This window comes from Aedes albopictus, chromosome 1, assembly GCF_035046485.1.
Source record: "Aedes albopictus strain Foshan chromosome 1, AalbF5, whole genome shotgun sequence".
NCBI classification, from domain to species: domain Eukaryota; kingdom Metazoa; phylum Arthropoda; class Insecta; order Diptera; family Culicidae; genus Aedes; species Aedes albopictus.
The window spans coordinates 325,018,131-325,090,219 of NC_085136.1; the positions used below are offsets into that span (position 1 = coordinate 325,018,131).

General features: G+C 42.3%; 1 protein-coding gene across 2 annotated transcripts; it reads left to right on the plus strand.

Moving 5' to 3' along the window:
- Positions 1 to 11,476: 11,476 nt before the first annotated feature.
- LOC109416092 (uncharacterized) lies at positions 11,477 to 49,717 on the plus strand. Of its 2 annotated transcripts, XM_019690060.3 has the most exons (7): positions 11,477 to 11,816; positions 11,955 to 12,152; positions 23,825 to 24,112; positions 35,593 to 35,784; positions 36,017 to 36,220; positions 36,679 to 36,957; positions 49,598 to 49,717. In XM_019690060.3, exons 1-7 carry the CDS (start codon positions 11,721 to 11,723, stop codon positions 49,661 to 49,663), a joined length of 1,323 nt encoding a protein of 440 aa, XP_019545605.3. In that variant the 5' UTR covers positions 11,477 to 11,720; the 3' UTR covers positions 49,664 to 49,717. The 2 variants fall into 2 exon arrangements, with proteins under 2 accessions (XP_019545605.3, XP_019545606.3); XM_019690061.3 differs by lacking the exon at positions 35,593 to 35,784 and having other exon boundaries at positions 11,479 to 11,816.
- The last annotated feature ends 22,372 nt before the right edge of the window (positions 49,718 to 72,089 follow it).

The following is a 72,089-nucleotide window of genomic DNA, read 5'->3' on the forward strand; positions in this document are numbered from 1 at the left end:
GTACTGTACATTGTTAATAACGGAGAATTTTGGGCGCAGTTTAACCATCACCAGGTAGTGATCAGAGTCGATATTAGCGTCACGATAGGTCCTGACGTCGATAATGTCGGGCATGTTCCGTCCATCAATCAGAACGTGGTCGATTTGCGACTCCGTTCGTTGTGGTGATCTCCAGGTGTAACGATACGGGAGGCTGTGCTGGAAGAAAGTGCTACGAATGGCCATGTTCTTGGAGGCGGCGAAATCGATGAGGCGTAGGCCATTTTCGTTCGTCAGCTGGTGGGCGCTGAACTTTCCAATCGTCGGTCTGAATTCCTCCTCCTGGCCTACCTGAGCGTTTAGATCCCCTATGATGATCTTGACGTCGTGGTTTGGGCAGCGGTCGTACTCGCGTTCGAGCTGCGCGTAAAATGCGTCTTTATCATCATCAGTGCTTCCGGAGTGAGGGCTGTGCACGTTTATTATGCTAATGTTGAAGAATCGGCCCTTGATCCTCAACCTGCACATTCTTTCGTCGATCGGCCACCAACCGATCACGCGCCTCTGCATGTCGCCCATCACTATAAAAGCTGTTCCCAGCTCACGTGTGTTGCCGCAACTCTGGTAGATGGTATGATTACCTCTAAACGTTCGCACCATAGATCCTGTCCAGCACACCTCCTGCAGCGCTACGATTCCGAACCCGCGGTCCTTCAGTATATCGGCGAGTATGCGGGTGCTCCCGATGAAGTTGAGAGATCTGCAGTTCCACGTACCGAGCTTCCAATCGCAAGTCCCTGTTCGTCGCTGTGGTCGTCGCCATTGGTATCGGTTCGCATTCTTCTCTTGTTGATTTTCCGGTGCTAGTCTTTTTACGGCTGGCTCGCAGGGCCTGACACCAACCCACTAACCCAGGGAGCTGGGAGATAATATTTTACCTGAGTTTCCACCCCCAAGCAGCAAGCAGTGATCAGTGTAGACGATTGCACTATCACTTCGAAGCGCTCTGTCAAACACTTGGGTGTGATGATCGACGATAAGCTCACCTTCGATTGCCAGTTCTAGAACAGTTGAGCGCGGGCGTGGTGGTTGACCCTGCTAGCCTTCCAAGAGCAAAGGGAGTGGTAAGGACCGCTTGGGAGACTAGCTAAGGTAGCTAAGCGTCAGCATGCTACCTTGGTGGACTCCTCAAAGCGATTCATCGATGTTGGTTGCTGCATGACAACGCAGCCTTGAGGATACATGTAAGGTTAGGCGGCAATGGGAATGTATTTAGTGCGTCGTGTGTAGTCCTTTCTTTTACTTTGCATGTAGGCGACGGTCCCCAACCCCACACTTCCAGGACCTGGACCGTTCGAGTACCTGTTGATTATGCCTTATTGCTTAGAAAAGCCAAAAACAGTCCGACGCCACGTCTGCAATGCTACCACGTTGTTCTCCCCGCGGTCATTCGATCACTCTAAGGGTCGATTTCAACCACTCGGTACTCGTATAAGCTACGCAGCCGACTCCGTACCCATGGACCACTTCTTATATAGCGTCTGAACTAGTCATGTAGCATTTAAGAATTGGAGCTCAGTAAAGTATTCCAAACACAAAAGTCGTTAAAAGATACCAGAGGACTGAAACCCTGAGGAAGGCCGATAGCTGCAAACAGACATATAATATGATCTAGAATTGTAGCTGTCATAGTCTCATAAATAATAACCTACGCGTAGCTTTGGTATGATTGTTTCAAAAGACATTTTCAATGCTGTTACAGATAAGGTGTAGCTGCCCTTGGCGCATGTGTGCTAGTCTGAAATAGTCATAGCTGCACTCATTGCGGTATTCCAGGTATTTACTCTTCAAAATAATTTCCTCATGACCGAATACACTTTGACAAATGCTTGGACAGCACAATAGTAAAATAGCAATTGAAAGATGTAATGTTATCTAACAGTAAATATCGTTTGACTAGTTTTATGCTATGATCATGCTATTGTTAGGTCATAGAACGGCTGGTGAAAAGTAATACAGGCTCAGCTGCAAGCAACGCCATCAATACCGATGAATGATCATGTCACAAAATACGAAGCCATTCATAAGTAATATAAATATCATAGGTAGAGTACTCGCTCGCCCTGCCTTTTTTTTTTTTTTTTTTTTTTTTTTTTCTTCTAAACCATAGGGGGATAATCTGCTCAACAGACACCCTAACAGAAGGTTAGGGTAGTGTAGGTCTGACAGGCCGTCTTCTACAACAAAAGTAAAATCCAGGACTACTCTCTCCTCGTACCCACTAAACCATTCCTATGGTCGCCAAACCCTACGTCTCTCCGGAACCACCAAGAAGGTATTGCTTCAGAGAGGGGCTAGTGCACATCGCACCCACAAGGTTAGCTGCGTAGCCTGCAGCAACGAACATCGATGACTCGCTTTGGAGAGTCCATCACGGTAGCATGCTGGCGCTTAGCCAGTTTCCCGAGTGGTCCTCGCCACTCCCTTTGTCCTCGGAAGGCGGGCAGGGTCAACCCCGCCCGCGCCCTACTGCTGAGCGGACATCAAGAACTGATGCCCACGTGCAACCCGATCTGACCTGCCCGTAAGGAAGGGTATCACTACCCTTCAGGCCCTATCAGATGCACCCGTAGGTTGCAGACAGCAGGATCTCACCTACCCCGACCCTTGCCGGGGACCCCTTTCCAACCGCGGGCTCGGATCCAACCCAGTAGACCGACGCCACGACAGCACCACTACCGGGACTTCCTCTCCGCGGCCACTTAATCGTTGTAAGGGTCGATCTCGACCGCAGGGCACCGGTATGACCTACGAAGCCGACTCCGAACCCCTGGACCACCTCTTGTACTGCATCTGGACTAGCCATTCTCCGAGTCCACGCGCCACCTCCTCTGTAGCTCCCAGACGATGTGTGTAATAGCCGTTGAAACGGCGTTCCAGCCAAACTCATCCCTACACATTCTCTGGACCAAGTTGTCCGGAGTTGTGTCCTCCCCGCATGTGGCAAGCATGCGGTCACGCATTGTGCGAAAACGCGGGCACACGAACAAAACGTGTTCCGCCGTTTCCTCTAAACCATTGCACACTGGGCATTCGGGAGAATCCGCATGCCCGAAACGGTGTAGATACTGTCGGAAGCAACCATGACCTGTAAGGACCTGTGTCAGGTGGAATGTGACTTCCCCATGGCGCCTATTAATCCAACTATCTACCCTCGGTATCAACCTATAGGTCCACCTTCCTTTGGTGGAACTGTCCCACGCGCGCTGCCATTTGACCATAGAGGCCATCCTGACAGTCCTGCGTATGCCTCTTGTGCCGCGCATTTCGAAGCACTCCATGTCCTCACTGATAAGAATGCTGATAGGCACCATAGCAGTAATGACGCAGAGAGCGTCGTGTGACACGGTACGGTACGCGCTCGCAACCCTCAGGCACATAAGCCTGTAAGTACTTTCCAGCTTCCGTCGGTAGCATTTAGTACTTAGCGCGGTGCCCCACGCCGGGCCGCCATACCTAAGTATGGATGTAGCAACACTAGCCAGAAGCTTGCGCTTACTGGCGTACACCGCAGAGCTATTGGACATCATCCGGGACAGTGCCGCAATAGCTGTGGAGGCTCTTTTACAGGCATAATCGACGTGGCTACCGAAGGTAAGCTTATCGTCGATCATCACGCCCAAGTGTTTGACGGAGCGCTTTGACAGGATAGTACAGTCTCCTACACTGATCTCCGTCTGCTGCTCCGACTTCAGGTTGTTAACAACCGTCACCTCTGTCTTGTGGTGAGCCAGCTCCAGTTTCCTGGACCGCATCCACGCCTCCACAACCTTGATCGAGTGGTTGGTAGTCAACTTTACCTCCTCGATCGTTTCACCGTAGACTTCGAGCGTAATGTCGTCGGCAAATCCGACAATCACCACTCCCACTGGATACTCTAACCTCAACACCTCGTCGTACATGACATTCCATAACACCGGACCCAGGATGGAACCTTGCGGGACTCCTGAGGTTATGTGAAAGCACTTCCGACCCACCTCCGTGTCGTAGACTAGTACACGATTCTGAAAGTAACTTCCGAGAATCTTGTACAGGTACTCCGGTATCCCCAGACGCAAGAGCGCATCGGCAATAGCAGACCAGCTGGCGCTATTAAACGCATTCCTTACATCCAGAGTCACTACCGCGCAAAAGCGAATTCCCCTCCTCTTAGGCTCGAGTGCTTTCTCGGCGGTTTTTGTAACCGACAAGATAGCGTCTACGGTGGACCTCCCCTTCCGGAAGCCGTACTGGTTACTCGAAAGACCATTTTCGCCCTCGGTGAACCGCAACATTCTATTGAGGATGATCTTTTCGAGCACCTTCCCCGCCGTGTCAATCAAGCATATTGGTCTATATGCCGACGGGTCTCCGGGTGGTTTCCCCGCCTTTGGCAATAGTACCAGGCTCTGCCTCTTCCAAGCTTCTGGGAAAACTCCCTCGTCCAGGCATTTCTGCATAGCAGACCTGAACATCTCGGGAGCCTCTGCAATAGCTACTTTTAAGGCCAGGTTCGGAACTCCGTCCGGACCTGGGGCCTTACCTACGCTAAGGGACTTAGCTATCCCCGCAAGTTCCACATCGGTGACCCTCTCCTCATCGCCAGCCCCAGTCCCCGGCTGTCCTACGAAAGGAGGCCAAGGACTAGGATCATGACGCGGAAAAAGTCCTCCAATGATCCCCTCCAACATCTCTGGAGATTGCTCTGTAGGAGCCATCACACCTCTCGTCTTGGCCATAACGATCCTGTAGGCGTCACCCCACGGGTTCGTATTGGCACTCTGACAGAGACCCTCAAAGCAGGCCTTTTTGCTTGCTCTTATCTCGGTCTTAAGCGCGGCTTTTGCAGCGGCGAACACCACCCGCCGTTCGTTTCGCTCTTCCTCTGATCGTGCTCGCTGCATCCGCCGCCTAGCCCGTAGGCAGGCGCGGCGCAGGTCCGCAATCGCGTCGGTCCACCAGTAAGCCGGTGGCCTCCCATTTCTAGGGTGGACTCGCCTAGGCATGGTCGCATCACACGCACGTGAGAGCACCGCTACCAGCTCGTCGCCGTCTAAACCGATTAAGTTTCGCTCACGGCGGAGCGCCTCCCTAAATACCCCTTCGTCGAAGTATGAAGTCTTCCACCTGCGAGGGCTTGGCCTTGGCCTAGCCGCCTCTTCTTCTATCCGCTGTCTGCTGTTATTGTAGTCGATACTGTAGCGAACCGCCAGGTGGTCGCTGTGAGTGTAGCCATCATCTACTCTCCAGTTCGAACTACTTGTTAGGCCAGGACTACAAAAGGTCACGTCAATAATTGACTCCGCTCCGTTTCGACTAAAGGTACTCTTGGTACCGACATTAGCCAAGTCGACATCTAAGATGGCCAGTGTTTCTAGCAGGATCTGACCCCGCTGGTTCGTGAAACGGCTTCCCCATTCCACGGCCCAGGCATTAAAGTCGCCCGCTATTACCACCGGCCTTCGCCCTGTTAGCACGGTCGTTAAGCGGTCCAGCATTTGCGTGAACTGCTCGATCGGCCACCGCGGAGGCGCATAACAGCTACAGAAGAAGACCCCGTTTACTTTGGCGACCACGAAGCCCTCATAGGTAGTAGACACCAACTCCTGAAAGGGGTATTTACCCGTCGTCCATATCGCCGCCATTTTTCTGGTCCCATCCGCGACCCAGTTGCCGTTGCCGGCGGGTACTCGGTATGGGTCCGATATGATGGCGATATCCGTCTCCCACTCAGAAACTGCCTGACAAAGCAGTTGCTGAGCCGCATCACAGTGGTTCAGGTTCAGCTGCGTTACCTGCACTGTGATTTGTTGTTCACTGCGGCTTTCTTGAAGGCCGGGCACCTTGGGCCACCCATCGGATGTCTGTTGTTCGAGGATTTCCCGGTACAGATCATGCAGATGGGCGGACTCGTGCAGCTTTGGGCCTTATGACCTTCAGCGCCGCATCGCCTGCACAGTTTGCGCCTGTCGGGGCCTTTGCAGTCCCACGACTTGTGTCCTGGTTCCAGACACCTGAAGCAAACCTCTGGTGGCTCGTGGAATGTCAGGTGACATACACACCAACCCACCTTTATGCTCCCTACTTTAACGGACTTTTTGACTTCCGCCACAGGTAGCTGAACCAAAGCTATCTGTGTCCCTGCTGGCCCTTTCCGTAGCTTAACGGCTGCGGCGGCCACCTGCACATCGCACTGTTGCCGCAGTGCCGTGACGAGCTCTTCCACTTCGGTGATCTCATCGATGTCCTTGACCTTCAGAGTCGCCTCATGTGTCAGAGCCCTCACCTGCACACCCTCACCAAGGACCTCTTCTGCCAGCCTCTTATAGGCGGCGCCCTTGTGCTCCTTCTGGCGCTTCAGCTCCAGGATCATCTCGCCCGTACGAGTACGTCTAATACTGCGTACGTCGGCTCCAAGACCCTCAAGCTTGGCTTCGCTTCGCATCATCTTCAAGACGTCCGAGTACTTGGACTGTTCCGTCTTGATGACGATAGCGTCGCCTTTCTCGCGCTTGGCACCTGCCCTCCTACGCCTTGGCTTGGCGTCCTGCGCTACTACCTGCGGATTCGCCTTCTTCTTCCTCTTCCGCTCTACCTTCGTCCAAGGGGGGTCCTCCCCTTGGATCGCCCTACTCTGTGGCTGTTGAGGGCCCACTAGCGGTCGCAACCCCTTGTTCCCATCGTTCCGGGACGGGCCAGCCTTTTCAGGCCCACCCTTCCCAGCTTTCCGGGAACCCTGGCTGGGGTCCGACCTTCCGGCATTATTACCGACTTTCGGGGTAATGATTCGCCTGGCCTTGCGGGCACCGCCAGACAGCTCCTCGCCTGACGGTTGCCTCGCCCGCTTCTGCGATTGCTTGCCCCGTTTGTCGCGAGCAGTCGCTTCCGCCTTATTCGGACTTCCTGCGAAGGAGAAGGCCTCCGTTTGGGTAAACTTCGGCACTTTCTCATTTGCAGGCTCCGCTGCTGCAGCAGTCAGCAACGCGAGTGCCGCGTGCTCCTGCTTGGCATCGTCGATCGACGCCCTAAGTCGAAGCAAGGCCGTTTTCAGGTCCTTGCTTATGTTCGACTTAGTGGACGCAAAGTCGATGATTTTGCCAAGCTGCTGCTCAGCCACCTCTATTGCGGACCGTCCTTTGGATCCTCGGTTGACGGCCCTCAACAACCACGCTCCGTCCATAACCTCCACCGGCTGGCTTGCCGGGAAGTGGACTGGAGCACCCACGCTTGAGCTGCGTACGCAACTCCCAGCGCCTATCTCCTCACTTCTCCTTGTCGGAGATCTCATCAACCCGCTTCTTGCGAAGGGGTTGATCCCACCACTATTTCCACCTAGATTCTGATTTTTATTTGACTTCATGATTAAATCCCACGAGTAGCACGGGAAAGAATGTCCACCACGCCAGAGCCCTGCATTAACGCGGTAAGGGACAGCTTACTGTGGGGGGTGCCCAGGTACCCCACAGGCTCCGTTAAAGATCGAGCATCTTTTTCACCCCCTCGATCACTCATTCCTCAGCACGGGTCGCTTGACACCTTGAATTGGGGTTAGTAGTCCTATTCTTAGCCGCTCGCCCTGCCTAAAGGCTCGGGTTTGAACACGCAACCTGAGATTGGCAGATTCTAATACAATTGGGTATGAAACATATACAAATATTGTATTAGGGCCTTGCAAATACAATAATTGGTAGGTGGCAGTATACCAAAAATTGTATTGGCTTCCTAGAATCTGGAAAAGGAAAATTTCGCATGTGTGCGTGTGCTCTGTCGCACTGGTTTCTCATTATTTGTTCTATTTTTAGACTGATCATGGCAGCAGCGGCGGCATCAAATACCAATACATGTTTAAAAAGAAATACGGGCGGCAGTGGGAATCGAACCGAGACACTCTCATGGTAATACACGGTATCCTACGCTCTAACCAGCACGGCTATAACTGCACATGAATATACAAGAGGCTGAAAGCCATCATCATCAACACCAACGTGGCTTGGTGATGGAAGTTATACAGCCGCCACACTGCACAATGGGTCCAGAGCCGTATTTGCGAAGACAAAACTGTTTAAGTTTCAGCTTTAAGTTTTTAGACACATATTGTGTTTTAGAAAGTTTATTTTCAATTGTTGACCCTATTCCCTATTATTGTTATGTTAGGGTGGTTCGTCTGGTTAAACTGATTCAATAATCTGCTTTCTAATAATTTTGTTTGCGATGCCATGATGGATGGTGATGGATCGTTTAATTAGAAATTCCACCAATAATAAACGGCAAATTTTAAATTTCATATATCTCAGGACTCTCACCACTTAGAAAGTTGGTGTCTTCGACAACGTTGTTAAGTGAGTCAAGGGCTTACAGTTAATGGTCCACTAGGTGGCGCTAGTTACACATTTGCAAAATCATTCAAATGATTGATATTTTTTCGTGAAGTAATCAACAAGCTGTAAGTTTGTTTTCTTTGAACGTGTCTAAGTCAAGTCAAAGGTTTTTCAAAGAGCTATGTATTAGTCATAATTGTGCAATGTCGCATTTCATTCGGTTCACTTGATCCAGAGATATAGCAATTGAACGAAGAACACTCAAATATGAACTACTTTATTAGAGTTGTTCCAATTTTATGTAAAGTTATCCAATCGAGCCCAAATTTGTATCGTTTATAGCTTACTAGTTGTGCAACTGGCAGGAAAAATTTGAGAATATTTGGTGCATTATTGAAATAGTTACAGCTTGCTGAATATATTTGAAATAATAAATAAAAGTTGCATGCTTCAATTAATTCGTAACTAGCGCCGCCTACTGACAGAACCTTGAACCAATCAGCTAATCAACTGAGCGGCCGTAACCAACCTAACAACATCGCCGAAGACATCAACTTTCTAAGTGATCTGAGTCCTGAGATATATGGAATATAATATTTGTTTGCTCACTAGCGCCGCCTAGTGGTGGAATTTTGAATCAAACGGCCCATCATTTGTTAGTTCTTGACCAGCCAAATAATATTGCCGAAGACACCAACTCTCTAAGTAATCAGGATGATCAGATATTTGGTATAAACATTCCATCAGTGTTACGTCTGTTTGTCTCTGGTATGACAGATATCACAGACAGCAAGACGTAGCACTGGCGAAATTTCCATACCGTACATCTTAGCACCATGATTACTTGAATATTCGGTATACTTGGCAAAGTTGTTAGGCCAGCCAAGGTTTTACTGGTGATGGGCCGTTTGATTCAAAATTCCACCACTAGGTAGCGCTGACGATAAATTAATTATTATATTCCATATATCCCAGAACTCTGATTACTTAGAAAGTTGGTTTCTTCGGCAATGTTGTTTGGTTTATTAAGGTGTTTCAGTTGATTAGCTGATTGGTTCAGGATTCTGCCAGTAGACGGCGCTAGTTGCAAATAAGTAGAAGCATGTATCTTTTACTTATTATCTCGAATATATTCAGCAACCTGTAACTTTCTATAATATGTAGGGAATATTCTAAAATTTTATCTCCTAGTTGCACAATTAATTAGCTATAAATGGTACAAATTTGAGCTCGATTGGATAGTTTTACATGAAGTTGGAGCGACTCTAGTAAAATGTTTCATATTTGAGTGTTCTTCGTTAAACTGCTATATGTCTGGATTAAGTGAACCGAATGAAATTATATTTTGCACATTTATGACTAATATATAGCTCTTTGAAAAACCTTTGACTTGACTTAAATGTGTTCAAAGAAAACTAAATTACAGCTTTTTGATTGCTTTACGAAAAAAACATTCATTTCCATAATTTTGCAAATGTGTAACTTGCGCTTCCTTGTGACAAAATTTCGAAACAAGTGGACCATTAACTGTAAGCCCTTGACCTACCAAACAACATTGTCAAAGATACCAACTTTGTAAGTGACCAGAATTCTGAGATATATTAAATTTAAAATTTGCTTGACCTCTAGCACCGCCTAGAGCATGCTAAGTTTTAAAAATTGCCTAAAACATTTTTAGCAAGTTGTTTCCTTTTATAAAGTCCACCAAAACTATTCAAATTTTGATTACTTGTTCCTCAACGAGTTTGATTGAATTGGTGCAAGTTTGGGCTTGATTGATTATTCAACTTTACACGAAATTAGAGCCCTTCTATCTATATCTAGTTTTTGACTTTCGTTTATCAAATTACTGTACCTTAGGACTAAGCGAACCGAATTAAATTAAATTTTGAAAGTTTGTGACTTATGTATTGGTCTTCATGTATCGTTGGACTCGACTTAAATATGACCAAAGGCATCCAAGGGCTGAAAGTCTCTTTAATAAAGACAAATCAATCAAATCAATCGAATGTTTTATTTTTGAAAATTTGCTATAACTTTGTAAAACATTATGATATTATATAGAGAATAATTAATCATTTTGGATAAGCCACACTTGATTGACCGTAATCATTTCACAATAATGAAAAAAAAAAAGAAATGACAGAACTTGGCTGAAACATTTTTGTCTTCGTAAATACGACTCTAGACCCATTGTGCACTGAAAAGCCCGCATCCAGCAGGTTGCTGTTTGCAAGTGGAAAATTCCATGTAGACAATAGGACGCGAAGCTCAGCAGCGAAGCGAAAGTTATTTTTAGACGCAACCCGGTTCAACTTCTCGGGTTTCAATGGAGGTGTTTGTGTGTAGTGGTATGGAAGCTGTGGAACCGTGTAGCGCATCTTAATACAACGAATGGATTATGATTTATCACATTTTCTGTACGTTTTTAATACATAAATTGGTAGAAAAGGCATATCTCAATTTTTGGTAGCTTTTCTTGTTTTGCGTGAACGATGATGAAGTCTTGATAGTCTTCGATAGGTCACTACTCCCGGATGGTTGAAGGGGTGTTTTGTTTGCTGACTACTCATATCGGAACACTTAACTACGGTATATTCTCGGTACGACATTTTAACTTTTACTTCTCTTTGATGATCGCGTAACACGCATTGGGTCGAGCGTTGTTTTATCAAGAAGTGGATGTACTCATACGCAGCGATAACAAGAACAACCTATGCAACGCTTCTTCTTGGCATACCGGTCGGTATGTTATCGACCTCTCTAGCCCGGTGCAACACCTCGCACCTCTGCATTTCCACTGAAAAGCACTTAAGAAGCCACTTAACGTATCGCTGATTCCACCCACGAAGTTATGACTCCACAGTCCACACCCGCTCAGATAACTTCAACCGAAACCGAACAGCCACCAAAGAGCACCAGAAAATAAAAACAAAAACAAACCGCGTAAAACCCGAACAAACCCATGACGTCACGGATCGGTCACTGACGACGACGATCACGCTTTCCTCTTTATGCGATGCGAATGCGATCGATGCGCGGCGAGCACGATCAGTGTTTTCGGAAAGCTCACCTCTTCGCACTCGCCCCGAACGACCGACCGACCGCGGTGAACTTAGCATAAGCTCTAATCTAGCTGTTCCGTCGCTGGGAGCTGCAGTCTTGAATCGTCGCTCGCCGTAATCGGAAGTTGTGGAAATTGTGCTGGGAAGTCTCGATCGAATCTGACAGAGAGAGAGAGTGTTCAAAAACTGATCAAGAAATAGTGTTTGTTTGTGTTTTGGAGAAACCTGTTGCTGCAACCTCAAAAAACAAAAGTGCAAAAGTGAACGAGAAAGGTCGAAAGTTGTTTTGCATTTGCAGTGGTTTTGGCTTATTTCGGAAATGAAGCAGTTGATCTTGCTGCTCGTGGTGGCAGCTGCGCTGGTCGATTACAGCCAGGCTCAGGGCAATCGAAAGTGCGCGGCGAACGGAGAATATGTAATTAAACGGAGTTCTTTTTTGTTAATGTTTCTTTATAATCTAGTAGAAGTTTTCGCACCTCACCTTTAGTGTTGGGTTTAGCATTGAGAAGTGAAATTTTTCCACGTCTTTTCATTATGTTACACCCCGTTGCAGTGTTTGACCCATTCCGAGTGCTGTTCCGGTAGCTGTTTGAGCTTTTCCTACAAGTGCGTCCCGGTGCCGCCGAGTGCCAGCGTTGGCACCGTATTCGTTCCAGCCTCCCCTGCTATTGAGACCGACAATCGGTTCGGTGGTGGGGACGACGGTGGAACCAGCATCACGCAAAAAACCTGTGCCAAAAATGGCGAATATGTAAGTTTAGCCGGGTGTTATTAAGTGTTTGTTGAAGAGTGGCCCAAAATGTGGCAAAGGTGGAGTTTCGAAAATTACCCGGTGGAATGAAAGTTTTAGTGGTCAATATGATTCTATGGAAATTTGAACTAATTTGGTGCATCAGATGTGATCTTTCATGAAACTCAAAAATGTTTTGGATGGAATCAGTTGTGCATTTGTCTTAGGCCGTCTTAGACCGCATCCCCCCCCCCTCGTAGACTTTTGTCCATACAAAAAATTTGAAATTTGTATGGAGCGTAGACTTTGGTCAGACCCCCCCCCCCCTCCCCCCAAAAAGTCTACATGGTTTATGAATGGCCCCTTATAAAGTCCTTTGAGATGATCGTATTCAAACCCCAAACGGCATGAAGCCTTACAAATGCGTGACTGTTTTTGAAACCTGACAAATGTCACTCGTTTAGTTGTTATAGGTAAAGTCGTTTAGCAGACCAAGGAAGGCCGGAAAGCTTTTTTCTCAATTTTCTCAAAAAAGTCGTTTTTTATGACGTGAATTACCATTTTTTCAGATTTGCAATATCTTAGGATAAGATCTTCCAAAAAAAGCTCAATCTATAGTTACTACTTTTTATGACTAGAGTTACATTTCAAAATGGATTACGTTCTGGCCTTCACAAGTTCTTTCTGAATCGCGTATAGATTTTCCATTGAATAAAATGACAGTTTTAATAGCTCCTATAACTCTTAGACCCTAAAAGAGAGATGATTTCCTCCTCAAATTTGAACGATTTATTAAAATTTCTGAAGATCATATTGACCACTTATTCATCAATTTCAGAGGGTCAGAAACTTTCTGACTTCTTACTGTTCCCAAACCAAACCTGGGCCACTCTACCAGTGTGTAGTTATCCAATCGAATTAGTTAAAGCGTGATCTATATATTGCGAAATCATTCCACTTGAACGTCGGTAGGTAAACCGAATCGATATCGTCTGCCGGCTGTGTCGAATCGCAAAATAGGGTATACCATACCATCAGCGCGCCGGTTCAGTGTGTAGAGTGTATGCAGTGTTGAATCCACTTTGTGTGCAATCATTCCATTCTGGCAAAAAGCTATTCCGTCCCAAACCAGCCAGTCAGTCAGTCAGTCAGTCAGTGGTGAGTGGAAACATAGGTACACAGAATGTACCTACCTACCTATCTAGAATGTACGAAATAGTTTTTCGTGAAACCGATGTAGATCGCTTTCAAGGTCATTGGCTGGTGCGCGTCGTTGTTTACACGGTTCAATGCGCGGTTGTGGTTTCTTCCTACTGACGTCGCGCCGCCGGTCAGTTGTATGTTCTGCTGGCTTCGACGCAATCAAGCTATCAATTACCTTCCTGCCTTCGTTGTTCTGCGGAATTCTTTCACCCGGCAAGGTGAAAATCATTTGGCTATAAGAAATTCTTCGGAGATTTTCCCAGAATTCTTAATTCCAAATTATATCCAACATTTTTCCCTAAACAATCTTTTATTGTCCAGAGTAGTGCACGTCGTTGATAATCGCTATAGTGTCTCAGTTCCCATTGTCCCAAAATTGCTAAATCAGGGTGTATACTACCTGAAAAAAAAACCTGGAAAACTGGCAACCGGAAATTCTCAGGGAATTATATTTAACAGGGAAAACCCTGGAATACTCAGGGGAATATGACATAGCATAGCTGACCGTACACATCCTGGGGTGGCTGTCGATAGAGACGTTTAATGCGTCAGAAAAGTTGCCTGGGACTTGACAAACCTTTCATTTAACGAACTCTCGACACCTGGCCAGGTCCTTATGATCAGCGGGGATGGGGAGGAAATGTTGATTAGACATCTACTCAGAATATGTCCAAGGACTTGGCCCACTTCATAGATATCTGGAGTTGGAAATTGGATAGGGCTTAATGGGGTGCTTTCCTTGGCGAAAAAGCGTATGAGAAATTGTCACGGTTTAATAATTTACCTGGTTACCACTGAAAAAGTAAACATAAGCATTAAGCAAGTCGCACAAATTTCGTAGGTAGTACAACCCTAGACCACAGTGAGGATTGCCTCCTTCCCGTCGGATACCATAACACAAAGATTGGAGACTTATCTCTGACTCTGGAATACTCAGGGAAATATGACATCGATGAAAAAAAAATAAAACATTGGGTTGTAAAAAAGTAGCGAATTTTATTACTTGTAGGTCTACTCAAAAATGTTGCCCATAGAGTTTACTACATCGTGGATATAAATAAGAAAAATTGAATTATGTAGTTTATGTGTACCCTTCTAGAAAATCGGCCACTACGATTTTCCAGAAATTTCGTCAGGGTTTCTTTCTGGAAATTCTTTGGAAATACCTCTTGAAAATTTCCCCATGGTTTCCTTCCAGTATTCCGAAATTCTGATCTATTTCTTCTGGGATTTTTCCTGTGGGTTTCTACCTGTGTTTATCCCGAGATCTCCGCAAGAGTTTTTTCTCAGGATACACCGCAGATGTTGTCGCGGAATTCCTGTTAGAGTTTCTCTCGGGATGTGTCTTGAAGGAGTTATTCCTGGGATTTCTACTAAAGCTCCTCCAAGGTTTTTAAGAAGATTTTCACTAATTTTCTGCAGAGAATCCATCTCCAATTTCCTCCAGATGATTCTCTTGTGATCAAGAAATTTCCGGTAGCTTCCGTCTAGAATTTCTACAGAAGTTTCAGGTGGTTTCCCAAAGGCTCTCGCGAGATTTCTATTGAGAGTTTCTCCCGCGACCTTTCTCAGAAGGTTTCTTCCGGTGTTAATCCTGAGATACCTCTCAAAGTTTTTCAGAATTTATCCTGGGCTTTCTCCTAAGATTTTTTGAAAAGTCTTCTGGAATTTGGGCAGGAGCTACTGCTGGAATTTTTCATGGAGTTCGTCCTGTGATTTTTTTTTTTTTTTGTTTTCGGATATTTTTCGAGGCTTTTCTTTGTAGGTGATTATCTAATTTCTTGCAGTGATCCATAAAAGATAATTTTCTTACAAATTTTCTCGGCATTTTTCCCAGAGCTCTTCCCGGAAACTACCAGAAATTATCCCGAGATTCAGGTCTGCTCTTTTTTGGAATTTGTTTAAAAATTGCTTCCGGAGGATTTCTTCAAAGAGTTTCTCTTGGTATGTCTTCTGGGATAACTTACGAGATTTCTTGTAAGAATTCCCAGGAGAAATATCTTCAGGAATCCCGTTAAAATTTTGAAAAAAATCTCAATTTAGACTTATTGGAGAAATCTCGAGAGGAACTTCGCAAGAAATCCTGAGAGAAACTGGGAAATCTAGGAAATAAAAGTTATGGGACAAATCCCAGGAGGAACTATTAAGGAAATTTAAAGAGGAACTCTGAAACCCTTTAAAAGGAATCCCGGAAGGAATTACGTACGAAATCTACGAGAAATATCTGTAAGCTGTCTCTGGAAGAAATCCCTGGAAATTCTGCAAAAATCCCGAGAGAAACTGTTGGAAATCTATTCTGAAACCAGAAAAAGAAGAACTTTGGAATTTTTTTGAAAAGATCTCTGGGAGGAATCCAGCGAGAAACTAACACTTAGAAATGTGTGTTTCTTGTGACGAATTATTCCAGAAATTCGTACAGGAATTCCATCTGAGATTCCTTCACAAATCCAAATCGGATATTTTTTTTCTGAGTTACCTCTAATGATTTACCAAAGATTTTTGCAGGAATTCCTCCGGAGATTCCTCTAGAATATCTTGCAAAGATTGTAGCAGGAATTCCTACCGTGAAAATGTTTCGTTTGGGTATTCCCTAGAAATCCCTCCAGTCATTCAGAAAATACACTAGAAATTCGGAGAATCTAATCGCTCTAGAGATTATTCCAAATATTCCCTCTGAGATTCTTCTAGAGAATCCCGGTTCCATTCCTGGAAGAATCTTTGGAAATTATCTGCAGGAGGGCCCGGATGAAAAATCAATTTTTGATGGGAATAATCGAAAAAAAAAGAATGGGGGAGAATTTCTGGACATCTCTGGAGCAGAGATGTGAAATTTACAAGTTTATCTATATTTTCCCAAAAGAGTCATACAGATTTTTCAAAAAATGATCTGGTACATCTGCTCTGGAGGCACTTTTGGAGTTATTTCTGTTGCAACCGTTAAAGGAGCTCTTGAGAAATGTTATTTCTAGGAAAATTTCTGGAGGAATCACTGCATGAATTGGCAAATGAAACTCAGAAGCAATCACTGGAGGCGCTCTTGGAGTTATTTTATGGAAAAACTATTCAAGAGCCTTTACAAGAAATGTTTGGACCAATCTCTGAATGAATCTTCGGGGGGAATCTCTGGAGCAAATCTTGAAAGATTGTCTGGAGAATGTTTCTGGCTATTCTCTGAAAGAATTCCTGGGGAAATCACTGAAGTAATTGCCAAGAGATTTTTTGGAGGTATCTTTCGAGGAATCGCTTGAGAAGTCTCTGAAAGATTTTTTCATTGAAACTCTGGAAAAAATCCAGCAGGAATGTATGAATAACTCTTGACGCAAAACACTAAATGACTTTCAGTTGATATTTCAGAGTTTTGTCTGGAGAAAGATATTTCTGGAAATATCTTTGGAAAAATTCTTAAAGCAGAGGTGCGCTCAAGGGTGGGAACACTCACTTGCAAAGAGATACACTCACTTGCTATTTTCTCAGCTCAGAAGCGTGCAACCATGAAACGATGTATGGACGACTTTTGCCTTGCGGTTTTATCTAAAAGTTTGCCAAATAGAGTAGGGGTCGTACATGCATACATAAGCCGAGAGGAAGCTGCGAAGGCAACTCTCCACGAGGTGAATGTAAATTACACTCACCTAGTGGAGAGTCGCTTTCACAGCTCTGTCACGACTTTTGCATGTGTGTGGGGCCCCTACTCTATTCGGCAAAGTTTTAGACAAACCACAAGGTAAAAGTCGTTCATACATCGTTTCTTGATTGCATGCTTCTGAGATGAGAAAATAGCAAGTGAGTGTAACTCTTTGCAAGTGAGTGTTCCCATCTCTGGGTGCGCTCAGTGCATCGCAAAGCATTTCCAAGTTTGAAGTTTGATTTAGTTTTCCCAATACATAAATCAATCAATCTCACCACAACAGATAGCGATGGTATGTGAGAATTGTTTCTGAAATAATAAATTTTGGAAACATTGAAGATGCCTGGTCAGTTTTTTTGAAAATGTGAGAAAGCGATCTTCCAAAATAATTTCCTATCATTTTATTTGAAGTTTGCTTAAGATTTTTCTTGGAAGTGATGGATATATTCAAAATAAAATAGTCAACAATAATAAATAGAAATTTCTAAAAAAAAAACAATGTCTCCAGAAAGCTTGGAACAATACTAAAAATCATACCAGTAACCTGCCAGAAAATAAACACAGGATCTCGTCGAGGTTTTCGCCAGGACTCCGCTAAGAATTCACCATTAACAAGGCTCGAATTTCATTGGAACAAGTCAATGTCAAAATCCCATCAGCGTACGAAAAATATAAAAAACTCGCGTCCAAAAACACATAACCATTTCAACAAACTGCGAATTCCATCATTTAAAATTGTGGAACAAGTGCACCGCGCAGAGATTTATTCCCAAAAAGTGCAGGCAAGACAAAATTGCTTCGTGGAATCAATAGAGGAATTCCTGGAATCCGCGAAAAAAAAAAAATCTTATAGAAAGCTCAGGAATTCTTGGTTGTATCTCTGGGAAAATTCAAGGAATAGTTACTAAAGCTTTTCTCAGAGGAAACACTAGCAGTATTCATTAAAGAGCTTCTAGAGAAAATGTGGTGAAATTCTTGAACGAATCTAGGCATGAGTTTTTGGAGGATTTTCTGAAATTATATCTTTAGCAACTTATGGAGAAATTTGGTTATTCTTAAGAGAAACTCTCGAAGAACTTCATGGTGAAACTTTTGGAGATTCCTGGAGAAGCCTCTAGCAGAATTATTAGAAGGAAAGATTCAGGCAGAAACACGGAATAAGTTTTTATAGAAAAATTCTTGGAGAAACACTGGAAAACATCTTTAGAGAAAATTGTGGAGAAATTCCTGGTTGAAATTTGGAGGAACTCCTGGATGACTTGATGGTGGAATCTTCAGAGTAGATTCTAGAAGTATCTCTGGTGAAATTCCTTTCAGAGGAATTTCAAGAACAGAATATTTCTAAAAAAAATTACTGAAATCTTGGAAGAAATTCTTGGAGAAACCTCTGTATATTTTTTAAGGAATATTTGAATTAGCTCCAGAAAGAATTGCTTTAGGAATTCCTGGTGGAACTTCTACATGAAAACTGAGATGGAACTGGAACAATCTTTAACGGATTCACGACGAGGGCCTGCAATTGAATCGCATTTCAGACAAAATCACTAAAAATGGGTTCCCAGATGAACTATCCCCGATTTTAAAATCTCGTTAATACAGACAAAAGTGTACAATCTTTAGTGTAATTCTTAGATGAAATTCATTTCGAATTGTTTTTGGAATTTCGCAAGGATTTTTCTCGAGGAATCACTGGAGAAAATGTTAGCAGAATCTTTGAAATGTGTAACTCCTATAGGAATCGCTATAAGGAATTTCTTTTAGAGCCTTTGCGAAAATAGCGAAAAAATCTAAGAAATCTTTGGAACATACTTGGCACGAATTTGTAAACAAATCCCTCGTAAATTAACTGCAAAAAGCTTCGAAGGAATTTCTGGAGATATCCTTGAGAGATGTCTTAGAGTTAACTTTGGTGAGGGATTGCTGGAAAAGTCTTTAGAAAATATGCTGAAAGAGGCAGTCTCAATAGATTTTCTAGACGATCACGCATAGGGTCATCGTCTAGTTGTCAGGGACGCAATCATGTTTCCAGAAACAATCAATTATTATTATTAATATTTATTAAAGGCACTTTACCACTTATGTGGCATTCGTGTCTGAGAAACAATCAAAGATTGTAATAAACATCTGAGAGTTTGGATTTTTCAACATGTTCAAAGGCTGAACTGCCTTAATCAGTATCTACCACGATACTTACTACTACTTAGAGGGCAGAGTCGAAAGATCTCAATCTTGTGATCAGGTCAAGTTTCGGTTTATGCTGCCATGAGGCATGACCCTCTGGGCCTGTCTATGCTACAATGTCCTGCTGGGGAATGGGTGACAAAACGTCGAAAAATAAAACGCCAAAAGGACAAAACGTCGAAGGACAAAAGGTCGAATGGACAAAACGTGGAAGAGTGTGTAAGTGTTTGCAGTTCAGTGTGGAGTGTTTTTAAGATTTTGTGTCAATTTACATTGTGAGGACAGCAGGGATGGGAACACTCACTTGCAACGAGTTACATTCACATGCTATTTTCTCAGCTCAAAAGCGTGTAATCAAGAAGCGATGTATGGGCGACTTTTGCCTTGTGATTTCGTCTAAAACTTTGCCGAATAGGGTAGGGGTCGCACACGAATCCCAAGGTCGTGACAGAGCTGTGAACGCGACTCTCCAAGAGGTGAGTGTAGTTTACATTCACCTCGTGGTGAGTTGCCTTCGCAGCTCCCTCATGAGTTCGGTATGCGTGTGCGACCCCTACTCTATTCGGCAAAGTTTTAGACGACATCACAAGGTAAAAGTCGTTCATACATCGTATCTTGAGTGCACCCTTCTAAGTAGAGAAAACTGAAAGTGAGTGTAACTCTTTCCAAGTGAGTGTTCCCATCCTTGGAGAGGTTGTGTTCGTTTGTCTTGTGCAGCTTCAGTTGTCTCTGTCAGTAAGTTGTCAGGCAAAGTAAGTTGGTCTACCATACTGCGTCACCATACATAAAGTTCCACAACCCACCATCAGAGGGAAAGCATGATTCTGTTGGTAGCCTGAGAGGGGTGTCGATAAGGTAGAACCATCAAGATGGGAGGATGATACACTGATTAACGGGGACACGCGAACATTGTCTCGTTATTCCGGGTCACAGCGCGAGCGCTGAAGGCCAGTGACTCATCTTGCACTCAATGATGCTTCAGACAACTAAAGGCTGCCATCGTAGCCGCCCTGAAGGAAGTTGTGACGTAATGGTGAGAGTTTTTGAAAGATCCAGGGGCAGAAGGGGCCCCGAAGAAGTAAGGAAAGAAAAAGATAGGTTAGAGTAGAGATTAAGAATGTGGGAAAGCGTCGGGAAAAGAAGAGGTCAGAAAGAGCTAAAATACCCTGCCCGCGAAGAACATGCCGACCCTGAGGTGTTGTTTCAGGGAGCTTTAAGAAGACCCCCCTCTGAGCTAGTCGGCCGATACATGAGAAAGAATGGGCTTACTTTAAAAGAATAACTCACTATTTGCTTGGATTACTCCGTTTCGATGTTTTGTCCCTTTCGACGTTTTCTCTTTCGACGTTTTGTTCCTGTACCGGTTGCCTCACATATGTTATACAGAAAGCAACTGTTGATGAAGACCTGCAGCCGTTGAGTGTTCTCCACTGATGAACATCAGGTGTTGTTGGCGTACAGTAGCACGGAATTCACGTTTGAGTTGAAAGTTCTTGGTGCGTTGACTAATGTGACAGTTTTCCATACATTTCTTAAACTCATAAAAACGCTTTCTTGATCTGTCGATCTTATTGGATATTGGAAACTTTCATCATTCTCCACTGCTTACCCAGCTTTCGAAATTCACCGATTTAGTATTTTATTGACTTTGATGGTAAGACCTACCGCCGAGAAACGATCGGCGAGATCATGGTGCATACTTTGCAAACTTGAGCGCCGTTGAGCTATTGCAGAGTTGCGTCTAAGGCGACGTAAGGTAGAGTAGAGAAGACGATTGTCGCCTATATTTGCGGCTCTCTCGTTTTCTTAGGCAAGGGAGTCCGCCAACGCTCTTTTGTCTCGTCTAAATGATCGCTTACTTCCTTCTCGAGAGCCGAATAGCGCTGCCGTTCTACGTCTTTGGCTTCTCGTGTTTTCGCTCGCTCTATCGCGACTTTGGCCTCTTTCGCCAGGTGTTTTTTGTAATCCACTGCTATCTCTGAGTGCATAGCTCAGCCAGATTATTCTCGTCGGTGGCGATGAAGGCTTACTCGATGATGCTCCATTGATCTTCTTAACTGACAACTTTCAGAATAACCGCAGCACGGATCTCCAGCACCTCGACAAAGGACCTTTTTAGCAGTCGGCGTATGTTGCGCCAGCGTCCAATTTTCTTCTCCTGTCGATGGATCCGTGTAAAACGCAGCCGTATCTCAGTGAGATGATGATTGAACGCAATGGCGTTGCTAGATTTATTCTGTTAGAAAGCTCTATCTTCATTTTTGGCAGAGGCGGATGTGGTCAATTTGATTTTCAGGGTTGTTACAACAGCGCGGATTTCGCGAATTCCACGGATTTCGCGATTTTCGCGGATTTGGCGCGGATTTACCTATGGAATTTGTCCCTCGCGCGGATTTGGCGCGGAAATGATTTCTGTAGTGTGTACAAGGAAATATTTGAATGATTATCGACACTTGAATTCAAAATTATGAAATGTTTAACCCTCCTAAAATGTTAGAATTTTCGCACCACGATAGTGTAGTGTACGTTCAGCGTGCCTGACTGAGTCATATAGACCCCAACATCCTTCTAGTGAAGAATTCGGAGCAAGCTTTCGTTTTGGTTTGCGACAATTCGGTTACGAATTTCATCAGCTCATCAAAATATTTCTCTGAAGAAATTGTGCAACGATTCCTCCAATATTTCCATCGCGGGTATGAAGTGCATCTTTATTCAACTTTCGAGTTCTCTCAAATTCAAGTTTTCCAAAAAAACTTCAATTTTGTTTCTAGAAATTCCTTCGAATTTCGACTGTTAATGGTGATTATGTTGGGGGGTATGGCGCTCAGTCTTTGGAGGAATAACTCAAAAATAGATTCTTACGCATTCATCCGACGTTTTGGTCGCTATATTGCGCCTTCTTCTGCGAATTAACTATGCTCCGTTTTATCGTAACCGTAAGTATGAGTCCACATTCGACCCAGACGTAACGTATCGTTCGCCGCCGGCGGCGGTGTTCCTTTAAAAGTAATATCCGAAAGATATCCGTTCATCAGAAGCCGAAAGGGAATCTGCCCGAATTACTGGTACAATTTTGAAAGGCACCTGCTATATATTTCGAAAAGAGATTTCTAGATAAATCCCTAGATTATTTCGGGAAAAAATCTTTTGAGGGGAATCCTAGAGGAAACTTTTAACCCTTATGTGGCCGGCAGGGTACCCGGGTACCCAGCACCCATTTAAAATACACGGTGTAGAAAAAAGCTAAATTTTGCCGGCCACATAACGGTTAAAAAAGGTATATAAATCATTGCATGAATTGCTAGTGAAAATTTTGGTGAAAAACTGAGGGATCTCTGCAGGCATTCCTGATATATTACTGCAGGAATTCTTGGAGAAACCCATAAAAATTAAGCAAAACCCTGTAGGAATTTCAAAGAACTCCAAGTAAATCTTGAAAATTGTCAATATTGTTATTCTAGGATTTTTCCAGTGATTACTAATTTTAAGGGTTTCGCCAAGTATTCTCCTTGGAAAATTCCTCACTGAAGAATCATTGAATAACTACTAAGGCATTACTCAAAAAATGTTCGAAGTGATCTTTTGAGAATTCTTCATGAGTATCCTTCTTAAATTCGTACTAGTTTCAAAAAATCTTCTAAAAAGTTTGATTCGGGTTACTATCTTCTTCAGCATTACTTAAAGAAAGCCAAAAAAAATTCATTCTCTTTGTTTAATTTTTGTATAGTTTCTTTTAAATTTTCCCAGCTTTTTTTTTTATAGTTTTCCCACGAATACACTACCTGATTCTTGGCATGTTTCACCTGAGATTTTTGCTAGCGAATTCTTTTCAAAAATCGCCCAATGGATCTTTGAGGAATGTTTTTGAAAAAAAAAAATAACGAGAGTTTTGCCGAAATGTCTTCAAACTCACTTTCAGAAAGCATGAGTTGCGTTGATTTACGAATCAAAAGTTTATTCTTCATTCAATACTCAACTAGTAATGGATTTCTTCAATATCGAAAAAAAATACCTTCACGCTCTCGCGGATTTGGCGCGAATTTATTTCCAGTGTCGCGCGGATTCAAGTTTTGCTCGTGCGGATTTGGCGCGGATTTTTTCCACCCTTCTCGTAACAAACCTGGATTTTCTAGCTTTAAGGCCTGTCTGGCTGATGTTTACAATATCTGGCAAAAATAGTGATTGTGATCATTAAGATTGCCACTTGCAAATATACTACGCATACGGATTGTAACAGGGCAATGCTTCATCCATGTCGATCAATTCAACACTATTTCCGAGTAAACAACCCATCAGAGCGGGATAATTATCACCTTGAACATATTTACGTCTGAGATATTTACCATTCCCAATTGGACCCGATTCTGCGAGTCAGAGTAATCAATTCCCGTTTGAACCGCGCGAGCGGTCGGTGATTGCACTTCTCCGAACCGAAAATCAAGCAGCTGTACCGTACCCACTGACCGAGAGACATTGTGTGCGATGCGATGCGGTGAATCCTCCTCCGTGGCCTCTGGACGATAACCTTGCCGGTCGCGTTTGTTTGTTTGGATTCCCCTCGAGATTGCTTATCACTGCCGCGCGGCGGCGCGGTGGCCGACTGAAAATATGACTGATGGTTTGTTTTGACATGATGACGATGCTGATGATGATGCTTCCCCTTCCATCCACCCCGCCACAGTGCCTCACCCATGCCGAGTGTTGCTCCGGAAGCTGCCTGAGCTTCTCGTACAAATGCGTTCCGACTCAACCGGGAACGTCGTCTGGCGTTCAGCAACAACAACCACAGCGTCCGCAGCGACCGCAATCACCTCCGCCGACCCAGGCCAGCGGTGCCACCAACTCGATTGAATCATCGACCGTTGATTTGGGCAACCGCGTTGGGGAGAATGAGCAGCCGGGTACGTCGACGACAGCGACCCAAACTACCGCCAGACCACCGGCCAAGTGTGCCGCTGTGGGAGAATACGTAAGTCCGAAAGGAGTTTTGTTCTGGATTACATGCATGCGTTGCTACTCACTGTCTAGCTTGTTGTTAATTTTTGAATTAAATTCTAGCATAATTCTCTGGTTCAATGTTGTATATAGTATCTATATTTGTTGCTTGCTTCTGTGTTGTGCTTTAATTAAGAAACTCGTTATCAGTGCATGTTTAGTGTATAAAAAATAATGTACATATTATTAATTGGTAATCGTCTACAATGCAGTCTGTTGTAGCCGGAGGAAATTGTGTAGTCAGGGGATTGTATAAGTTCAGAGGTGACAGCGTGTTTTGAGTCCTAATTCGTTCGAGATTATTTCAGGTTAGGCAATCTTTCGATTTCACGCAAAATATTCCGAAGAGCTAATATGCTTGATATTAATAATTAATAATTCTTGTAAATTATTGGAAAACGGTTGATTTTGAAATCTATAAAAGTCAAAATATTTCAGTTATTCAGTCTCAAAGCTAATTCTCTTAAAGCAATCTTGTTTCACTTAGATAATCAAATCTTTTCAAGTGTCATCTAATGTTGAAAATAATCCCCGAAACAGATGCTCGACATATTGAATTTATAAGATGGATTATAAATTTGACCAAATAACCTTTTTCATCCATCTACAGGGGATGGAAAAATGATAGTCTAAATTTTCACTATAATGTTACCCTCCTCCACTATTGCATACCGTTGTATGAAAAGCCTTATGCTTGGTTTAGACAGTTCAATTCGAACAAGTATCTGGCTTGCAAACTTCTCAAAGATGTCCAATCCAATGGAATGATATGTTTAGACTTTGCAAATGATATGAGTATCCACCACTTGCATGTTCTTAAATGAATCTCAGTTGAAGCAAGTGTTTATATAGTTCAACTCGTGCGGCGCGGAAGCAAACTGAATTGAATTCATCTCAAATGAATCGCGGGTTTAGACAGGGCAAGAGAGATGATTTCGTTTGACTTGAATGAAAAAGTTCACCAAGTTCAACTTCCGTTCAAGTCAAGTCCATGTAAACCAGGCATTACTTATTCATACCGATATCTTCGGTCTCTACTTTAGATGCTAACGTCCCATTCGCCTGTTTTCCCGACCCTTGGTACTTAACTTAGCTTTTTGAGCTTTCGTTTTTGACTAGTCGTCGTCATGATCTGCTGGAGCAGTAGGGTGCAGGTACCAGTTTTCACAGCTTTAATCATCATATTTCATTAGGATCTAGTTGTAAAAAAATGCTGGTTCAGATCGCAACAAACTGAATGACCAAACACCCGACTGGCCAAAACTGAAGCTTCTACTCTACACAGGAGCGGAAACCTATGCTGTATCTTGATATCAAAAAGAACTTCTGGAGAAACACCATGTTTCAAAAAATACACTGATAGATTAAACATGCAGTACAGGTTTTTGATTTCGATTTTGCTATTTAATATCAGTTTCAGCTCTATAAGTATTGTATGTACAACTAAACCGTAGTTCGTAGTTTCTAAGGCGGAGTTTCTTCTAATTTTAACTTCTGCCCAAACACGGCCAGGTCGTTCCGTACAGACAAACTACCGGGCGCATAACCACATGCACTGAATTTCTTCCTAAGGAGTTGCAACAAGTATTATTTACCACAATCGCAACATGTATGGAAATGCATACACGCGAGTCTCCTGCTGCTTCTTCTCGAATCAAAGATCAAATCTTCTATATAATTTAGCCGATAATCCAGGCGCGTCTTAAAACTTTGTACACATGTCCATGTGTGGATTTGTGAATTTTGGTGGGCACTTCTCAATCAAATGAACAAGTTTACATTTGCTACTTCTGACGGTTCAACCGAAAACATATCCACATAGGGGAACTTACGTATTTTCGGCAGTTTTGTTCTCTTCGTTATGGGGTGTTTTTTGAAACCTGATGACCTCAGGATTGGTCTCAAATCCTTCCCAACCAAGCTGAGTTATTTGCCCAAATTTCAGGCAATTTGGCCCACAAAAACCCCCCATGACGAAGAGAAGAAACCTGCCATTAATACCCTTCGTCACCCTCTCACACAAGTCTGAGTGGATTTTTATTGAAAATAAACTATTTCAACTCATTCGCTTCCGATAGTTATACATGGTTACGACGGTTCCGCATGAGCTCAAATTTTTTCTAATACCCGCGCTCAACCAGCCTTTTCTCTTTTTCGACGGTATTATTATTATTATTATTATTATTATTATTATTGTCTTTATTAATGAGGTTTTCAATCCTTGGTTGGTTCGCCTCAAAAGGTTTTTCGACGGTATTTCAAACTCGTCCGGAATTTCACACAAGTTCATGAGTAGTTTTCTTCATATTTCCGACAGTCTCCAAACTCGTCCGAATCTTCGCACAAGTTCATATGTGGATTTATTTTTCAATTTCCGACGGCATCCAACTCATTTGGAACCTCACACAAGTCCATGTGTTTTTTTAGGAAATGCATTTCATTCGGCTCACTGAATATAAAAATACAACAGTTCAAAATTACCATTAGATAAAAATAGACCAACATATGAAAAAGTGTTGCAACCGTTGCGAACATTTGCTTCACATGTCTTTCCTAGGGCTATTTCCAGTTCTTTAGACTTATAATCTCTTACAAATCACAACAGAAACAAAAGTTTGTAATGGTTGTTCCGCCCTTCTCAAATGTTGATCTAGAATGATCCAGTTGATCTATATTACTTAAACCTCATGTAGAATAACTCAATTTGGTCAAAATGTAGATTATTGATAGATAACTAATTGATCAAGTAACAGTAGCATTTTTGAGAATGTTTGATGCTGTTGACGAAAAGTTAAAAAATAATTAAGCACTGTTAAATATCATTACAAGTTCTGTGAACTGCTTAGTCAGTGATTGGCAGCGAATAGTAATACTTTTCAAAAAGCTATTCACATATCCTGAAATCTCTATGAAATTTCATCAGTATTAGTTAATACTTTTAGAAGCATTATTGGAAAATTTGGAAGAAGATTGGATGACATTCTGACACCTCAGACAAACTTCTGGAAAAGTAGAAGAAAATCGAGTGAAATGCTGTTCCATTAAATTCTAAATAGGTGTTTGCTCCTACAACAGATACTACAATAGATACGATAGATAGCTTGGTATTGCTGTGTGCATTCAAAATGCAAATATCAAATGCGGGACTCCCAAATTCGGTAAGATTTTCTAACAAGTAACCCGGTGTCAGTGGGAGCTTTCGAATCCTAGGTTGGCAGTGAGATTGACTATAGTTGCTAAGTTGCTTTTGGTATTATTGTGTTACCGCATTTGAAGCGCATTTGGGCACCGTTTGCTTCTTGAACGTACACAGCAATATAACACCCAGGTAACCAATAAGCATTTAAATAAGCTGTATTTCAGCTATAAAACTGCATTATATCTGCTTGCTGCTGTATCATAGCAGTTCGAATGCTGAATCGCCCTATATTAGCAATTTAAATGCTGCTTAAAATCTGACAGCTGTTGTGTAGCATTTCAAATGCACAATATGTTTTGGTTAACATGCATCTTAACTGCTACTTTATTGCCATAAAGCTGCTAAGAGAGATGAGCGATGCTCAAACTGCTACACATTTCAACTTTTTCAATTCTTGAGCCACGACTATAGAAGCCATTACCATTTAGATGTCGATCATTTATTGGTACCAACGAAGAAAATCAATGAGAGAACAAATGTTTTCCAAATAAATCCCATGGAATAAGAAACCAATTATGACATCGTGTATGTGGATGGTTTAACATCAGCACTTGTCCGAGCCGTTGTGCGGGCACAGCAAAATAACTGCCGGTGTGGTACTCAAGCCTTTAATAGATCAAAAAACCAACACACATTATCTGATCATTTATAGCTCATTCAGTAGCGCGGTTCAGCATCATCATCAACCAGAGGATTGTGGGATCGAATCCCAATTTCAGCGGGATCAGCAAAAAACAACTGCAAAAATAAACAACAGCGACAAAAGTTGCACAGGAGAATGTGAGTAAAAATAGAAAGAGAAGAATATGAAGCGACTGAAATGCGCAGGGGAAAATATTTTTGTTTATGTTCGATTTTTTGGGGATAGGAAAGATAAGCATTTAATCAGCCGTATATTGGGCCAAAACCTGCATTTAATTAGCACTTATGGCGCATATACGGCATATTAGCATTTAATGACCTGCAGTAAAGGCGCATATAGTGCTAAATAAATGCAATTTTAACTGCTTATTGGTTACCTGGGCAGTAATAAGGGGCAATTCTTCGAGAATTGCACAAAAATTATTAAAAAAAATCATTACTCCACCAAAAATTAATATGAAATTAATTTTCTTGTATGAATCAGAAGCTAAGAATCTTGCCTTATCGAAAAAAAAAAAAAATATCACACAAGAAGAATTTTTCGTTCTGAAATTAGTTCTAAATCTCTAAACGAAACCTCAAAATAATACATTTTTTACATTTCTGTGTGCATTGTTTTCAGAATTTCTATGAGGTTTTCTTAGTAAGGAAAAAAACACAAAGTAATTCGCGTTAAGTACTGTTCCTTTGAATTCTAGTAAGAATTTGCATCCTTTGACAGATACGTATTTTGACCTCAACTGTAAGGTCGTCTTCAGTGTCTTGTACTTGACTCGACTAAAAGACACAAGACACTGAAGACGACCTTACAGTTGAGGTCGAAATACGTATCTGTCAAAGGATGCAAATTCTTAGTGGAATTCAAAGGAACAGTACTTAACGCGATTTTCTTTTTACTCACAGATATTCCCCTAACAAGCCCAGGTTAATCATCACAAAGTAATTGTAGAAATCTCCAGAAAATTTCAAAAGCGAGTCCAAAATAATGAAATAATCAAAAAAATCCTGGCCAGAATTTTTGAATGAATCTCTCAGGAAGTTTCATAAAAACATTCTTGATCGAAATATTTAGAGAAACTGACGATTGATTCTCTAGCTGTATTACCCAACGTTTATTTTCGATAAATTCCCAATGAAATCCTTAAAGAGATACCCAGAAGAATTCTTGAATGATGTTCTCAAAGAAACACTTATAGAATATCTTGTGGATGAACTCCTGAAGAGTCACTGACAGAATTTTCTAGCAAATACCTTACAAAATTCCACTCAAATCCCTGGAAAAAATACTCAAAGAATTTCTTCATTAAATCTTTATTAAAAATCTCGATGATATCTCAGGAGAAATTCGGTTAGTAGGCTCAGTGTACCAGTTATGGCTATAGTACCTCAAATTCGCCATAGTTGATTTTCAACATTTAACGATGCAAATCAACAAGAAAATATATGTGAAGGAAGAATACGTTTATAAAAGATGATAGCATTCATTCAAACTTCCCATTTTGCTCAAATTGTGATAGAAAAAAATAATTTTCCTTAAAATTTCGGCTTCTTTGTACCCTATTTCGCCATAGTGTACCAGTTATGGCAAATCCCATAAGGAATGCATGTAAATAGTGCGAAGTGGAACCGAAATTAACAAATATGTCCATAACTGGTACAGGGATCCTATCATTGGCACACGCCGTAATAAATAGTAAAAGTGGGTTTGGCTCAGACTTTATATTTTTCCTGTTAAGTATGAGAACAAATCTATCGTTTGACGTATCGATGACATTCGTCAGTCTTCTTCTTATTTTTGTAGAAGTAGTTTTCCTTAGGTAGTGCGATAACTGGTACAGGCACCCTAGGGTCTCTCAAGAAACCCTTAAATAATTAAAAAGATGGATTTTTTTTTTCGAGAAATATCGCTTAATTTTATGGAGAGATATTTTTAAAAAACTGTCTGGAAGAATTCTTCAGGTGTTCTTTGGCGGTAACCTTTATCGAATACTTGCAAAAAAAATCAATGTGATATTCCAGAAGAAATTCCAAAAGCAATCTCTGCCGAAACTTTCGATAAAATAAATGGAATAGTATGGAAATTTTCTGAAAAAAAAAACTCAAGCGAATCCTTTGGAAAATTTTTTGGCTATATGGAGAAATTCCCGAAGAATGTCTGAAGTGAGAATTCACAATGAAATTTCCCGATAAAATTAGTAAAGGAGCTTCTCAAGCAATTTTTGAAGAAACTCTGCAACGAGTCCGAGGAACTTCCAAAGATTCCTCAAAAACTTTCAGAAAAGAATGTCTAAAAAAGCTTCAACAACTCTATTAAAGTTATTGTTGGAAAGCTTGAGAAAAAACTGCCGATGGAACACATTTCGGCAAGAATCTCTGGTCAACGACACCCTTGAGAAGTTAGTTTAGTTTTTTTTTGGAGATATAACTCGTAAAATACCAAGATAATTTTTAATGATTTTCTAAATGGGTAAACCGAAAAAAAATCTGGATTGCTTCCCAAAGAAAATCACTGGAGGGGAATTCCTATGAATCACTAAAAAAAAAACAAGAAATTGCTGTAAAAGTTCTGCAAAGAATACTTTAAAAAATCGGTGGGGAGCCTGGAAAATTTCACAAAAAAAAGCACTTGGGTGAAATGCTGAAGAAATCTTAAAAGATATATTCTACAAGGACAAATTTTAAGAAGAATTATTCTGGATTTCTTTGGAAAATCTCTAACGCATTGATTTGTCCAAAAAAAAAATCCAAAAAAATGTCAATGATATTCCCAGAGAAATACCCCTTGGAATTTCATTCATGAATTTCCAAATTAATGTCTGGGAGAATAAATTGCAGAATTTCTGGGAGAATCCTTCAAGGAATTCGGCAAAAAATCATTGAAGGGATTTCTCAAAGAATTAAAAAAAAACGTATAAACATCTGAAGGAATTTGCTAATGGAACCCGTAGATGAGTTCTTGAAGAATTCGCTGGAAGAATTTCCAAACGAGTTTTTCAAGAAATCTCTGCAGACGTTTTGCCAAAGAATGCATAAGTAATGGAAATCCCTGAAGGAATTGCGCGTCCGCAAAGCATCCTTTTAGCTTTTTTACAAAGTAACAGTTGAAACTTTCAATGAAATGAATCTCTTGAGAATTTCCTACGGTTTTCTGAAAGAATGTAGAAAAATATGCCTGGAGGAAATTCCTGAAAGAATTCTTAGTAGAATTTGCATGAGAATATCTGGAGCTTTCTCAACAAATCTCGCAAACATTCATCAGGAATTCTTTAATTAAATTTTTTGGAGAAATTTCAGTGGATTACTTGAGAAACCTAGATGAACTCATGAAATAATGTCTGCAAGAATTCCCCAAGAAATTTCCCACGGTTTACTGAAAGAATTCTTCGAATAAAAGCTTTATTGAATTCGCCAAAAAGTACCTGTCTCAAATCTCTATTCGCTATTCTCAAATCTCTATTTAATAGTTGATGAATATTCTCTGAATATATTCACGAAAAAAAAAAGAAAGTATGCTCTAATCCTCGAAAAATGTCCCAATTAATCCTGTAAATAAATCCCCAGTGAATCATTGAAGAAATTCCAGATGGATTTGTTGGAGGAATACCCCAAAGAATTTTCTGGAAACCACCAATAACGCATTGGAAAAAAATGAATATTCTAAGAAACTTCCGATGCGAAGTCCCAAGTAACATCAGGAATAAAAATCAACAATTCTCTTGAAAATATAAGAAGGAATCCTAGTAGCGATTCATCAAAAAAAAAATCCGAAATAATTTTTAAGATTCCGAAGGAGTTCCATGGAGGAATTTCCTAAGTAAACCTTGATTGAAGGACTTTAGGGTAAAGTCTTCGGTATACCAATCCTAGTGGTCAATTAATGATATTTTAATGAATTCAACATATATACATAAAAAGATGGATAAAGTATTAGTGAAATTCCGAAAAAAATCCACAGCTCAGGTGAGATTTGAACTCGCGACCCTTATTCGCTAGACTAGTGCTTTTTCAACTAAGCTACCAAGCCAAATAATGACACAGCATTTCAATTTAGTAGTTCTACCTCTTCTGTAGTAATCTGTCGTAAATGAAAGAGTGCAAACGACAAGTTTGATGGCCTTCCAGGTTTCATTTGTTCTTTCGCATCAAGTGGTTGATGAAGAGACGCCTGTAAGATAGGCAACAGTTTCAACACTAAATAAATTACTCTCGCTCTTCGTTTTATGATCATAAGAGATGGATATATTTGCGGTGCATGTTAAGGGAAGGATGGAACATGGTCGATGACATTTGAATTACCTTATGACAACTAAAATACCGTGTCATTAATTGGCTCGGTAGCTTAGTTGTAAAAGCACTTGTCTAGCGAATAAGAGTGGTGAGTTCGAATCTCACCTGAGCTGTGGATTTTTTCGGAATTTCACTAATAATTTATCCATCTTTTCATGTATTTGTATGTTGACTTGATTGAAGGCCCTTTTTGTTGAGTTATGACTTTTAAAAATTGGTGTTTATTAATTTTTTGTTAATTTTTGTTGAAATTATGATTTTTCGAATTGTTTGTGCAATATTCGAATAATTGCACCTTTTTACTGTTTTACCTAGCTCCACCCATGATTGAGTACCTCATCTGCAGGTTCTAAACGTGGAAGAAAATAATGATTAGCTTGCAATGCGTACCTCCATTTGCCTTTTTCCTTGCCACGACGATTTTCGATATTTTTTCTAACAAGATGAGTGTTGGCCGTTTCCTATGGTGAAGGAAAATGATAATTATATGGATTAAAAGCAGAGTCTGCTGGAAATCCTCCTAAAATTCTTGGAGGACCTATAACAATCATTACTAGAGAAAACTCAGCTGAAAATGCTTGAGAAATCCCAGCGAGGATTCCTAACGAAATTCTAGTAGATTGATTTGTCTTTATTAAAGAGACTTTCAGCCCTTGGCTGGTTCGTCTCTAGGATTCTAGTAGAAATATCTGCTGACACCCTAAAAGAAACTCCTGAAGAAACTATTGTAAAAATATTTGAAGGAATCGCAAGTGGAATGTCCTTGGAAAAATCTCAGAAAAATCCTTGGAGGAATCACAGGCAACATATGGAAAGGAATCCTTGTAGAAACCTCTGAAACGATCCCAACAAGAACATTTTGACTAAGGAGTAATGCCATCAGGCACTTGTGGAGGAATTCTAGTAAGATTTCTTTAAGAGATTTATTTAGGAATGGCTCCAAGAATGCCAGATGGGATGCTCTACAAATTTCTGATAGAAATGCTTGATGTTCAAGAAATACTTTGAAGGATTCCTCCAGAATTATTTGCGAGGATTCATTCAAAAATTGTTGCTGTAATGTATTTATGGATTCTCTAGAAATGTAGTATTCCTGTTGGTAGTCCTCTTAAGATTATTTTGAGAACTACTGCTAGGATTGCTCCAGGACTGCTTCTGGGATTGCTATAGACATTTATGGTAGGAATCCTCCATGGTTATTTTTTTCTGAATTTCCCATACAACACCTGCAAAAAATTTTTTTTTGAGAAACCTTAGCAAGAATTCCCGAAGAAATTCTAGTAGGATTTACTGACGGAATCCCAGCAGAAATTTTATTGGTTTACAAAAAGCAAAAGGAATCATTGAAAAACGTTTTGAAGGAATCATAGCACGAGACCCTGAAAGAAATTCAAGAGGACCAGGAATCCCAGGAGGAAATCCTGGATGGATCCTACGATGAATTATCGGAGGAACCCCATCAGGCATCCCAAGAGGAATTCCATGAGAAATCGTTAGAGAAATCTTGAAAAAAAAAATCTTAAAATTTCCCCAGCAATGCTTGATGGGACTCTGCTAGATTTTTTTGCTGGAGTTCATGCAAAAATTTTTCCAAGGACTCCTCAGTAAATTGCTTCGGTGATTCTTTTAGGGATTTTTTCAAGGATTCCTTTAGTAATTCGTCTCGGAATACCTTCAGAAATTCTTGCTGTCACAGGAATTCCTTCATAAACTCCAGCCAGGATTTCTCCAAGCATTCTTACTAACTTAGATTTCTCAAGCATTTCCAGATGATATTTCTGCAGTATTGCTCTAGGAGTCCTCTTGGATTTCCGGGAGGTTTTTCAGCATGAATTGCTTGAAGAATCTCAGCCAGACTTTATGGAGGACTCCCATCACGAAGTCCTGAAAAAAAAACCCCGCAGCATTTCAATAGCAATTTCAACAGATTCTCAAAAATCTGAAGAGGATTTCTAGTAAGAATATTAAGAAATATTCCTAGCAGGAACTGTAAAGAAATTTAGAAGTAATCCTTAAAAAAGTCTCAGAGTGAATTTCTAGTGCAGTTCATAGAGAAGTTACAGCAGGGATTGCTGGAGGAATTCCATCAAGAATCTATGGACACCTAATTCCACATAAATTCCTGGATAAATTTCAAAAGGATTTCCTGGAGGAATCCAGGAGAAAATCTCTGGAGGCACGGAGGTACCATATGAGGAATTTTCGGGGGAAACCCAGCAAGCATTCTTGGGGAATTTCCAAACGGAATATGTAGTGTACAGGAATCTTTTGAATAATGCCTATAGATATTATCACTGAAGGAACTTCCGCAGGGATCCCAGCAGGTATTCCTAGTGATTGTGTAGAATTTGCACAAGCTAAAATACACAGTAATAAAAATTAAAAAAAAAATCCTAGAGGAATTTCCGAAGGAAATGCAAGATGGTAAATTTTGATGAGATTGCCTCTGAAGTTTCTCCAAGTATTTCTACACAAATCCGTCCTGTGGTTCCTCTAGCAGTTGCTTTAGAAATTCCTCTGGTGTTTTAAGAATGTCTCTTGGAATACCAGCAGAAATTCCTGCCACTATTCCTTCAGTTATTCCTCCTAAGATTGCTTCGAGAATGCTTGCTGTGATTTCTCAAACTATAACAGCTGCGGTTTCTTCAGTAATTGCTCTTAGGAATCCTCCAAGTATTTCTGGAGATTTTCTTAAAAGAGTTTCCTGACAAATCCAAGCAAGTGCATTTTACCAAAAATTCCTGAATGAATACCAGCAGCATTCCTGAAGTAATCCCCGCAAGTATTCCTGAAGAATTGTCAATTGAATTTAGTTGCATTCCCGAAAAAAAAATCAATCTGGAGAAGTTTTTGTAGAAATCCCTGGAGGAATTTGAAGGCAATTTGGAGAAATGTCTGGAGGAATCACTGCAGGATTTTTTGTAGGAATCTCAACTGTAACTCTATGAACAATTACAGCATTACTTTCTGGAGGAGTTCTAGTACCACTTCAGGAATTTCTTGAAAATTCCTCCAGTGATTCTTTCAGGGGTTTCTTCAAGGACTCCAAGAATTTACACGTATTGAACAGGTAGATTTGAGGTTAGGGAATCGCCACTGATTATTAGTTGTTTTTGTTTATTTAGTGCTTATGCTACTTGTGATCCAAATGTATCCATTGTATATAGTTCGATTTCTAAACCTTATCCTGAACACTCGTCCGTCGTATTCATCCTCCTTGCTTCTCCAATGCTTAAACCCAATGTAGAGAAAATGCACTGATAATCACAAAAGTACTCCTCTTCGAGTATCAATCACAACGACCAAATCATTCCTCGCCCAAACAGTGCCTCACCTCGTCGGAATGCTGTTCCGGATCATGCCTAAGCTACTCGTACAAATGTGTGACCAACCTGCAGCTGCGGACTCCGGTCGTCGTGCTCCTCAGTGACGTCGCCGCCATTGCCAACCGTATCGGCGGTGGACCCAGTAGTAGTGACACATCTTCACCCGCGAAATGCGCCGCCGTTGGCGAATATGTAATTACCCCCTTCAAAGAACACTTTTTGAGCTTCAATCAATTTCCGCGCACTAAACAGCAAACACACAATTAAAACCCCAACTCACGACCCAGCAGCAGACCGGCGGCCTTTTGGCCTTAAGACGCGCTAATAACTCATTAACGTTTTATTCTCTACCCGTTCTCGGCTCGGCTTTGCGCCGGACCCCTTTTTCGTTTCATGTGGTTCCCCCCTGACCCCCACCCATCAGTGCCTAACTGCAGCCGATTGCTGTTCCCGGAGTTGTCTCAGCTTCTCGTACAAGTGCGTCCAGAACTACGACCTGGGGACGCAGCAACTGACGTCATCGGGAATTCCAGTTCAGCTGCCGGCCGGCGGGTCCTCCCTCAACACCATCGACACGGCTAATCGCTTCGGCGGCTCCGAAAGACAATGTCTCGCTAATGGACATGCGGTAAGTTTAAGATAAGGGAGTTTTGGGTAAAACTCTCGTCGGCTATGCTATGGCGGGGAGTGATGCAAAGAATGATTCGAAGAAACAACAAAAAACCACCTCATGCTTACTTACCGATTATGTGGCGTTTCGTGGAAGTGTTACACGGGCAATTGAGTAAGCATCAATCGGGTTATTCCATGTCAAACTTTAATGTTAAATTGTCTCTAAAATAATAAGAAACTCGTCAATCAGTTGTACGTACTACAGAGTTTGTCAGGAATTATACCACAACTGCCCCCATTCGTTTGTAAGTAAAAAGCCTGGGATAAAACTTACTTCGACATGGAATGACCCCCGTCTGGTTTCAATTCGCCATATTTCTTCCTAACCAGTTTCTCCACCCATCGGAATTTCCACATTTATCTAACCGCATCTGTTTATTGTTCATCCCTTTTTCCCTCCGCCACCATCACCAGTGTTTCTACGGGCAGGAGTGCTGCTCGGGAGCCTGTTTCCGATCGTTCTGTGCCACCCAAATCACGCTGGGAATCCCGGAGTCGTTCCTGACGCGACCCTCGGCCGTCAATGGTCCGTACGTGCCGGTCAACAGCTTGGACGAGCTGATCACCCGCTTTGGAGGGGGCAGTGATGCCAATGCGGCCGTCAAGGATTCCAGCGCTAGTGCTTCGCTGAAACGGGCGAATATCGGCGGCCGGAGTGAGGCCCAGAAGCAGTGTGCCGTTGTGGGTGAAGGGGTAAGTATCGAGGGGAAAGAAAATGTGGAGGGGATTTGGTATAAAATGGATTGAGTAGCTTGAACATTGAAACATTAAAGTATAATAACGTCAACTCAAATAACGCATATATCGTCCCATATCTACGTATAAGCAAGGCTTGCAAATATTTCCAATGCAAGCCAGACTGGAGTAGCATTCTGCAGCTTTCCAAACATATGTCTAGTGAATGCAATGCTATATTAAGCTGAAATTTTGACATTTTGTGAAACCAACTTCAATTGGTATTCAGTCAAAATTTCAGTAGCGTATTTGCACCACTCAGCCTGTGTGTTTCAACGCGTTATAAGCAAAACATGATGTGATGTTATTCCATATAAACTTTAAAAACCTACTATTCATTATTGAAAGATTACATATGTACATCTTGGATTGATACCACGACAGTTCCAAAGTTTATCTCAAGCTCCCTTACAGAGGATGTTTTACCCGGTCTTCTCCGAAGGTCGAGCTTCGGTCATTTGTATTCTTGTGCTAGTACTTGCTTCCATCTTCGACCATAAGTAAGTGCAAAAGTGGAAAACGATAGAATGCGTGCCGTGATTTGATCATGATAACGCTCAACCAGAGCAGAAGGAAATAACAACAGCATGAGAAACTGTGTTTTTTTTTTTACTTATTCGTTTATTTGGAAGGCTCGGGCGCCACATGAGCATAACTGAGCCGAAATCTTTTGTTTTTTTTTACAATGATTTTACATTTTACAATTTATTACTGCCTTAAGCTATGTTAGTTTGGGAAGCCGAAGTACTCGCGGCTGTTTCGAGGTTAAGGATTGAGAAAAAAAAAATAAAATTGGGAAGGAGGGATTTATGGGTTTAAAACTAAATTATTTGCTAACTTATACTAAAACATTGATGGGACAAATTGTCCATATCTGTAACGGAACCAAAAAGAAAGGACTTTATCGGTAGAAAACGACAAGAAAAAGACAAACGGAAGGGGGGTGACGACAGACAGAGGCGAACAACAAAACCAAAAGGCGGACAACGAAAACAAGGAACGTACTACATCAAACTCTGACATCAACACGTTTCAAAAACTGGTAAATCAGGTTCATGTATTCCAAATCAAGTCCTGCCAACACTTCTCTAACGGGTTTCTGTTGTTTTCCTCGGACCCGGAGAATTTCATGCAGCTCAGATCTGACCTCACGATACTCATTGCATCCCCACACGACATGTTCGATATCCTGGTAAGCTACGCCACAGACACAGAGATTGCTTTCTGAGAGCCCAATACGGAAGGTATGTGCATTCAACAAATAGTGGTTGGACATCAGCCGACACATTACACGAATGAAATCGCGGCCTAAATCCAACCCTTTGAACCATGGCTTCTTCGACACCTGTGGAATGATGGAGTGCAACCATCTACCCATCTCTCCATCTCTCCATTTGTGTTGCCAGCTGATCAAGGTCTCCTGACGGGCCAATGCAAAAAATTCGTCGAAGGCGATTTGACGCTCGTAAATATCGCCTCCGCTAGCGCCCACCTTAGCCAAGAAGTCCGCTTTCTCATTGCCCGGAATTGAGCAATGTGAAGGGACCCAAGCTAAAATGATGATGTATGAGCGTTTGGACAAAGCACTCAAGACTTGGCATATTCCTTTCAGGAAGTACGCTGAGTGCTTCATCGGTTTCATTGACCGAACAGCCTCCAGAGAGCTTAGATTGTCGGTAAAAATGAAGTAGTGCTCAGGTGGAAGAGTGCGAATGTACTCTAAGGTGTAGTATATAGCCGCTAGCTCAGCAATGTATACCGAACATGGCTTTTGAAGCATGTAGGTGGCGCTATGAAATTCGTTGTAGACACCGAAACCACTCGAATCATCGGTTTTCGAACCGTCTGTGAAGAACTGTCTGTCCCCGCTAACATGCCCGAACTTACTTGCAAAAATTTGTGGAATACACACGGAACGAAAAGATTCTGGTATTCCGGTGATCTCATCCTTCATGGACAGATCAAGATCTACAGAGCAACTGTCGAAGTTTGAGAAGTTGTCACGATTGGTGTTAACCGGATATGGGCTTACCTCCAGCGTCATGTACCAGTAGTACACACTCATAAAACGAGTTAAGAAACTGTGTTATTTGGGTAAAATAACTGAATAATAGAATCGATTATTTTTAAGTTATTAACATAACATATTATGTTATAAACTTGCCTGTCATGAGCGGCAAAATAACAAATTTCATAACAAAAATTTTTTCTTGGAAAACCATCTTCATAACTTGTTTTGTTAGTTTCAATAACAACTTAATAACAGTGAATTTGGAAAATATTTTAATAACAAATTTTGATATTAATTTGATAATGATAATAATCGGAAAGCAAAGTTTGTTATGATATCAAAATCGTAACTAAGTGAATTATGATACTTATTATATAAAATTATTCACTTTGTCTCACAAACCCACGAATAACATGAGTAAAAATACTTTAAATGATCGAAAAATACTATATTCTGTTTTTAATTCATTCTAAGAGAATGTAAAAGAAAAACATTCCAAAAATTTCTCCGAGAGTTCTTCCACGAAATCATTCACAGATTTTCAAAGACTCCTCTAGAAAATCTTCCATAATTATGAACAGAAACCCTTCAAGGATTTCATCAGAATTTTTCGTGATTATTTGTCCCGAATTTCATTTTTAGATTTCTCTGAAAATTGCTTTGAGAATTTCACCAAGAGTTTTTTTTTTCGAAGAATTCTCCTGGAGTTTTCCAAAAGATTTTGCCAAGAATTCTAATAATTGCTCAAAAGAATTACTTTTGGAATTTCTAAGAAGATTGCGCCAGAAGTTCTTCTGAAGACTTCTCCAGGGTATCGAAGGGTTCCTATAGAACTTTCAAGTATTTTCCCGAATATTGTTTAAGGAATTTTCAGAGGATTCGTTTGGAAATTTCCCTCCTAATTAAATGCAAAAATGGAACAAAACAAGAGGACAGATCATCATTATCGAATTTTCATTTTGATTTCAAAATTTGCTACTGTTGTGCTATTGATAAGATGATCAATAGTGCAACAATAACAAAACTTGTACTTAAACAAAACATGTTATTGGAATGTAATTAAGTGAATGTATATCAATAGCTTGATTATAACTAAATGAGATTGTCCAACAAAATTTGTTATGGAAAAGCTATGCCTTCATAATTAAATAATAATAAAACAAGATATAAAAACAGGTTATGTGATTTCGTAGTTATTAATTTGATATTCTCCTCTGCTCGGGAATGCAGAGTGATGAATTATAATGTTTGATTTTTTTTTCGCAAAAGCATATTGTGGATACCGTTCTAAAGGTTGATTACATTTCAACTACAATGTTCTCGTTCAAGATTTTCAACATAATGTAATGCAATACATATTATTATTTGTTCTCACAATTCGAACTACTCAGCGAATTAGGTAAAATAGTTTTTGCAATTCCTCATCGTAATAGGCTGTTTTACCTCACGCAAATTTGACAGGAAAAGGCCTACTTTCCCACACCAAATTAACAGTGCTGTAATGGTTCATTACAGCACTGATTTACGTTGCGTAATAAACCATTACAGCACTATTTCCAGTTTTGGTCAACTTTTTGATGCTTTCTGGACGCAATTTTGAAAAATTGTGACAACTGCACAGTTTAACCTATTATGATCAGATTTTCCTAAGCATTGGCTATGAACATCAGTGTGCAGTTTGATGAAAAAGTTTTGTTGGAAACTATCCCTCAGGGTAATTTATGAAATTGCAAAAAACGTTGTACGCAACTCGGTGCAGAACTCGATTTTTCCAGCACTCGTCGTAATTATCCAACTCGGCAAGCCTCGTTGGATAATTGTACGACTCGTGCTGTAAAAATCGTCATTCTGCACCTTGTTGCGTAAACTACTATTGTCTAGGTATTGACTTGTTCGAAAACAGAATGAAGGTGACGCTGCACTTCGAACAGCACCTGAATGGCGTGGAGAACGTAGGCACGGGAGACCACGGCAACGGAGGAAACGACGGCAAGCGGAGGACGGAAATGAACCAACTCCCACGCTGAGGGAAGTTAACCTTCATCCAGCCAACGTACATTTTCCACCTTCGGAAAAGTACAAAAATGATCATAACTTTTTTGTTTTTCAATGGATTTTGATGAAATTTTCACAACTTCCCAAAAAACTCTTCTAGTTTATGATGCCGGGGAAGTGGGTGCTCGATCCACATGGTTCCGGAGTTATTCCGGATTGTCTTGGGGTACCAAAATTGGCCACATACTTTGCGCAACGTATATCTCAAGATCCCGACGAGGTAGAAGTATAGTGTCTTCGGTGAAATTTTTCAGCAGGTTAAGAACAAACTAGCAGTGGCGACTTTGGTTCGCGATTCGGCCGCTAGGCGGCGCCAGTGTCAAAAATGTTCAAACTCTTGTATCGCAGAAACCTGATAAGATAGAATGATGCAGTATTCGGCAAAATTCTTCAGCATGCTCAGAACTATCTGATAGTAAAGTCTTTGGTTTGGGGTTTATCCGCTAGGTGGCGCATTGTGTCTGAAAAATTCAAGCACGTGTATCTGGATACTCTTATGAGGTACAAGCGTGTCGTTTTCAGCAAAGTTTTTCAACAGGCTAAGAACTATCTGGCAATGACGTCTTTGGTTCGAGAATCGTCTGCTAGGTGGCGCCAGTATCAAAAATCTTCAAACTTCTATATATCAGAATCCTGATAGGATAGAATGATGCCGTCTTCAACAAAATTCTTCAGCAAGCTAAAAACTGGCTGATAGTTGAGTCTTTGATTCGGGATTTATTCGCTATATTATTCGCTACACCGTCTTTGATCCCCTGCAGACAAATTTCGTCACCTCACAATATTGCTCCGTTTTTTCTTCCCGGAATTTCTACAGGAAATTTTTAGGGATTTTTCCAGGAATTTCTCCGGCATTTTCTCTAGGAATCCCTCTGGAAAAATTTCCAGGATTCCCTCTAGGACCCACATCAGGAACGCCTGCGGAGAGTCCTTCAGGAATACCTTCGGTAATTTCCCCTGGAATTCTTATGGGAATTTCTCTAGGAGTTCTCCAGGAATTCCTGCGGATTTCCTCAGCAGGAAATCCTTGCAGGACGCAGGACGCAGCAGTCCTTGCAGGACGTTTTCCGATTTTTGAGATAAAATGATTTGAATGTTTTGATTGCTGGTGTCACCTATCGTCGCCATTGCCGGATAGATCTCAACCTGCCGAGAACAATTTTACAGAAAACACCATGTTTTTGCTTATTACAGTAACGAGATACACGTGTTCAAATATTAAACACAAGGTGCCACCTAGCGAATAAATCCCGAATCAAAGACTCAACTATCAGCCAGTTTTTAGCTTGCTGAAGAATTTTGTTGAAGACGGCATCATTCTATCCTATCAGGATTCTGATATATAGAAGTTTGAAGATTTTTGATACTGGCGCCACCTAGCAGACGATTCTCGAACCAAAAACGTCATTGCCAGATAGTTCTTAGCCTGTTGAAAAACTTTGCTGAAAACGACACGCTTGTACCTCATAAGAGTATCCAGATACACGTGCTTGAATTTTTCAGACACAATGCGCCACCTAGCGGATAAACACCAAACCAAAGACTTTACTATCAGATAGTTCTGAGCATGCTGAAGAATTTTGCCGAATACAGCATCATGCTATCTTAGTTAGCTCTTAACCTGCTGAACAAATTCGCCGAAGACACTATACTTCTACCTCATCGGGACCTTGAGATATACGTTGCGCAAAGTATGTGGCCAATTTTGGTACCCCAAGACAATCCAGAATAACTCCGGAACCATGTGGACCACGCATCCACGTCCCCGGCATCATAAATTAGAAGAGTTTTGAAAATTTGTAGGAAGTTGTGAAAATTTCATCAAAATCCATTGAAGGACAAAAAAGTTATGACCATTTTTGTGCTTTTCCGAAGGCGGAAAATGTACGTTGGCTGGATGAAGGTTAAGGATGAAGCTCAACACCAACAAAGCAGCTGGTAAGGATGATATCGCAGCTGAACACATCAAGATGGGCCCAGAAAAGTTGGTCACCTGTCTGCACCGGTTAAGTTCGAAGTTATCAAGCCGACTTCATTGACGGCAGCTCGAAAACGGACCAGATCTTCATTGTGGGGCAAATCTTCAAAAAATGCCGCGAATACCATATCACAGCGCACCACATGTTAATCGATTTCCAGACGGCGTATGACAGTATCGACCGTGCAATGCTGGGGTAAATCATGGACGAGAACGGCTCCTCTGGGAAGCTCACAAGATTAATACGACGATGTCGTAAAAAACTGTCTAAGGGTTTCGGGCACTCTGTCTAGTTCGTTCGAACCTCGCCGAGGACTGCGACCAGGTGATGGACTTTAATGCCTGCTGTTCAATATCGCCCTGGAAGGTGTTATGCGAAGAACCGAGACACGATTTTCACAAAACTCGGGCAGTTTGTCTGTTTCGCGAATAACATGGACATTACTGCAAGAACATTTGGAACGGCAGTAGAACTGTTCACCCGCCTGAAACGTGAAGCAGCAAAGGTCAGTGAAGGCATCAAAAACGAGGTACATGCTGACAGGTGGAACCAGGAACGACAGGGAAAGCCTAGGCAGCAGTGTAACGATAGATGGGGACACGTTCGAGGTTGTTGAAGATTTCGTCTACCTCGGATCCTTATTAACGGCAGACTCTACAAAAACATACGGTATCACCAAATGCACCATTTACAAGACGCTGATCAGACCGGTGGTTCTCTACGAGCACGAGACCTTGACATGCCAGCACTCGAAGTGTTCGAGCGTCGAGGGCTTAGGTCCACCTTTGGCGGTGTGCCGAAGAACAGTGCGCGGTAGCGAAAGATGAACTGCGAGCTCGTTGAACTCTACGGGGAACATGGCATTCGGGGAAGTGACAAGAATACAATGGGCAGAGCATGTTGTGAGAATGCCGGACAACAACCCTGCAAAACTAGTGTTCGCAAGAGGTCCAGGTGAATGTTAAAATCAATAAATGAAACAAAATCCTTCCGGTTTTCTGGATGTTAGGTTCGCCATGCAGTGCAGAGCACTCCTTCGTCGTCTGCAAAGCTCACCAACTGACCGGATGTTGTGAAAATCGTAACGCGAGTTTTGAGCCCGCCCCGTCTTAAGGCACGATCCAGTGCAATGTTGAATAGTAGACATGATAGTCCATCACCTCGTCATGGTGCCCGGTGAGATACAAATGATCTGGATTGTTTATCCGTAGCCCCCACGCAGTTTTGCACACCTTCGATCGATGCATTGCTGAGCCTGCTCAACTTCCAAAGAAAGACGTTTTCGACCATGATTTTCTATAGCACATGGACCCATCCGTACCTCCATCGAATGAATCGTCGCAGTTACGGAATGCGAGCAAAAGGCGCTTAAGTTGAGGGAACTGTTGAGAAATCGCTGGTGGAAGCCACGGTACGAGCTACGACTGAACATCATGAGTTGCCGAAGAGCCACCGAAATACTTGCTCAGATAAAAAGGGTTAGGGATAAGGACTGTTCAATTTATAAAACGGACAACTTTACAAGGCTATAAAAAGAAGACGCGTAGTTCAAATTTAACCACCCTTGCATCGTTGTTCAGTACATCATTTTTCATTATAGTAATGATTTTTGAATCGAATAAAAATAGTTTTAATTCATAGAAAATCGGCCAGGTGTTGAATGAGGTGGATTTTACGATTCCTGAAAATTGAAAATATATATAAAATTACTGTTCACATATGATATATCGTTTTTAATATCAGATAAGTATGTGCCATGCTGCAGCAGTATGAGTAATAAACATTCTGGTGAAGTTTAAACTCAATTGGAAAATTAGTTGTTGAAATATTAAAGTCTCAAGTGAGATTCGATTTTTTGATTAAAATTCAATTATAAAGCAAAAAGGACATGAAAATATTCAATAAACATTTTTTTATGCATCCAGTCGAAAGTAGGAATGATGTGGTTTCAAATGCAGAAAACTGCTTCTTAATAGCATTGCTGGTTTGGTTACTGTGAGCCATTACAGGCACAGTAATCAAAACAGTTTCGTTCTTTGAAAGTTCTTCCAAATAACAATGCAGCCTAATGCAAATTTTACATAACATTGATGTTGGAAATAAAATTTTTTCATCCGATTGTTATTAAATAAGGTGTATAATAACATAGGATCAACTTTGTTGAAAATAAATAATACCATGGTTCGCTAGAGACGAAAATTTGCATCAATGGAGCAAAAAAAATGCAATTTTTTACAATGACCATCTTTATGGAATATTTTTTTTATGAAGAATGCAATTAAAGTATTTTTTTTCTTCAGCATCATTCAGAAAACAATATTCTACTACTCTGGACAAATTTTTAGCCGAATCCGTTATGCTATTGCATCACAGGACTTAAATAAATATTTTTTAATAATTTCTTTGCAAACAAGGCAAATCACTTCATCAAGCTGAAGGCTGGCTTGGTGCATTATTACTAACCAACTATTGAGCTTTACCTTTAGTAGAATAGTATAAGATTCCAATACAATAAAAACTTCATGAAAATATGCAGTTTAGTATGTGGAAAAATATGTCGAATTTTGAGAAATGGGTTTTTATTGAAGTTTTACGAAAACCGCTACAGTTACACAAAAAAGAACATTTTGCTCAATGTTATATTTTTCCTACAATTGAGAATAGCTATAGAAAGTTATGCAAAAAAACTGGTAATGATTTTATTGAAAAATAAAAAAGATATCGCACTAGCAAGTTGTCCGTTTTATAAATTGAACAGTCCTTACGCCTGGTGAAGAGGTAACCTCGAACAGGGGAACGAACTGGAACTAATAATTGAAGAGATGAGGGATTGTGCACAATGCAGAGCTATATCAGGTGAGAAAGAAAAAGTTCGGATAGAAGAAAGAAAAGACACATACACGTTTAGTTAGTACACATTCTTAAGAAGGAAGCATGGCACTGTACAACGGACTAGCATGCAACGTCCAGTGACACAGCCGAAAACTTATGCTGAAGAATCAGGAGACTGACGGAGGACCCGGAGCTAAAGGAACTGGGCCATAACTTGGTGAAGACCAGGCGCACGCAGAAAGGAGAGATTCTGTTAAAGCTTAAAAATGACGCTTTGGCCTGGAGGTCGGCGTACAGGGAGCTTGTTGCTAATTCCTTGGATGGCGATGCCACAGTCAGTGAGCGCTCTTTAACAGGAGGCAGGGGTTGAGGTCAGAGATCTGAACGAAACGGTCGAAGAAAGGGTTTCTTACCTAGGTCCATTGACCTAGCAGTGCAACCTGGAAATATCGATGGCAATCTGGATTAGGCAGGCATTTGGAGGTACTCGGACGTTCGGGTATTCCCCGAAAATTTCAATTGGGTTGCGGATACAGACCAGATAGTGGCATATGGCAGGTTATCGGTAGATTTTCAATCCAAGAAGTGATCGAAAGATGAAACGGTTTCTGCGTTTATTAAAATCAATGGAATCTTCCTACACGACTATTATGTACTTCCAATGTGGACGGGTGAAGAGTGCAACAGGATGATGGATTCACTCACTGACACACTGGTGAGACGAAAGCCAAAAATCATCGGAGATGATTTCAAAACTTGGGCCGTAGCTGGATGTAAGGCTCTACTGAACGGTCAGCACATTTTATAAGACGCTTACGGAGGACATGAAATCAGCCAGAAGTACTACCACAGTGATCACCAAGCGCGAAAACCTATAGCGTCGGTCAGCGAGCCTTCAATGTATTGAGGTGAACGAGGGCCCGCGAGCGTCACCATCGACGTCGGAGAACACGAAATTGCATCGAGGTTTAGGAGGGATTTAAGGGGGCTTTATAGGCTTTCAGGAAACCTTCAGGGTGGCTTCAGGGGGTTTCAGAGACATTTCAAGGTGTTTAAAAGCTTCATATGATCTCAGGAGAACTTAAGAGTTGTTTCATAGGTGTTGCCAGGCGTTTCAAGGCATTTCAGAGAGTTTTAACAGATTTAAGATGGGCTTTAGAATACTTCACAGGCTGTCAGGTGAGCTCTGAGGCGTTTCAAAGCGTTTCATAGCAGTTTCTGAAAGGCTTTAAACTTGCTTAACCGATTGCGACCTAGCAACACACATACTATATGAGAGATACAGCAGCGCAAGTTCGGGTTGTATAAAAGTGCGCGTTAAAGCAATTGAGGGTGTTCAAATTTCAACGTTCATGAGGATTACGCCTGCAAAAAGGTGTCAACGAAATAGCAAGGATTATGTTAAATGTCAACTCAGGTATCAAATGTTTCTCTCATTCGAGCGAGTAACGATCTATTCCACCACAATATTAGGGACCAACTCAGGATCATTTGCGTGCTGAAAGTATGCTCTCTCCACAAGCGCTCACTCACAATTCGTTTCAACTTGCAGGAGAAAATGTTTTCTCAGGTTGCACCAATGCACCTTTTCACACGGTTGATGTCTGCGAGGTGCCGTGTTATCTAGATGGCCATGGAAACAAGTACATTTTATGAAAACACGGTACCAGTAATCGTCAAATTATTGATCTCGTGCTTCAATTGAGACCGGTAGTCATGATCCGCTTGGAATCGTCGGACCGGCCCCAGCATCTACCAGTTCAGAGAAAGAAGATCGCCGCATATGGACAGACTTGAGCGTAAAGCATGTCTTAGCTCGTTACAGGTTTCAGAGGGCTTTACAGACTCTCAGATTAGCTTCAGGTTTGACTTCAGGGGGATTCCAAAGGTGTTTAAAGGCATTTCAGGGCGTTTTAGGTGAATTCAAAGAACTTTTAGGGGGCTTCACAGACCGCTGAGTAAATTTCACGAGGCGTATCAGGAGGTTTCATAGCTGTTAAAAGGAAGCTTCATAGGCTCTCACGAGCAGACTTTACAGAAACTCCTTCGCGAAAAAATGCCAATAAAGACTCGCGAGGCTCAAAACACAATCCTCTTTCCAAAATCACCTTGGCTTGTTATTTTCGTTCACCTCTTAATCGCTCGGTTTTATTACATCTCTGTTCGGGGTTCGCTTTGTTCCTTGCAATGAGGCACACAACGCTCTAGATCGTGTTGCAAAACTCTTTTGATTTTGAGGAGTTTTATCAAGCCTGCTCAGAAGAGGTTCATGACGATTTCAAAGCGTTTCAAGAGGTTCCAGAACACGTTTCAAAGCGTTTCAAGAGGTTCCAGAGGGCTTTAACGGGCCTTCACAGGTTCTCAGGAGGGTGTCAGAGGCGTTTCAATGTGGTTCAAAGAGTTCTGGAGGTTTTAGAGGTGTAAGGGTGCTTCACAGGCTCTCAGAAGAGATTTACGGGGGTTTCACAGGCGGATAAAGTAGTTCCCTTAGGTTTCAAGGCGTTTCAGGGGGTTGCAGGAGATTGCAGAGGGATTTTAGAGGGCTTCTTAAGCTCTCAAGAGAGCTTCAGTGCGGTTTGAGCAGGTTTCAGAGGCGTTTCACTTTCACACGGTCGGACTTGATTATTCATAGTCAGGTTCTAAAGCTTCCCAGACATATATCTGAGAAACGGAATACTCTACAAAGCTGTAATTTAAATTAATTACCAATCAAGCAATCATGGTTGGCTTGATCAAATGTCCAAATTTCAGCTCTATACATCATTTCGTTCCCCGGATAATCGAGTCCGAACTGTGACAAAACAAATCATACAATAACCTCGTACAGTATACATTCCTAGAATATGTTAACAAGGTTCTATAAAGGTTCATCGAAGGGCATTCCCGTTCGTATCGCAACCTGATTTACAATCAAAATGACATCTGGCAATATAAATGAATATTTGATTAACTCTTACATTTGCTGTCTGACTGCCTTTACTACGGTGACGACGATGACGACGTTCCAACCGCGAGGAGGCAAACATTTATCGACCTGTCACCGTACATCATCGCACAACGGCGCGAATCCTAATTCTGTTCCCTGCCTCAATTCACCCACAATTTCAACCGAAGACTCCCCTCCGACTAACTGTCTGCCTGCTGAAAGACGACACCACAACTCACATCATCCTCATCCTTCATCCCATTCCCAAGCTACCATGCACGGCCGCCGCCGCCGCCATCCTAATCCTGATCTTATCGTAGAAAATCGCAGCGGTTCAAGTGGCAACCGACATTCCTACTCCACCTCCTGTCTATCTCATTTGGGGAAGAACGGGGTAAAACGATCTTTTTGGAATAGAGTGGCTTTAGTCTTGGAGTACAAGAAGTGTTCCAGAAAATCTAGTGTCCACCTTTCAACAACTGGATTGTTAGAATGTTATGTCCCTATTAAAGCACCAGTAATTTCTTATCATAAACCATATTCTTAAGATCTGTTAACTTATTCGACGAGAAGAAACGCCTCTGCTAATATGAACAATTTGTTCAGAAAAAAAAAGTAGCCTGTCGACACATTCACAAACCTTTAAGGCATACCGGCGTTTGAGTTGACGTTATTATCTACACCACTAAAGATCTCATTAGCCAGGTTCAAATTCGATATCCGCGGACCATGTCTTACCTATCTCCTCCTTGGTTGTCATTGCTTAACTCATCAGTTTCTCTTCTCATCCAACAGTGCTCCCGACAGGAGGATTGCTGCTCCATGAGATGTCACTCGTACCGGCGCAAGTGTGTCACGTAAAGGAGAGGAGAGATGCAACGCGTCGTACACATCTAGTAGACGTGCACACACACGCAACAAACAAACATACATACAAATACATAATAGAGGCGCGCGCGAATGGCGAGGAAGTTGATCAGTAGTTATCAGTGCTGAGAGGAGGAGCATGCTGAAAGGTGGGAGAGATGTCTCCCATGGAAAGAACTTGAAATGTTTTTTTTATTGATGGAGGAAGGTGGCAAAACGAAGGGTAGTGGATTTCGTGCTAAAAGTAAATTTTAATGGAATCTACGGTTTTTTTTTATTTTCTAAAGTTTAAGAAAATCGATTGGGAGTTCATAGAAATGAGGATTCTTAATGAAAAGTTTTTTCGTTTGCACCTGAGAAAAGTATGAGGTTTTATAACGGTTTTAAAAGAGCATTAGATCCTTGATATAGCTAATTTTTTTCAGCTGGAATTCATTCTTGGTTTCACATCGGCTTTAAAACAATTGTTGTGCCTTCAAATCAGTTTAAATGCATATCTCGGCCCTTAATACCGCAATAAAACCAAAAATGAATCCGTCGACCCCACAATTTGAGACGCCGAACGACCAACAAAATTTATGAAATCGGCAACCATTTAGATTGTCAATATGGTGTTTTATGGAACAGCCGCAGCCGGCGACGGCGCCACCACCACCGCTTGAGCCACCTTCCTCCCTCCAGTTTGCTTTTATTTTATATTTTATATTCCCTTCAATCAACATTTTATTAAACATATATTTTGCTGCTGTGATGAAACACGATCCCACCCACGACCTGGATGGCGGGGATCTGTTGAGGAGCAAGAGTGAGCATGAGCGCGAGTGTGAGTGCGATAGCGAGCGAAAGCGAGAGAGAGAGCGAAACAGCGAGAATGCGATTTAGTGGAAATAAATCATAAATGAAACAAAACTCTGTGTTTGATATCGTGGTTGATTAGAGATGGATTCAGCGCAGCGGTTTGACGGAGAAGAACCTCCGGGTAAAGGCTTGCATACGGGATCAAAGATTGCGAGTCTCTCTGTGGTTCCAAGCTAGATGATGTGATGTGCACTGCTGCATCAGATGGTGGTGCATCTCTGTAGGATTCAGCCTATACGCTGCAGCTCTATTTGATGATGGAACATTAATATGGCAATCCTTGCGCTCGAACCGACCGAGGCGAGACTGGATCATATACACTCCCGTTCAAAAGTTTGGGGTCACCCCCTCAAAAACATGTCATTTTTTTAGGCCCATATCTCCGCCAATTTGCGTCCGATTTCAAAACCCTAGGTTTCATTCAAAAGATAATAAGTCAAAGAAACTTTGAACATGATTTAAAAGAAACTTTTTCAAAAAAAATTGGTATGTAAACTTAACCCAAAGTTGCCAAATTTTCTAAAAAATAAATATAAACTTACGGCACTGTCGCTGGAAATTGGGTCGACCAAATTTTAAGATGAGAGCGGTAATATGACCCATTTTCTATTAGCTTTCAACTGCTTTTTACAGAACTTAGCTAAAAAATCTAGAAAAAAAGTTATTAAGTAAATTATTCTTTGATGTCATCGACCAAAAGTTTGGGGTCACCCCTCAAAATGCTGTATCGGTCAAAAGTTTGGGGTCACTATCGTAAAACATGGAAAAGTGATTTGTTGATATCTTTGTCATCTTTCATTCAATTTTAATTCTTCTTGGCTTATTTGAAACAAAATTAATGATACTTACTGCATAGACATTGAACCACACATATTTGTTGAAATTTACATACTTAAACTTAACGTAAAGTTGCCTCATTTTTTGAAGCGTGATAAAATGTACTAACTTTACATAACATTTTTATATACAAAAATCGTTAAATACGTTAAGTTGAAAACATCAAACGTAAATTAAGTTAATTATCTTTGAAATGAGCCAAAAATAATTAAAATTGAAGTATAGATGACGAAGATATCACCAAATCATTTTTCCATGTTTTACGAAAGTGACCCCAAACTTTTGGCCGATACATCATATTGAGGGGTGACCCCAAACTTTTGGTCGATGATATCAAGGTTTAATTTACTTAATAACTTTTTTTTCTAGATTTTTTAGCTAAGTTCTGTAAAAAGCAGTTGAAAGCTAATAGAAAATGGGTCATATTACCGCTGTCATCTTAAAATTTGGTCGACCCAACTTCCAGGGACACTGCCGTAAGTTTATATTCATTTTTTAGAAAATTTGGCAACTTTGGGTTAAGTTTACATACAATTTTTTTTGAAAAATTTTCTTTTAAATCATGTTCAAAGTTTCTTTGACTTATTATCTTTTGAATGAAAGCTAGGGTTTTGAAATCGGACGCAAATTGGCGGAGATATGGGCCTAAAAAAATGACATGTTTTTGAGGGGGTGACCCCAAACTTTTGAACGGGAGTGTACCTACAACAGTCTCTCCCATGACTAGCGCATGTTCAATTAGTCCGATGGATGCTAAATATTTATTCATGAACGGGATATTGCCCGGTTACGGAGCCATGGCTTAGTCTGAGCCAGGTTTCGCGTTCCATTGCTAGGGCTAGGACATTTTTATGGCGATTGAAAGCGCTCATCCATGCATATTGCCGTGAAACAGGCTGTATTTATTCACAAGCAATCAATGCTCAATGGATAATTGATTTCTCATGCATATGTTGTGGTTGATTTACTTTGTATAATATTCTTGGTAAACTGTCATCGTCTATAGTGAAGAGTAAATAAAAACAACATCATTTGTAGAGGTATGAAAAGATTCTCGTAGATGCGGCTTAGGGGATTCCCAAAAAGTTACCAGAGAGCCCAAGAAGGGAGTTCCATGGGGTTTTAGAGGCGTTCCAAGGGGTTGTTTCAGGAGATTTCAGCAGCCTTCTAGGGCGTCCTGTCAGAATTCGATAAGATTTCTATGGGATTACAGGGGTTGAGTCTTGTGAAAGATTCTCTCAAAATGTTAGGCAGGATTCTCTCAGAATTCTGAGATGGATTCTCTCAGAAACTTGAGAAGAATTTTCTCAGCATTCTGAGAAGGATTCTCTCAGAATCCTGAATAAGACTCTCGGAATGCTGAGAAGGTTTCTCTCAGAATGCTGAGAAGGATTCTCCCAGAATGCTGAGAAAGATTCTCTCAGAATCCTGAAAAGGATTCTCTAAGAATTCTGAGAAGGATTTTCTCAGAATCGTGAGAAGAATTCTTTCAGACACCTGAAAAAGATTCTCTCAGAATCATGAAAAGGATTCTCTTAGAATCTTAAAAAGGATTCTCTCTGAATCCTGCACGGAAAGATCGATGTACACAGAGCAAGGAGTAACCGCAGACAGACGTTCAAGTTTGAATCAGCAGCTTGTGTAAAAAACATGGCCGCCACAAATTGCCAAGTGGCAATCAGCGAACAGATGGCGCTAGCGACGTTCATATTCAATCGCTGCCTCACATGTGCGTTGCGACCAACAACTGTCACCACGGTCGTCTTCCAGCCGGATGGCGGGAAAAGACCGCACGTGTTGCACGCTAATAATGTTTCCACATAATTTGTGCAGAGTAAATGACTTTTATTTAATGTCTAAAATCTTTTGCACAAATTAGCGCAGGACTCTTGTAAAATAATTTACACAATCTTACTTTTATTTTGCATAGATTTGCTTGAATAAAACTGCCTTAGAATGAACTTCACTCGCATTGGGAAATCTTTGTGAATGTGACACAAATGTAGGAATGATTTTGACAGTGTTTGTTTTGATTTTATTTTTCGGTGGGTGGTGAATTGGGTGGTAAGTAAGCGGCTGGAAGCACGTGGTTTCTCAAACTGTCAACTGCACGCGACTGCACTGTGGCAATCGGTTGCCTAGGTGTCGCTAGTGAAAATTTACATAGAAAATTTGAATAAATTTGTTCGAGCTAGAACGTCTGTCTGCGGAGTAACTTTCACGCAGCGTTCGAAAAGACAAAAGATTTCATGCAAACTTGTGTGAAAATTCACGCAAATTTGTGTAACACCGGATCAGCATATTTTTGGTGCTGATCCAGTCGTACGCAAATATGAGTGGAAAATCCTTTGTCTTTTCGCAAGTTACTCATTCGCTGTGTACTTTCGTTTTAGGGTGTGCACCCTTAAATGAAACAACACAGCACACGAGTAACTTTCACGCAGCGACCGAAAAGACAAAAGAATTTTCACGCAGATTTGTGTAACACCGGATCAGCACATTTTTTGTGTTGATCCAGTGTTACACAAATCTGCGTGAAAATTCTTTTGTCTTTTCGGTCGCTGCGTGAAGGTTACTCGTTTCGCTGTGTACATCGAGTTCTGCGTGTGGGCAGAATTCTCTCTGAATTCTGGGCAATATTCTCTCTGAATCCTGGGCAGCATTCTCTCTGAATCCTGGGCAGGATTCTTTCTGAATCCTGGGCAGGATTCTCTCTAAATCCTGGGCAGGATTCTCTCTGAATCCTGGGCAGGATTCTCTCTGAATCATGAGCAGGATTCACTTGGAACCCTGAGCAGGATTCTCTCTGAATCCTGGGCAGAATTCTCTCTGAATCCTGAGCAGAATTCTCTCTGAATCCTGAGCAGGATTCTCTCTGAATCCTGGGCAGGATTCTCTCTGAATTCTGGGCAGGATTCTCTCTGAATTCTGAGCAGTATTCTTTCTGAATTCTGGGCAGGATTCTCTCTGAATCCTGGGCAGGATTCTCTCAGAATCCTGAGCAGGATTCTCTCAGAATCCTGAACATGATTCTCTCAGAATCCTGAGCAGGATTCTCCCAGAATCCTGAGCAGGATTCTCTCAGAATCCTGAGCAGGATTCTCTCAGAATCCTGAGCAGGATTCTCTCAGAATCCTGAGCAGGATTCTCTCAGAATCCTGAGCAGGATTCTCTCAGAATCCTGAGCAGGATTCTCTCAGAATCCTGAGCAGGATTCTCTCAGAATCCTGAGCAGGATTCTCTCAGAATCCTGAGCAGGATTCTCTCAGAATCCTGAGCAGGATTCTCTCAGAATCCTGAGCAGGATTCTCTCAGAATCCTGAGCAGGATTCTCTCAGAATCCTGAGCAGGATTCTCTCAGAATCCTGAGCAGGATTCTCTCAGAATCCTGAGCAGGATTCTCTCAGAATCCTGAGCAGGATTCTCTCAGAATCCTGAGCAGGATTCTCTCAGAATCCTGAGCAGGATTCTCTCAGAATCCTGAGCAGGATTCTCTCAGAACCCTGAGCAGGATTCTCGCAGAATCCTGAGCAGAATTCTCGCAGAATCCTGAGCAGGATTCTCGCAGAATCCTGAGCAGGATTCTCTCAGAATCCCGAGCAGGATTCTCTCAGAATCCTGAGCAGGATTCTCTTTGAATCCTGAGCAGGATTCTCTTAGAATCCTGAGCAGGATTCTCTCAGAATCCAGAGCAGGATTCTCTCAGAATCCTGAGCAGGGTTCTCTCAGAATTCTGAGCAGGATTCTCTCAGAATCCTGAGCAGGATTCTCCCAGAATCCTGAGCAGGATTCTCCCAGAATCCTGAGCAGGATTCTCCCAGAATCCTGGGCAGGATTCTCCCAGAATCCTGAGCAGGATTCTCCCAGAATCCTGAGCAGGATTCTCCCAGAATCCTGAGCAGGATTCTCCCAGAATCCTGAGCAGGATTCTCCCAGAATCCTGGGCAGGATTCTCCCAGAATCCTGGGCAGGATTCTCCCAGAATCCTGGGCAGGATTCTCCCAGAATCCTGAGCAGGATTCTCCCAGAATCCTGAGCAGGATTCTCCCAGAATCCTGAGCAGGATTCTCCCAGAATCCTGAGCAGGATTCTCCCAGAATCCTGAGCAGGATTCTCCCAGAATCCTGAGCAGGATTCTCCCAGAATCCTGAGCAGGATTCTCCCAGAATCCTGAGCAGGATTCTCCCAGAATCCTGAGCAGGATTCTCCCAGAATCCTGAGCAGGATTCTCCCAGAATCCTGAGCAGGATTCTCCCAGAATCCTGAGCAGGATTCTCCCAGAATCCTGAGCAGGATTCTCCCAGAATCCTGAGCAGGATTCTCCCAGAATCCTGAGCAGGATTCTCCCAGAATCCTGAGCAGGATTCTCCCAGAATCCTGAGCAGGATTCTCCCAGAATCCTGAGCAGGATTCTCCCAGAATCCTGAGCAGGATTCTCCCAGAATCCTGAGCAGGATTCTCCCAGAATCCTGAGCAGGATTCTCCCAGAATCCTGAGCAGGATTCTCCCAGAATCCTGAGCAGGATTCTCCCAGAATCCTGAGCAGGATTCTCCCAGAATCCTGAGCAGGATTCTCCCAGAATCCTGAGCAGGATTCTCCCAGAATCCTGAGCAGGATTCTCCCAGAATCCTGAGCAGGATTCTCTCAGAATCCTGAGCAGGATTCTCTCAGAACCCTGAGCAGGATTCTCTCCGAATCCTGAGCAGGATTCTCTCAGAATCCTGGGCAGGATTCTCTCAGAATCCTGGGCAGGATTCTGTCAGAATCCTGGACAGGATTCTCTTAGAATCCTGGGCAGGATTCTCTCAGAATCCTGGGCAGGATTCTCTCAGAATCCTGGGCAGGATTCTCTCAGAATCCTGGGCAGGATTCTCTCAGAATCCTGGGCAGGATTCTCTCAGAATCCTGGGCAGGATTCTCTCAGAATCCTGGGCAGGATTCTCTCAGAATCCTGGGCAGGATTCTCTCAGAATCCTGGGCAGGATTCTCTCAGAATCCTGGGCAGGATTCTCTCAGAATCCTGGGCAGGATTCTCTCAGAATCCTGGGCAGGATTCTCTCAGAATCCTGGGCAGGATTCTCTCAGAATCCTGGGCAGGATTCTCTCAGAATCCTGGGCAGGATTCTCTCAGAATCCTGGGCAGGATTCTCTCAGAATCCTGGGCAGGATTCTCTCAGAATCCTGGGCAGGATTCTCTCAGAATCCTGGGCAGGATTCTCTCAGAATCCTGGGCAGGATTCTCTCAGAATCCTGGGCAGGATTCTCTCAGAATCCTGGGCAGGATTCTCTCAGAATCCTGGGCAGGATTCTCTCAGAATCCTGGGCAGGATTCTCTCAGAATCCTGAGCAGGATTCTCTCAGAATCCTGAGCAGGATTCTCTCAGAATCCTGAGCAGGATTCTCTCAGAATCCTGAGCAGGATTCTCTCAGAATCCTGAGCAGGATTCTCTCAGAATCCTGAGCAGGATTCTCTCAGAATCCTGAGCAGGATTCTCTCAGAATCCTGAGCAGGATTCTCTCAGAATCCTGAGCAGGATTCTCTCAGAATCCTGAGCAGGATTCTCTCAGAATCTTGAGCAGGATTCTCTCAGAATCCTGAGCAGGATTCTCTCAGAATCCTGAGCAGGATTCTCTCAGAATCCTGAGCAGGATTCTCTCAGAATCCTGAGCAGGATTCTCTCAGAATCCTGAGCAGGATTCTCTCAGAATCCTGAGCAGGATTCTCTCAGAATCCTGAGCAGGATTCTCTCAGAATCCTGAGCAGGATTCTCTCAGAATCCTGAGCAGGATTCTCTCAGAATCCTGAGCAGGATTCTCTCAGAATCCTGAGCAGGATTCTCTCAGAATCCTGAGCAGGATTCTCTCAGAATCCTGAGCAGGATTCTCTCAGAATCCTGAGCAGGATTCTCTCAGAATCCTGAGCAGGATTCTCTCAGAATCCTGAGCAGGATTCTCTCAGAATCCTGAGCAGGATTCTCTCAGAATCCTGAGCAGGATTCTCTCAGAATCCTGAGCAGGATTCTCTCAGAATCCTGAGCAGGATTCTCTCAGAATCCTGAGCAGGATTCTCTCAGAATCCTGAGCAGGATTCTCTCAGAATCCTGAGCAGGATTCTCTCAGAATCCTGAGCAGGATTCTCTCAGAATCCTGAGCAGGATTCTCTCAGAATCCTGAGCAGGATTCTCTCAGAATCCTGAGCAGGATTCTCTCAGAATCCTGAGCAGGATTCTCTCAGAATCCTGAGCAGGATTCTCTCAGAATCCTGAGCAGGATTCTCTCAGAATCCTGAGCAGGATTCTCTCAGAATCCTGAGCAGGATTCTCTCAGAATCCTGAGCAGGATTCTCTCAGAATCCTGAGCAGGATTCTCTCAGAATCCTGAGCAGGATTCTCTCAGAATCCTGAGCAGGATTCTCTCAGAATCCTGAGCAGGATTCTCTCAGAATCCTGAGCAGGATTCTCTCAGAATCCTGAGCAGGATTCTCTCAGAATCCTGAGCAGGATTCTCTCAGAATCCTGAGCAGGATTCTCTCAGAATCCTGAGCAGGATTCTCTCAGAATCCTGAGCAGGATTCTCTCAGAATCCTGAGCAGGATTCTCTCAGAATCCTGAGCAGGATTCTCTCAGAATCCTGTGCAGGATTCTCTCAGAATCCTGTGCAGGATTCTCTCAGAATCCTGAGCAGGATTCTCTCAGAATCCTGAGCAGGATTCTCTCAGAATCCTGAACAGGATTCTCTCAGAATCCTGAGCAGGATTCTCCCAGAATCCTGAGCAGGATTCTCTCAGAATCCTGAGCAGGATTCTCTCAGAATCCTGAGCAGGATTCTCTCAGAATCCTGAGCAGGATTCTCTCAGAATCCTGAGCAGGATTCTCTCAGAATCCTGAGCAGGATTCACTCAGAATCCTGAGCAGGATTCTCCCAGAATCCAGAGCAGGATTCTCCCAGAATCCAGAGCAGGATTCTCCCAGAATCCTGAGCAGGATTCTCCCAGAATTCTCCGAATCCTGCTTAGGATTCTCTCCGAATCCTGCTTAGGATTCTCTCCGAATCCTGAGCAGAATTCTCTCAGAATCCTGGGCAGGATTCTCTCAGAATCCTGAGCAGGATTCTCTCAGAATCCTGGGCAGGATTCTCTCAGAATCCTGGGCAGGATTCTCTCAGAATCCTGGGCAGGATTCTCTCAGAATCCTGGGCAGGATTCTCTCAGAATCCTGGGCAGGATTCTCTCAGAATCCTGGGCAGGATTCTCTCAGAATCCTGGGCAGGATTCTCTCAGAATCCTGGGCAGGATTCTCTCAGAATCCTGGGCAGGATTCTCTCAGAATCCTGGGCAGGATTCTCTCAGAATCCTGGGCAGGATTCTCTCAGAATCCTGAGCAGGATTCTCTCAGAATCCTGGGCAGGATTCTCTCAGAATCCTGGGCAGGATTCTCTCAGAATCCTGGGCAGGATTCTCTCAGAATCCTGGGCAGGATTCTCTCAGAATCCTGGGCAGGATTCTCTCAGAATCCTGGGCAGGATTCTCTCAGAATCCTGGGCAGGATTCTCTCAGAATCCTGGGCAGGATTCTCTCAGAATCCTGGGCAGGATTCTCTCAGAATCCTGGGCAGGATTCTCTCAGAATCCTGGGCAGCATTCTCTCAGAATTCTGAGCAGGATTCTCTTTTCAGGATTCCGAGAATGCTTCTCTCTGAATTCCAAGATGGATTATCTCAGAATCCCGAAAAGGTTCTTTCAAAATCCTTAAAAGGCCTCTCTCAGAATCTTGAGTAGGATTCTCTCTGAACCCTGCACAGGATTCTCCCAGAGTTCTGTTTCTGTTTAAGAAAGTTTACGGTGGATTGAAGGAAGTTCACGGGGATATCAGGAGACATCAAGGGCTTCCAGGAGCGCTCTAAATTGCTTGAGGGACTTCATAGGGAATTCGAGGTATTGCAAGACGTTAGTAAAGTAAGTCAAGACATTCTATGGGACTTCAAAAAGCTTCAGGGGTTGCAGTGGAGAGCTAAAGGGATCATGATGAACCTGTGCTTATTTGTGGTCCGCTCTGAGGATGTTAATACTTAGTCGGATGTGTTAAGCTTGTAGGAGTTGCAACGCATTTCAAAGCGTTTCAGTGGATTTCAGGTTGTTTCAGTGCGTTTCAGTGTAAAAGATAGATTTTAAGTCTAGTCTATGTGTAACGACCCGCTTATTGCGGCCGTTACTGTAACTTAGCCCATCCGTCTGTCTCAGCAAGGTCGCTCGGTTGTTTCTCAACAACCGACGTTACCTTAACCTTGCCTAACTAAATATGCCCACTTGCATTTCTGTTTTGCAGAGTGTGGCCAAACCAAAACATTGAGAGCGTAAAGGGGTCTTGCGTGGCCTGTTTTCTGCGCAGTGTCGTTTGGCAGTGTCTCGACGTTGGCGCGTCGTCGCCGTCGGTCGTTGGTTTCCTAATTGTTCTCTGCTGGAAGCCGGGAGTGTTTTTCGCGAGTTCTTTCTGATCGGATTGATAAGTTGTAGTTGTGGTCACAATGTAGCAGTGTGTGGATTTTTATCGCGAACCACTGAATGGTCCATGCTCAGCAAGTGATACATTCGCGAATGTAACATTTCATGAACCAACATGATCGGGAACGCTCCCCGAAATGCTGTTCATTCTCTTGCCCGGTTCGATACGAGAGCGCAATCAAGAGAGAAGATGCTCGATGACGCTAATAAAAGTGATGCATTCGGTAAGAATATTTCATTGCCATAATTCTTTTTTTATTGTGACTACACAACCTGCAACGTCATGAATACAGTTAAATTAAATAGTATTTCACGTTTTTAAAGCGAAAACGCATTAAATACTGATGAAAATAACGATTATTCACAGTTGCCCCAAGCAAACGATGAGCGATCATCGGTAAGTGTTACACTTAGCGATGCCCGCTCATCGCCGCAGCTTGTTTATATCGGAGTATCCTCTTTGTGTTCCTTCGTGAACCATGCGACTCGACGAGAGAACATACACCGCTTGGTAATTGAAACAGAACCAACAGAAGGGAAGAAAAACTGCCGAGTGGTTCACTGATCACTTTTTCGTCCAAACACTGCAATGTAGATTAATAAAATAAATAAATGTGTAAAACAATGTAGTGGACAGTCTGAGTGAATCCGAAAAAGACCAGTGCCGTGACCGCGCACGGCTCTACATATGGAGGGTCTCAGAGGCTTTAATGCTTGAGTCTCTTCAAAATTATTCAGTGGATTTCACGGGGTGTCCAAGAGTTTCAGAAGGTACCAGCAGGCTTCAATTGAGTGTAAAAGAAGTTTATAGGGAGTTCAGAGGTTTATTAAGGTTTAGGAAGTCTACGGCGCCTTAGGGAGATTTTCTCCTTGATTTTCTAAGATTTTTTAAGGTTGAATACCTGAATTATATTTAAGTTCGGGGATTTCAGGATGTTTCAGAGAACTTCCGGGGGTTCATTATAGTTCAATGAAATACCGGTTGTGCCTAATTGAGTCATTGCAGGGCATTTCCGTAGATTTCAGAGGTTTTCACAGAGTTTCACTGGGCTCCCGGGAGTCTCAAAGAGATTCGAAGAAGTTTAATAGAAATCGGAGGAGTTTTCTTCGAGACGTTCAGTGGTTTTCGGTGAGTTTTAGAGGGCTTCAGGGTTAGGGGGTTCAAGGGCGTCCAGTAAAGGTCAATGAAAGTCTAGGGGGTCTGATGAGGTGTGGGGTTTTATGGCACCTCAAACAGTTATTGTACTCAATGCTAGACCGCATATAGTTGCATGACTGTCAACTTTGTACATAGTATATCTTATGATCATCACTTATGCTTGTAGAATCAATTAGCAATGTCCAAGGTAGCTCTTGATCTTGGAATTTGACGCACCAAAATTAGATCATTCAATCATTTTGCTGTACAACAGCTACTACTGCAAATCAAAACTACACAGTTCTTCACCACATTACTGGTTTGCGGTAATAGATGAGCAAAGGAGCGCTAGACTTCTGCTTAATAGTTGAATAATCTTCAAAATAAATCTGACAATTTCCCCGGGCTGGGATTCTATCTATGTAGCTTAGAAATCAACTTTAATGATCCTATTTTCAGCATGTAAACGCTTCTACTTGCAGACATCAATCCAGATTGCATCTGTAACTATTCGTAACTTGAAAGGAAAGCTTCCTCATTCAAACAAACATACCACACACAGTCAGCCTCTATTTAAGATTTGTCCCAGAAGTGACATACACACGAGTACAGCACAGGCGTGATTATCCATGTGTGGATAGTGTCATGGTGCTCATCATAAGCCCATTCTTAGATTTCCAACTGTTTCATCCTTCTGCATGGCTGCCATCAACTGGCTGTTTCACAGACATAGGGTAAGGCAGAGCGTCAAACATAAATCTTAGCTTCCTACACATAACATCAAACGCCTACGAGTTTATGTCAGTAAGCTTTGAAGTATGATTTAAAACCGGTCAAGCATGTTCAAATCTACCGAACTATTTTTGCATTCATACCACAAGTTGAAGTCCTGAATCCCCTAAATCGTTGCACTGTGCACTAGTCAACTTCCACCCATTGCGATGAAAACATCCGGCAAACTATTCCTGCACCTCAATGGTCCGGGTCCGTGTCCGCCTTCGCAAGTAACGCAACGGTGTGATCCAATTTTTCCTGCCATCGTCTCCTCTTATCATCTGAATTTCGCTTCCGGGTCTTTTTTTTTTGTCCACACAAAAAAAAACTGTCGGGACCGCCGGGAAATGACTAAACGTGCCCCACTTTTGGATTCGCACGGTTCCCGGTTTATGCCCGGCGGAGATCTACTTCTCCACCGCACCGGAGGGCTGAGGGCTCCGAGCATCACACGCGGCGATGGCCACCAGAGGGATTGACGGCGAGGGGTTCATCCACTTGAATTCATCATTTAAAAGCCAATATTTAAATTTCTCAACCATGAAGGAAGGTCGTCCTCATCACCGCGCACTGTGGGATTAACCGAGGACAAATCAGAAGGTTGGCTTCAGAGATACGTTCTTCTCGATTTGGGAAACCCTTTGCATGACCACAGTTGTCTCGGTGAAGATATTTATGGATCTAGGAATTTTGTCCACTATTTTTTTAGTTCATATCTTGATGTGTAGGACAGGTATCAAGTTGCAGATTGTGAAGCTCCGATGCTTCACCTACCGTGTCCGGTTGCGTTTGGCTCGCAGTTAGTCAGATTTTTAGACTCTCTCAAGAATTGGAGCACCACCGACGACCGCATGGAAAAGTATGTCGAACCGTAGCAGACCCGTCCTCTGTTGAATGAACTCCACAGTGCACAAGGGATGATGGAAACATTTGAAACTCTAGCCCGCCATCGTCTACGACGACGACGACGACGATGAGTCCGTAGGCTAGCTGCCCAACCGGAGAGAGCATCACGTGTACACACAGACCCATGAATGGCGACGACGACAGTGGTGGTTGAAAGTAAAGAGCACTTGAACTCAAATGGTTTCTAAATGACTTTTTCATTCTAGGGTAATTGTTCCCATCGTTGTGGTAGTACCTATTGTTGCGGTAATGGCAATTGAGCACTTTTTCGACTGAAATGTTACCAAAAGGTATTTTTAATAGATGTATGGTGCTTAAATTATGATATTGCACCATTTGTTTGCTTAAGATTTGCCCAAAAACCTATTTTAAAAAAATATTTTCCTAAATGTGTTTGCTGCTGTGTTCCTATTGTTGCGGTAGTGTTCCTAATGTTGCGGTATCCCATATGATTTAAATGGGATACCGCAACAATAGGAACAAAATACCGCAACATTAGGAACACATACCGCAACATTAGGAACACAATGTTCTTTCAGATAAAAACGAATAAAATGCTCATAACAACATCAAAGTGGCAATATTTCGTTATTTTCCCGTAGATTAAGGATGGATTTTATTATTTGCAATTCAATCCATGTAAAAAGTTTGCTTGGGGCGATACAATTGTGGTTTAAACATAAACCCAGCGCTTAACTCCTCCATGATCGGATCAATTACCCTATTTACAAACGTGCATAAAAAATGTATAGAAAACCGAAGAAGCAGCAGCAGCAAAAGGACACAAAGGAGGTCGTTTCCATTTGGGGCCGGACTCGGGCTGGATGGTTGGACCTTCGCCGACGGTGAGCCGGAGATGAGGAAGATAAGCGGGAGTTGGCTCCTGGATTTTCACCTTCCCATCGAAAACTCGGAAAACCACATGGTGATGAGATGAGCATCATACATACAAGTTCTTTTCTATCTATTTTTTACCAAAAATATTGACGAGACGAACCTCCGATAAGAAGGATGTACACCAAACCGACCGTCGCTCGGGAAGGTTTGCAGCCGGCTGCTGGGGCTCACAAGTGTGTGTACACAAACGTAAATATCGCCGGATATTATCCTTAATCAAGACGAAAAATGGAGGACACCGAACACCGAGAGCGAGCGGCGCTGTTGAGACGAAATTGAAAAGAAAATCCTCCGAAAGGAGAAATCAATATTGATCGGGACCGGGAATCAAGTAAACGTGTGGCTATGACTACGACGGACGGCTTGTCCTCAGATCGCATCCCGCCTGGATGATGGAATAGATTGTACTGCGGGAAGCAACGGGGCGTGAATTTCATTACAATATTCATGATTTGGATTGGGATGGAAAGTTTTCCAGTTCCTTTGCGTCAAATTAAAAAAATCGATTTGGTTTTTGGGTAAAATGTCCAAATTTAACACCGTTTTTCGACTGAGACGTAAAACTTGAAGCGTTTGAAGGCAAGGTGCGTTTGATTGACAAATAAAGAGATAAATTTGTGAAAAAACTACAAATTGTTTTGGTGGGATTCGAACCCACGACACCGTATTACCCATCCGGTGCTTCAACCAACTAAGCCACAGAACAACTTACGATTAACGCATACTAAACTTGCACCGATCAGATGGTCGGTGACGAAGTATGTGTCTGTCAAAATTTAATATTCATTCTGAAAACATTTGTTGTTCGCAGGCCGCGAAAGTGTGGAAGATTGATATCTAAGAGCCGATGGAAAGATGGACCCAGTTAGGGTGGGGCTTCGAATCCAGTTTGACTTCTTATCCCGCAGAATCGTAGCTTGTTCTGTGGCTAAGTAGGTTAAAGTGCCGGACAAGCGATACGAAGTCGTGGGTTCGAATCCCTTCAAAACATGTTTAACACAAATTTATCTCTCAATTTGTCAATACAGTAATGTTCCGATTTTATCACGTCCTCCGCGCGTCAGCCCTTCATTTTCCATTCGTTTGCTGTTACATTTCAGGGCAATGTAGAAATAGAGCATTTAAAATTAAAAAAAAAAACATAAAATAGGTTCAGGTAACGTGAAAAAAAGGAGCCTACTAATTTCCTTGAGTGTAATTGTGCATACGAAATCCGGCTCCAACGCATACGATTGATGGTGAGCGAGCATTCGAAATCCAGCTCTCCGTTGAGCGCCGGTGGATGGCAAGAAAGAGACAACTGACATTTGGACGAAGGGAAGAAAGAGAATGATGATAGGGTTGTTGATTGAGCAAATCGGAAATGAAAATCAGTTTTGAGAATGAAGTTGTGAAGTGATGTTGTGTTTGGTGGTGTGTTGAGTAATAAATGAAAAATTAATAATTGAATGCTTGTGTTCTTTTAATTGAGTTTCACAATGATTTCCGACAATGGCGCAGCCGGTAGGAATCATCTGGAGCCTGATAAGCTCCATCCACAAGAGCATTTGCAAAATCATTTGTGATATGGCAAAGAGCTAGAAAATATTACTATTATTATTAATTTATTTTAAGGACCCTTTAACTGAATGGAAGTCATTCGGATCCGGGCTAGAAAATATAAAAAGTAAATTGAGCAGGAAGTGTTTGTAGTATTTCTTGATTTTGTAGCTGTTTGGAATCTTCTGAAGCCTGGTAAGCTCCAAGAGTTAGAAAATATAAAAAGTAAATTGAGCATGAAGTGTTGGTAGTATTTCTTGATTTTGTAACTGTTTGGAATCTTCTGGAGTCTGACAAGCTCCATCCACAAGAGCATTATCGAAATCAGTTGTGATAGGACTAATAATTCAAAAAAATTTGAAGCATATTAACCTGAAAGTGTTTGAACATTTTTTATATATTTTTATTTTCTAATTTCGTTGGATTTGGTAACCAGTTGTAAGGAGAATTCAAAAAAAGGCGTTAATGGGAAAGAGTTTGATAAGTATTTTGTCAACATTTAAAATAACATTCCATTTTTCTTTTCTGGGACCCTATATCTTATAGCATTGTTCGTATATTATGGCATGTTTATTTTTGGATTTTAATCTAAAACATTATTCAAAAAAATAATAATTCACCAAAGATATGTATATTTATAGAGTAGGAGAGGGGCAGAATGTAGAAATAGAGCATTTGAAATTTAAAAAAAATATATAAAATGGGTTCAGGTTTTAAGCTCCCTTAAAGCCCCTCAATACGCCTCTGAATCCCCCTGAATCACTGATTCTTTTTTACCAGTCATAACCATTCCCTTTCATGAAACCCGCTTGTGACGCCCTAATCGTATCTGAAAATTCCAGAAACTTACCTAAAACGCTCTTGAAAAACCTACTAAAACTTGTCAGATACACCGTTACCAGAACCGTTTGAATGGCCTGAAAGAGGCCGTAAAGTACCCCTCGAAACGCTTCTGAATCCACCCTTCCCCCTGAATCGCCTCTAAACGTTCCTTGCGTAGAGTCAAGCACAGAGGCACACACAGTGTCAAGCCCAGAGAGAGTTCATACGGCAGCTCGAAAGACAAGAGAAGAGACCTCTGTAGCCAGCGCACGGCAAAATAAGGTCTTGGTACCACTTCGGCAGATGTACCTACCCAGCCAACCACATATCGTAAATCATTGTGTGGAAAAAATCGTATATTTTCATATATTGAATCAGAATTGTATACACTAAAACCTCTTTTTATGCATGTTTTTTTATGCACTTTTAATTAATGCACCTTTTTTTATGCCCTGCATAAAAAGAGGGAGAGCTGCTCAGAACCAATATTGTGCATAAGAATATTTAATAATGCCAGGAACTATTGCAACGGCGACCGGGGGGTGTGTACAGATGAGAGCAAAGGAAGGTTACAGGTTCGTTTTTGGGTGTGTCCGAAGGTCTCATGTGCGTTACATGGGCTCCGAGTGGGTCTTAAGGGAATTTTGGAGTGATTTCGGGAGTCTCAGAGCATTTTAGGCTGGTTTCAAAGCCGTTATGGAGGCGTTTTTAGGGGTTTTGGTTTAGGAGGATTTTTTTTAGACATTTCAAGATGTTCCAGATAATTTTTGGCGTGATTCAGAGGCGTTACGGAAGCGTTACGAAGGAGTTTTCGGGGTGTTCGGAGCCTCTCAGGTGCGTTACATGGGGTCCGACGGGGTTTAAGGGGGATTTAGGAGGCATTTTAAGACGTTTCAGAGCATTTTCGGCGGGATGCAGAGGCGTTACTTATGCGTTACGGAGGAGTTTTCAGGGTGTTCGGAGCCTCTCAGGTGCGTTACATGGGGTCCGAGGGGGTTTAAGGGGGTTATTGGAGGCATTTTCGGCGGGATGCAGAGGCGTTACTTAAGCGTTACGAGGAGTTTTCGTGGGGCTCGGAGCCTCTCAGGTGCGTTACATGGGGTCGGAGGGGGTTTAAGGGGGATTTTGGAGGCATTTCAAGACGTTTCAGAGCATTTCGGCGTGGTTTAGAGGCGTTACGGAAGCGTTACGGAGGAGTTTTCAGGGTGTTCGGAGCCTCTCATGTGCGTTACATGGGGTCCGAGGGGGTTTAAGGGGAATATTGGAGGCATTTCAAGACGTTTCAGAGCATTTTCGGCGGGATGCAGAGGCGTTACTTAAGCGTTACGAGGAGTTTTCGTGGGGTTCGGAGCCTCTCAGGTGCGTTACATGGGGTCGGAGGGGGTTTAAGGGGGATTTTGGAGGCATTTCAAGACGTTTCAGAGCATTTTCAGCGAGATGCAGAGGCGTTACTTATGCGTTACGGAGGAGTTTTCGGGGTGTTCAGAGCTTCTCAGGTGCGTTACATGGGGTCCGAGGGGGTTTAAGGGGGATTTTGGAGGCATTTCAAAACGTTTCAGACCATTTTCGGCGGGATTTGGAGGCGTTACGGAAGCGTTACAGAGGAGTTTTCAGGGTGTTCGGAGCCTCTCAGGTGCGTTACATGGGGTCCGAGGGGGTTTAAGGGGGATTTTTTAGGCATTTCAAAATGTTTCAGACCATTTTTGGCGTGATTTGGAGGCGTTACGGATGCGTTACGGAGGAGTTTTCAGGGTGTTCGGAGCCTCTCAGGTGCGTTACATGGGGTCCGAGGGGATTTAAAAGGGATTTTGGAGGCATTTCAAGACGTTTCAGAGCATTTTCGGGGGATTCAGAGGCGTTACGGTAGCGTTACGGAGAAGTTCTCTGGGGTTTCGAAGCCTCTCAGGTGCGTTACATGGGGTCGCCGGGGGGTTTAAGGGGGATTTTTGAAGCATTTCAGGAAGTTTCAGAGCAGCCTCTGAAATACCTTCAATCGCCCCTCAAACCTCATGCACCCTTTAAAGTCTCCTGAGATCCCTGGAATTGCCCCTAAAGCCCCTTGGAACGCCCCTGAAACCCACTTAATACTATTGAAATACCCCAGAATTCTCCGTAATCCCATGAAAACACCAAAAAATCTTGACAGAACACCCTTGTAAGGCTCCTCAAACCCCCCGAAACAACCCCTTAAAACGCCCCTGAAGCCCATTGGAACCCCCTTTTTGGGCTCTCTGGGAACATTCTGCAAACCCCCTTAGCCACACCTCATCTGCCCTGGAGCAAGATCTGTTCTCGCAAACTAGATTTTCTAATTAAAGCCCAAACTTAATTTATGCATAAATTTCCCTCTTTTTATGCCTTTTTGAATTTATGCACATTTTTAATTTATGCAGTCCCAGCCATGTGCATAAAAAGAGGTTCCAGTGTAATAATATGTATATTTGTTGACAATGATTGCGTAAAATCGCATTTCATGCTAAATTAAATTTCAATTGCGATCTTGTTTCATATAGTCGTCTCCGATCATAAAAGGTGCGAGATACTATCGGTAGGATCGCACAGAATCGGATAGAATCGTAAAAAACATACATTCGTAGTGTTAAGCTGCAAGTTCGCTAGCATCGTATATATGATTTCTTTGAATCGTGGAAATCGTCGCTTCACATCGTATATGAATCTGCTAAATCGAGCTTGCTACCTAACGGTATGATGAAAATCGGCGAAATCGTATACAACTATAACAATGTTGTATATTGATCGTTTGCGTCATACTTACATCGTATACGAAGTGAACGAAATCGTAGAAATCGTATATTCATTTTTACAGTCGCATATGATTGTTACTGCACTTTTAATAGTCGTATCTTAATCTCGGAAATCGTAAATGGTTTTGTTTACATATTTGTATGATGGAGAAAAAGAAAACATGGGTTTCATCACAAATTTGTATTTTTGTTGTTATTGACACACTCCAACCATGGTAGCAATAAATTCAACCAAATATATAGGCTTTCATAATATTTGTATACAGCAGATGACTTACAATAAGTGCATGAATAGATTCCAACAACGATGTGAATTCCGGACCTCTTGCACGGCACCACTTTCGATGCCACTCGATGCACAACTACAACGCTCCCACCATAAGTCTCGCACCGTATCATGCTAATTTTTATTCGTTTCATGCCATTCACTTTTAACACTCTGTTTCCAACTTGGCAATATAGCCAATAGGGATAACGCGCAGTTCTCAATCAAAGGATCAAAGTTCGAACCCCACTGAACACCAATTGTTTTTTTTTTTATTTGAAAATCTTGAGTCGTATATTAGTACACTCAATCGTAATAAGATCATGCATAATCGTATATTTAGGCGGATAAAATCGGCGAAATCGTAGAAATTTTTCGAGAAATCGTAAATCATGTTGAATGGAATCGCAGAAATCGTATATATGCTTCGATATGGCCTCCACTTTAGTATGTATATGCCTGTTTCGTGCATTGAATACGATTTCTTTGGTGCTATATATGTGTGACTATTTCAGTTGCATTTTGGATCTTCTTCTTCTTCTTGGCGTAACGTCCTCACTGGGACAAAGCCTGCTTCTCAGCTTAGTGTTCTATGAGCACTTCCACAGTTATTAACTGAGAGCTTCCTCTGCCAATGACCATTTTGCATGTGTATATCGTGTGGCAGGCACGAAGATACTCTATGCCCAAGGAAGTCAAGGAAATTTCCTTTACGAAAAGATCCTGGACCGACCGGGAATCGAACCCGTCACCCTCAGCATGGTCATGCTGAATACCCGTGCGTTTACCGCCTCGGCTATGTGGGCCCTTTGCATTTTGGATATAGCAACCAAATTGCTGGCTGGGTATTTTGGGCACATGCGGCTCACTCAGTCAATTTCATACCAAATGATATGAATTTTTGTACACTCAAACCTCCATTTAGGTCGAATCCATTTAGGTTAAATCTATTTAGGTCCCTCCATTTAAATAACGTTACCTAAATGAACTCTGATTGTGTTTAGAGCAGTTGAAGTGTTTTAGATTGGGGCTAAAGTTTGTTTAAGGAAATTAAGTTGCAAGTGGAGTTAAGGTGAGTTCAGGGCGTGCTCAGGGGGGAGGGAAGGGGATTGGGTTAGTTTGGGACTGTTTAAGGTTTCCTAAGAACTTTCTTGAGCATAAGTCATCTAATCTACATGCATAACTTGTGTGCTTAAATTATTGAATAAAAGTCATGCTTACACAGCAATTTATTTTCAGAAACTGCAGGCCCCCTTATTCCCCCTCAAAATCCCCTGTAACACCACGAACACGGTGGAGAAGCACTTTTGAGAGCACTACACTGGGTCATTACCAAGATTTGGGAAGAAGTATTACCGGAGGAATGGATGGAAGGTATCGTGTGTCCCATCTACAAAAAGGGCGACAAGTTGGATTGCGGGAACTACCGCGCGATCACACTACTGAGCGCTGCCTACAAAATACTCTCTCAAATTTTATGCCGCCGTCTATCACCGATTGCAAGAGAGTTCGTGGGGCAATATCAGGCTGGATTCAAGGAGGAACGCGCAACGAAAGACCGGATATTCGCCTTCCGCCAGGTAATGCAGAAATGTCACGAATACAACGTGCCCACACATCACATGTTCATCGATTTCAAATCAGCGTATGATACAATCGATCGAGACTACTATGGCAGATTATGCACGAATACGAAGTTCCGGATAAACTGATACGATTGATCAAGGCGACGATGGATCGAGTGATGTGCGTAGTTCGAGTATCAGGGACACTCTCGAGTCCCTTCGAATCTCGCAGAGGGTTACGGCAAGGTGATGGTCATTCGTGCTTGCTGTTTAACATTGCTTTAGAAGGTGTTATGAGGAGAGCGGGGATAAACACGATTTTTACGAAGTCCGTTAAGCTGTAAATGTATAAATGTGTAAATTCCGTTAGTAAATGTGGAAGAATTCCTAAAAACTAAACTGAAAAGTAAGCGTTGTCCTAGTTGGGACGTTAACAGAAGATGAACAAGACAATATTGGCTCCTAAACCAACCCACACGCCTCTGCACTGTTTACAGTGCGTGCTCATCAAGACCGGATCGAGGGAATCCCCTCGGCTCATGTTATGGTAGCCTCAGGAGAAAAAAAAAACCCAAAACTAGAAAATGTGGACCACGAGCATTGTGTATTATCTGTTGTCTAATGTAAGTTGTTGTTCAGTCTGTACAAGTTGGATTGCGGGAACTACCGCACGATCACACTACTGAGCGCTGCCTACAAGATACGCTCTCAAATTTTATGCCGCCGTCTATCACCGATTGCAAGACAGTTCGTGGGGCAATATCAGGCTGGATTTATGGGTTAACGCGCTACAATGGACCAGATGTTCGCCATCCGCAAGGTGTTGCAGAAATGCCGCGAATGCAACGTGCCCACACATCACTTGTTCATCTATTTCAAATCGGCGTATGATACAATCGATCGAGAACAGCTATGGCAGATTATGCGCGTATACGGATTCCCGGATAAACTGATACGATTGATCAAGGCGACGATGGATCGAGTGATGTGCGTAGTTCGAGTATCAGGGACACTCTCGAGTTTCTTCGAAACTCACAGAGGGTTACGGCAAGGTGATGGTCTTTCGTGCTTGCTGTTCAACATTGCTTTAGAGGGTGTAATTAGGAGAGCGAGGATAAACACGAGTGGGACGATCAGTTGCTTGGTTTCGCTGATCATATTGATTTTATTGCTCGTAAATTTGAGACGATGGCGGAAACGTACATCCGACTAAAGAGTGAAGTCAGACGAATCAGATTAGTCATTGATGTGTCGAAGACAAAGTACATGATGGCAAAGGGCTCCCGGGAGGAATCACCGCACTCGCCACCCTGAGTTTACATCGACGGTTGTTAAATCGAGGCGGTTGAAGAATTTGTGTAAATAGACTCACTGGTGACCGCCGACAACGACACCAGCAGAGAAATTCAGAGGCGCATTGTGGCAGAAAATCGTGCTTACTTTGGACTCCGCAGAACTCTACGATCGAATAAAGTTCGCCGTAACACGAAGTTAACTATTTACGAAACGCTGATAAGACCGGTAGTCCTCCATGGGCATGAAACATGGACCCTA

Excerpts from the sequence above, each read along its gene's own strand:
- LOC109416092 (XM_019690060.3), top strand. The coding sequence starts at position 11,721 with ATGAAGCAGTTGATCTTGCTGCTCGTGGTGGCAGCTGCGCTGGTCGAT. Across the intron at positions 35,785-36,016 it reads GCGCCGCCGTTGGCGAATAT|TGCCTAACTGCAGCCGATTG; the intron begins GTAATTACCCCC and ends CCCACCCATCAG. Across the intron at positions 36,221-36,678 it reads GTCTCGCTAATGGACATGCG|TGTTTCTACGGGCAGGAGTG; the intron begins GTAAGTTTAAGA and ends CACCATCACCAG.